Source organism: Mustela erminea, chromosome 10 (genome assembly GCF_009829155.1).
Source record: "Mustela erminea isolate mMusErm1 chromosome 10, mMusErm1.Pri, whole genome shotgun sequence".
Lineage (NCBI taxonomy): Eukaryota > Metazoa > Chordata > Mammalia > Carnivora > Mustelidae > Mustela > Mustela erminea.
Genome location: NC_045623.1, coordinates 4,560,749 through 4,621,696, shown reverse-complemented (window position 1 = coordinate 4,621,696; position 60,948 = coordinate 4,560,749). Strand labels below are relative to the sequence as shown.

At 40.9% G+C, this 60,948-nt stretch overlaps 1 long non-coding RNA gene across 1 annotated transcript; it reads left to right on the top strand.

The window, feature by feature from the left end:
• Positions 1–297: 297 nt before the first annotated feature.
• LOC116567242 lies at positions 298–36,949 on the top strand. The gene is made up of 5 exons (XR_004276166.1): positions 298–572; positions 7,545–7,632; positions 15,496–15,597; positions 25,612–25,760; positions 36,909–36,949. It is a non-coding gene; the product is annotated as an uncharacterized LOC116567242 (long non-coding RNA).
• The last annotated feature ends 23,999 nt before the right edge of the window (positions 36,950–60,948 follow it).

Sequence of the window (60,948 nt, the reverse complement as noted above, 5' to 3'; positions counted from 1 at the left end):
AGAACAGATGTTGCATATACACATGTTGGGATAGTATTCCTTCTGTAAAGAAGAAAAAAACATTGACATGTACAACAACATGGACAAACATTGAGGATATATGATAAATGAAATGAGTATTCATAAAAATACAAAATTTGACTCCACTCTTAGGACCTACCTAAAGTAGATCCCTAAGGACAGAAAGGAGAATGGTGTTTGCCAAGGGCTGGAAGGAGGTGCTCATGGGAAGATTCTCACTCATGCTAGAGTTTTAGTTTTACAAGATGTAGTGAAATGGGAAGATGGGTTACAGGGGGGTTTACAAAGATAATAATGTATTTAAAACATTTAGAACTTCATGGACTGCCTGACCTAAAAATAAATTACACTGAAAGGCTGCAAAGATGGAGAAATGAACACAGGACCATTTCATCTGCCATTTATATCCTTCCAGGTAGGCTCTATCTCGGGCATTTTACTCCAGCCATTTTCCTTGAGATAACTTGGAGCAAACAAAATGTTGTCCTTCTGTGCCTACTTCAAGGTTTAAAATCAGAATTGTCCCAAACAGGAAAATGTTATTTGAGAAGGTAATTTTCAGAGTTAATTTATTAAGATACATTTTCCTTGAAAATGTTTTGAAACTCAACCCAAATTGAACATTCTACTTCATCTCCTTGAGTTTTAATTTACTGTTTTTTCAACTTAGAATCCATTATTCATGCAGGTGGCTTGGATGGTTTTATGCCTATCATAATCTACTGACTTAAGGTTCTGCTGTTTTCAGTTTTGTTTACGTGTCACTCGTTTACCAAGTCAACTTTCCTGAGGTCCATTATGAATAGTAAAATATTTCTGGCCCCAGTTTTATTGATATAATTGATATAGAGAACTGTGTACATTTCGGGTATACAACATAATGATTTCACTTTCACAGGACCTAAAATGATTGCCAGAATAAGTTTAGTTCACTGTCATCATCTCTCAGAGGTACAAAAAGAAAAGAAAGAAAAAAGAAAGGGAAGGTTCTTTGTGTGATGAGAACTCTCGAATTAAGAGAGTTAAGAACTCTAGAGAACTCTTAACACCTCTGAAATACACCATAGAGCATTATGAAGAGTAGTCATCATGTTATAAATATTACTTATTTATCTTAAAACTGGAAGTTTGTACCTTTTCACCATTCACTCAATCCTGGCTCCATCCTCCAACCTCTGCTTTTGGTTCCTTTAAGCTGATGTCTTTTTCTAGTTAGTTTTTCTCCTTTTCTTTGTTTCTGATTCTGAATAGAAGGGGAAAATACCTATCTATTCATGTATCTAGTATCTATCTATGTAATATCTATCTCTATCTCTATACCTGCATATAGATAGTATTTACTTTCCTCTGCTTCACTCATCTCACTTGGCATAATGCTTGAGTAGTAAATTACTATTGTCACACATAGCAGGATTTCCTTTCCTTAAGGCTGATTCCTAGCCCAATATATAGGTAAACACTTCTTTATCCAGTCATCACTAAAGGGCACTGATGTTTTTGGTGTCTTGGATCTTGAAAATAATGCTTCTTGAACATGGAGGTGGGTTCCTGGAGTTCTTTGTTTTCATATTCCTTGGTTTTCTATGGGTATGTTCCCAGACATGGAACTGTGAGATCCTATGGTAGATCTATTTTTATCTTTTTCCAGGAATCTCCCTACTGTTTTGCATAGTGACTTTCCCAATGTGCATTCCCACCAGTGGTGTCTAAGGGTTCCCTTTTCTCCATATCCGGCCTTTGTTACCTCTTGCCTTTCTTAGGATAGCTTTTCCAGTTGATGTGATGGGATAGCTCATTATGCTCTTGTTTGCATTTTCCTGATGGTTAGTCATGTTGAGGACCTTTTATCCTGCCTGTTCCTCATGTGCTTATGTCCTCTGGGAAAATGCAAGAGCACTCCAAACACTGTGTTTGGAACCCAGTGACAAGACTAGTCTCGATGAGACCTTGAGGGTTGTCCCAGGCACATATAGGGGTCGTTGCAGAAGCACTCTTCTGGCTGAAGTGAGGGTGCTGTAAAGAGCACACTGAGAGAGTGCACAGAAAAGGAGGAAAGGGAGGTTTCTGATGTCTGTTCCTCTGCCCTTGGAGCCTGGAGATTGTACTCCTTTGCTCCTGTGACTCTGGAAAGCCAGTCACTTGAGGATCCTCTTGCCAAAACAAAACAAAACAAACAAAGGAAAACAGCCTGTCTTTCCTGGACTTTCTGCTGGCCTTGGGCTGTCCCAGGACAGCTGGAGAACAGGATGCAGGGCACACCCCGTCCTCAGTACCTATGCAGTACTGCTGGCGGAACTGGAGCAGGAAGAGTCAGGCTGAGACCATTGCGAATATCCCCCTGTTCAGAAACAGCTTGAAACTTGGAGTAGCACTTCTCCCCACAGTCTAGGTGCTTAATAGGGAAGGTGGGCTCCAAGACCATCTCAATTATTCATTCACTAACTCTACCCTAAAGTACTCCCCTGTGGCCAGGTACCTTGGTGGTCCCATGCATGGCACTGGAGATACCTACGGCTCCTCCCCTTTAAGAGCCCACAGTCTAGAGATGGATCAGCACAGGAAACAATGCCATGCAAAATAAAAGGGCAAGTGTTTCATGTGGCAAACAAAATGTGCTCCAAAGGAAGGCTGCAAAGTCATTGGATAGGAAGGCCTGAAAGGCCTCACTGAGGGTGACAGTGCTGAGGACAGAATGAAAAAAAAAAAGAGCTATTCCTCCACAATCTGGGTGCATTGTGTCAGGAAGAAGGGACCTCTGCTGCAGAGCCTCAGTACTAGAAGCTGGTTTAGCCAGAGGGGATGAAAAAGGCATCCAGTGTGGCTGGAGAGGAACTGGGAGGAGAGCAGAGGGGAGGGTGGAAGTCAGGAATTGAGAGATGCTGGTGAAATTGAGGAGCCAGGGGAACCATCTGGCTCTGTTGCCTGGAATGTAAACTGGTACAGCACTCTGAAGAATAATGTGGAATTTCCTCAAACAGTTGAAAATAGTGAACCAGCAATGCACTACTGGTTTTTACCTCAAATATACAAATGTAGTGATCCCAAGGGGCATGTGAACTGAATGATCATAACAGAAATGTCCACAGTAGTCAAAGTATCAATGGAGCCTAGATGAGCATCAACAGATGAATGGATAATGATGTGGTATATATGCTAATTGAATACTGTGCAGCTATCAACTGCCCCCCCCCAAAAAAAAATCATTGCAGCAATGTAGTTGGAACTTGAGGGTGTTATGCTACACAAAATATGTCAATCAGAAAAAGAAAATCATCATCTCACTTATATGAGCAATTTGAGAAACAAGACAGAGGATCATAGGGGAAGGAGGGAAAAAGGAAACAATTTTAAACCAGAGAGGGAGACAAACCATAAGGGACTCTTAATCTTAGGAAACAAACTGAGGGTTGCTGGGAGGGAGGGCAATGGGAGGGACGGGGTGACTGAGTGATGGACATTGGAAAGGGTATGTGCCTGGTGAGTGCTGTGAATTATTTAAGACTGATGAATCACAGACCTTGTACTCCTGAAAGAAATAATACATTCTAAAAAACAAAATAACAAATGAAAATATGTACTTATGAAAAAGATATAATTTTTGAAAAATAAAACTGACCTTCAGAAACAAAACAATGTCATGGGAAAGACAGATATCTTTAAGATAAAAGTACTTTAAGTATGAACCTCTTTAAAACTCTTAAAAGAGTCAAAATGATTGCTATTAAAGTAACATAAATGCCCACAGCAGCTTAAGTGTAAATATCTCCTCATGCATAAAATAAATGATCTAATCTCTGAAGTTAAAAATGAAACTACTGCTCCCAAAACATTTTGACATAAACATTCTGCAAATACTCAAAACATGTTTCTTTCCCTGTGCTGACAATTACATTTAAAGTTTCAGTCCTCTAGCAGCATCTTTGGTCACCATCAAGGAGACGGAATCAAAGGTTACTCAGAAGTACACCAGTAAACTGCAAAAACTCTGTGCTACAGCCCACTTCAATGAGTACAGTCTCTCTCATGAGGATGGAAACATAGTACCTATCATTCCATAAATGTGATCAGGTCTCAGTATGGAGATGGCTTGGCAAAGCCCAGCTAAATATCAGATGTAGGCTCTCAATGGGATCTTAACCTGAAAGAAGGAAGCAATCTTTAAAAAGAAAAGTGGACCGGATGTTAGTCAAGAGGACCCTCCCTTCCAAATTTTTCTGGGGAAAAACAAACAAACTACTTAGATCTCCTGATGACAAGTTTGAGGCAATAATTAAAATTTGGACATCAAACCATATTTCCCCCCACCACTGTATTTCAAAGAGATGTTCCACCACTGTATTTCAAAGAGATGTTCCACCAAAAAACAGCAAATTCTTATAGGTCATCCTGATGTAGATACATGCATGCATGTTAGTCAAATGCATACAATTTTGTAACTGCTGTGCCATTTAGAATACTGGGGCTTAGTGGAAACTCACCATTGTTAAGACTACCTGATAACACTAAAGAACTAGTGGCTTTTGATTGAGTAAGGGAAGTTCAAGTGCCCTCCTCCCTCTCCTTCTCCTCTCACCAAAGCGTATCAATTAACTTTTGGTCTAGAGCGAGCCCTCACTGGGCTAAAGCTCTCTCATAGCTATGGTTCAAGTGCCTGTGCTTATGGGGCTATTTTATCCCATACCTCTCCTTAATCTGTGTCCTTGTCTCATCTCCATGTTCATCCATTCCTGGGCAGAGTCTGGTGTGCCTCAGTTTAATATTGGCTCCAGTGTGCCCATGAGGACCTCAGGTGGTTGGCAGGTCAAAAAACTCTCCACTCCTCAAGAGAGTGTGTGTCTGCACACACAGCTCTCTTCCCGGACATCTTGCAAATCCATCATCATTGCAACACATTCTTGGAAACACCTTCTCCTGGTCATCATCGTGCATGACCACTGGGGCGTATTAGCCCTTCCTCTTCTTAGAATAGGTCCACACTTTTACTTTGAACATTTGGCTTACCCACAGTTGCCTATATCCACTCATTTCTACACACACACACAGAGAATACTCCCAGAAAGGATAGACTTAACAAACAGACATACAGAATGTCTGATCCATATCTACCCATAGTCCGTGACTTTTCTCTTTAAAATTAACCTGATAATTTGTTAGAGCATCAATGGAAAATGAATACACACATATTTGATCTATCCCATCTTGTTGCATTCAGATACTCCTGTATGTGTAAAGTAGCACAGCTTGGCAATTACAAGGCAGAGTCAGAAGTCAGACTGCTAGGGTCCAAATCTAGGTTCTGGACTTACCGTATAACCTGAGTCAGTTCCTTAATCTCACCATGCCAGAGCCTTCTCATCTGTAAAATGAGATACTAACAATGCCTACCCTAGTGGATTGTTAAGGAAGTTTAAATGAATTCATGTATACAAGTGAATAGTGTCTGGTACATGAAAAGTACATTTTCCCCACAAGATATGACAGCAGCTATTTTCTAAGACACACTTACTTTAATTTTTTTTAATTCTTTTTTTGCGTTTCTTTGATTTTTAGGAGGCCCCATTCTGAGCACAGAGCCCAAGTCAGGGCCCCATTTCACAACCCTGAGAAGAAGACCTGAGCTTAGATCAAGAGTTGGGCACTTAACTGACTGAGCTACACAGGTGCCCACTGAGGCACTCTTTTTAAATAAGAACAACACTAAAAAGAAAATTTGTGTAGTAGAGCACATAGCATAGTGTTTCAACATGAAAATCACTGATCAATACCTGAGAACTTTGCATGGCCACTTTAAATATTTCTTAAGGCCCTAAGTTCACCAAGATACTGCTACTCTAACAACCACTATGAAATCCTTTTTCTTTTCCTTTTCCTTTTTCCTTTCCTTTTTCATTTTAACTTCAAAAAGTTTCTCTTTATGTATCACCCCTGCCTGGACTTGTAAATGCCCCACCCACACTATGGTTATACCCACCCCTACCTCTTTCAGGTGCCTCTTCAACCCTACTGGCTGCCACTGCATGTATTGATTCATGTGAAGAGAAAATGAATAAATGAGCAAATGAAATCTAGTTGGACTAGATTCTACAAACTACAATCAATAGTTGGATTGATTCTATGAACTTCAAACTTCTGTGGGCTTTTATTGTATTCTATAAATATTCTTTGAATATATTTTGAGGGGGGCTGGGTCAAGGAAAAGAAGAGTGAGGGGGCTGCACAAGATTTAAGGAGGCACAAAAAACTCAGTAATTAAAAATAAGTAACATTTTAATACAATAGCTTCTAAAAGCCAAAATTAATGCAAAATAAATCCATGATGAACATTATTAAAGTTTTAAATAAGTGCCAGTGTTCAGCAGGTACTGGTTATTGGAGCCTAAGGTAGAAAGAAAAATGTGTACCACTCTAGATATGTTTTTCTGGATTCGGAATAGTTAACTTTTTTTTTCTAGAACATTTAAGTGTTGAAAAATATTGAAGAAAAATCTCAATATCGAGCCATCAGAAAGTATTACAACTCACCGTGTGATTAAATATTATGTTTATAACACAGAATGCATTATAATTTTACTTTCCTGGCTTTAATGGAACAAATTCAACAACATTTTTTAAATCTTCCTTACTTATTTCATTTTCAATTGTGAGAACTGCAATGCTTGACAATTTCTCTTGACAAAGTAACAAGTTTTTTAGATATCTTTTTAAGGCCACTAGTTCAAAAAGATCATTCTAATCTAAGTTTAACATTATAAAATGGATTCCACCTTGGTTTTAATTTTTAAAAAGCTCTCTCTGAATCATACCTCAAGCCAGCTAATAAGCAAAGGCAGTATACCACACCAGGAAAGGGACAGAAACACGGAGAAACAGCCTTTGGTGTGCGCTGGTGTGCAAGGTGTGCCGAAAGTTGCCAGGGAAGCAGGAACACGGACCTTTCTGGCACTGCAGTATCTATGGTAAATCCTCAGGAGCACCAGTCCAGAGGACAAATCTGAAATTAACCTCAAAACGAATCAAGGACCTAAATGTGATACATTTTAGCTATAGAATTTCTAGAAGAAAACATAGATTTTTGTGATCTTGGGTAAGGCAAAAATTCTTTAGGTCAACAAAAGTACAATCCATAGTAGAAACGTGTAAATATGTGGATCAAAAGGAACCATTAAACACTTGTGGAAAATGTTAATTGGTACAGCCACTGTAGAAAGCAGTATGGGAGTTCATCAAGATATTAAAAATAGAGTTACCATATAATCCAGTGATTCTGCTACTGGGTATTTACCCAATGAAAATAAAAACACTAATTTAAAAATTTAAAAAAATGTATAAACTGGACTCTATAAAAGTTAAAAACTGAGTCTGGGGTTTCAGAAAGCCAGGGTGTGTCTAGTGTGTGTGAGGGTTTTTTTTTTTTTTTTAATTGGGGAGTGAGGAAGCGATTTTCAGAGGGTGTTGTGCGGTGACGTGGATTTTAGATAACCTCCTTGCCCTCTTTCCTTTCTCTGTCCATTTTGTTTGTCCAGAATTATGTCCCAACAGTGTTTGAGAATTAGACGGCCAATTTTGAAACTGACACACAAAGAATAGAGTGGAGTCTGTGGCACACTTCGGGTAAGAGTGTCATGGGACCATGCGGTTCTTGGGGCAGGTTTCCAGCAGCACGGGGGGCCGGGGGAGGGGGGGCCGGCTGATGCGTGGCATGCCTCAAGCACCCAACAGCGCACCACCAGCGCACTCTGTGACTCTGGTTTAACTTTACCTCTTCAGAGGGGTCTCTGATCGGTGAACGTTTTGTCCCTTCTGTGTGGGGGTGGGGGACGAAGATGGGTAGGGGAATGGGAGTGGGGAGAGAAGGGCGCTGTGTGCCCACCGGGTGTTTCGCGGCGGAACCTCTTGTAGCCAGGTGGCCGCTCCTGAGTCGCCTGTGGGCAGCCAAGGTGGCCTGATGGGGGCGGGGCGGGGTGGGGGGTGGGAAATGCCTGCCGGCCTCAGAACTACCTGGCTTGAGGCGGGAGCGCTCCAGGAGCTAAGCTGGTGACTGTCAGAGAAGCGGGGAGCACAGAGGGAGTGGTAGGAGGTGGGCGAGAATCCCAGAAGCCACGGTATCCGTTCAGATGAGCCCAGCAACAGACACAGATAATCTGTGTTTCTGCAAATGTGTGGTGTACGTGGTATGTGCACGCATGTGTTGAACTGTCAGACAATACAGACAAGTATCTGTAGCTGACAGGAGGTCATTTAATAAGACACTTGGTCGGATCAAAAACTGGCAATCTTTCTGAAGAGCAAGTTCTTAATTCCTAGTAATAATCTTATAATATTGCATAATTTTTACCCAGTCATGTTTACTTTTAGAAATTCATCCATAAGCAAATAATAAAAGATTATTGTAAAGATACTGTTATGAAGAATTCCTTCAGAGCATATTTATAACATTAACACGGAAAGAGCATAAATATTCAATTACAAAGGAGTGGTTGCATAGGTGCTGGTACTACTATGGAATGTTTATCCTCAATATGACCATTGCAAATGTTGTATAAGAACATTTAATGATATGTAAATGTTCTTCATAATATGCTAAGTGAAAAGAGAAGTTACAAAATTGTATGTGGAATGATTCCATTTTTGTTAAAAAAAGAATAAAGGATGTTTGCATGGAAGTGAAACTTGAAGAAATGTAACAAAGCATTAATAATGATCATTGTGGAGCAGTGAGAGTACAAATAATTTATACGTTCTTTTTTTAAATCAGAGTTTTCAACTTTTCTTCAATATTTATGTTTTTCTTTTGTAATAAGAAAAAAAAATGCACAGAGAAATTTAATGTGAATCTGTGAACTACCAATTTGGCTGTAAATTTTCATTTTTTTCTCTTTTTTAAATTTTCTTCTTTTTTAAAAATTTTTTATTTATTATTAACATATATTTTTATCCCCAGGGGTACAGGTCTGTGAATCCCCAGGTTTACACACTTCGCAGCACTCACCAAAGCACATGCCCTCCCCAATGTCCATAACCCCACCCACCTTCTCCCAAACCCCCTCCCCCCAGCAACCCTCAGTTTTGTCTCTTATGGTTTGTCTCCCTCCCGATCCCATCTTGTTCCATTTATTCTTTTCCTACCCACCAAACCCCCCATATTACATTTCCACTTGCTCATATCAAGGAGATCATATGATAGTTGTCTTTCCCCGCTTGACTTATTTCGCTAAGCATGATACGCTCTAGTTCCATCCACGTTGTCGCAAAAGGCAAGTTTTCGTTTCTTTTGATGGCTGCATAGTATTCCATTGTGTATATATACCACATCTTCTTGATCCATTCATCTGTTCATGGACATCTAGGTTCTTTCCATAGTTTGGCTATTGTGGACATTGCTGTTATAAACATTCGGGTGCACGTGCCCCTTCGGATCACTGCGTTTGTATCTTTAGGGTAAATACCCAGTAGTGCAATTGCTGGGTCATAGGGCAGTTCTATTTTCAACATTTTGAGGAACCTCCATGCTGTTTTCCAGAGCGGTTGCACCAGCTTGCATTCCCACCAACAGTGTAGGAGGGTTCCCTTTTCTCCGCATCCTTGCCAGCATCTGTCATTTCCTGACTTGTTGATTTTAGCCATTCTGACTGGAGTGAGGTGATATCTCATTGTGGTTTTGATTTGTATTTCCCTGATGCCGAGTGATGTGGAGCACTTTTTCATGTGTCTGTTGGCTATCTGGATGTTTTCTTTGCAGAAATGTCTGTTCATATCCTCTGCCCATTTCTTGATTGGATTACTTGTTATTTGGGTGTTGAGTTTGCTAAGTTCTTTATAGATTTTGAACACTAACCCTTTATCTGATATGTCATTTGCAAATATCTTCTCCCATTCTGTCAGTTGTCTTTTGGTTTTGTTAACTGTTTCCTTTGCTGTGCAAAAGCTTTTGATCTTGATGAAATCCCAATAGTTCTTTTTTGCCCTTGCTTCCCTTGCCTTTGGCAATGTTCAGGAAGATGTTGCTGCGGCTGAGGTGGAAGAGGTTGCTGCCTGTGTTCTCCTCAAGGATTTTGATGGATTCCTTTCTCACATTGAGGTCCTTCATCCATTTTGAGTCTATTTTTGTGTGTGGTGTAAGGAAATGGTCCAACTTCATTTTTATGCATGTGGCTGTCCAATTTTCCCAACACCATTTATTGAAGAGGCTGTCTTTTTTCCATTGGACATTCTTTCCTGCTTTGTCAAAGACTACTTGACCATAGAGTTGAGGGTCTATTTCTGGGCTCTCTATTCTGTTCCAATGATCTATGTGTCAGTTTTTGTGCCAGTACCATGCTGTCTTGATGATGACAGCTTTGTAATAGAGCTTGAAGTCCGGAATTGTGATCCCACCAACTTTGGCTTTCTTTTTCAATATCCCTTTGGCTATTCGAGGTCTTTTCTGGTTCCATATAAATTTTAAAATTATTTGTTCCATTTCTTTGAAAAAGATGGATGTTACTTTGATAGGAATTGCATTAAATGTGTAGATTGCTTTAGGTAGCATAGACATTTTCACAATATTTATTCTTCCAATCCAGGAGCATGGAACATTTTTCCATTTCTTTGTGTCTTCCTCAATTTCTTTCATGAGTACTTTATAGTTTTCTGAGTATAGATTCTGTGTCTCTTTGGTTAGGTTTATTCCTAGGTATATTATGGTTTGGAGTGCAATTGTAAATGGGATTGACTCCTTAATTTCTCTTTCTTCTGTCTTGTTGGTGTAGAGAAATGAAACTGATTTCTGTGCATTGATTTTATATCCTGACACTTTACTGAATTCCTGTACAAGTTCTAGCAGTTTTGGAGTGGAGTCTTTTGGGTTTTCCACATATAGTATTATATCATCTGCGAAGAGTGATAATTTGACTTCTTCTTTGCCGATTTGGATGCCTTTAATTTCCTTTTGTTGTCTGATTGCTGAGGCTAGGACTTCTAGTACTATGTTGAATAGCAGTGGTGATAATGGACATCCCTGCCGTGTTCCTGACCTTAGCGGAAAAGCTTTCAGTTTTTCTCCATTGAGAATGATATTTGCCATGGGTTTTTCATAAATGGCTTTGAGAATATTGAGGTATGTGCCCTCTATCCCGACACTTTGAAGAGCTTTGATCAGGAAGGGATGCTGTACTTTGTCAAATGCTTTTTCAGCATCTATTGAGAGTATCATATGGTTCTTGTTTTTTCTTTTATTGATGTGTTGTATCACATTGACTGATTTGCGGATGTTGAACCAACCTTGCAGCCCTGGAATAAATCCCACTTGGTCGTGGTGAATAATCCTTTTAATGTACTATTGAATCCTATTGGCTAGTATTTTGGTGAGGATTTTTGCATCTGTGTTCATCAAGGATATTGGTCTATAACTCTCTTTTTTGATGGGATCCTTGTCTGGTTTTGGGATCAAGGTGATGCTGGCCTCATAAAATGAGTTTGGAAGTTTTCCTTCCATTTCTATTTTTTGGAACAGTTTCAGGAGAATAGGAATTAGTTCTTCTTTAAATGTTTGGTAGAATTTCCCCGGGAAGCTGTCTGGCCCTGGGCTTTTGTTTGTTTGGAGATTTTTAATGACTGTTTCAATCTCCTTACTGGTTATGGGTCTGTTCAGGCTTTCTTTTTCTTCCTGGTTCAGTTGTGGTAGTTTATATGTTTCTAGGAATGCATCCATTTCTTCCAGATTGTCAAATTTGTTGGCGTAGTGTGCTTATAGTATGTTCTTATAATAGTTTGTATTTCTTTGGTGTTAGTTGTGATCTCTCCTCTTTCATTCATGATTTTATTTATTTGCGTCCTTTCTCTTTTCTGGCTGTAAATTTTCTAACAGCCAGCATAGGCCAGAATGTTACCAGGTCCCTGATTCACTATGCCAGTAAAAGGAAAATTAACTTAACTGCCTGGGGGAAACACAGCTCTTTCCAGCACTAAGACCTATGAGAAATATATCCTATGGGTCCTCCTAAGAAGGCCACTCTGTAACATTAGAAACAATGTATTTGATGGCATCCTTAAAGGAAATGTGGTCCCGAGTTTTATAGGGCTCACTTTTGTATAGTTCCCTCAGCATACTGATGAGAGATTGCTAAAGCACATCAGAAAAAAAGCAGTTTAACTAGGAAAGCAATATGTCACCATTCAATTACATAATTTGTTTATCAGGATTAATCCAGTAAAGATTTTGAATAGCTAAAGGAGTAGATGGACAGCATATCCTTCAGTCTTCTCCTGAGGAACAAAGAATTCAAGGTTATTTTCCCTGACATGTAGCTAGGGTTTACAATTTAAACTTGTCTATAACTATGTATAGCTTTTTCCTCTGTCACTAAGCTGAGCAAAACCTATGAAAAGAGGATAAACTATCATGAGAGTTCAGAGCCTGAGAGGGAGACATGCCTAACTGGAGGCCCTGGTCATGGTAACTCATGTCGTCAAGATGATCTACAGAATGTAGACGTTGAACCACTTCAGCTTGTAGACAGATAGGAAGGCAAATCATGCCTAAATATTTTTCATAGAACAGTGCCATAATAATGTGGTCTAGATGTTTTTAAAAGAAGTACAAGCAAATACTCACGTCATCTATTGAGGCTGAACAGAACTATATGATAATAGCTTCATTAAGAAGGACATTGACGTGAGTAATGCAGTTTCTTGGCACATAGTTCAGGACAAACTGAATGAGTTAAATCATTTAAGTTTGAGTCAATCAGATAACAGGACAATTATCAAAAAGGATTACCTGTTTCAAAATGCTTTTTTTATGGGTTGTTTTTTTTTTTTTTTTTGGTATTAGTTAGTTGTCATGGCAGCCATTAAGATAACCCCCAGTTCCTTACTATAACCTTGAGTTATCTACAGTGAAGAGAGCACTTAACCTCTCAATGACCTGGTAGTGATGGTAGAGGAGATATATATTATGACCATGAGGGAAATATCACATGGTATATTTCCCCATCTCCCCTTTTCTGCCATTCAGAAACAGATTTATATTACACAGGGAGTTCCATGCTATATCCTGACCAAAAAGATACACTCCCAGTATAGTGGGATTTAGACTGTTTCTCATCTCCAACTCGGCTTTAAACAAAGGCAAGCACACGTGCCTGCTGATTCTGTGCATGGTCAAAGAAATGTAATGAAAATGTGGCGTCATACCTCAGAAGTGGGTTTTCTTGTTCATATTCTCTGTCTGTCCTCACTGCTTATCAACTAAGTATTGTAATTGTGTTACAACAATAAAAATGCTTGCAATATTGATTGATTGAGCATATGAACTGTGAATTACAGCAGTGCTTGGAAACTCAGTGAATTTCTCCATGATAAATATGGTGAAAATGCTTAAGTATTAAGAGGTGTATTAAAAATCCAGATGTTGGACAAGGTAAGCTGGCACAGGACAGTCAGAGGCCCCTTGATCATATGGGGAGTTTCATATTTTCTGCCAGTTTCACTTAAATTTTCTTCACAGAGAGGGTGAGAGCTGGTACATACACATTGGAATTGGAATTTGGCAAATGATGGTTATTTAAAGATATGGGTATAAGCCTCCTATCATAGCACTTACTGAGAGTTGCTTGAATTACTGCAAACAGACTAATTGGCCTCCCAGTTCCCTGTCCTGCTCTCTTGCAACCTAGTCTGTGCACTAAAGCCAGAGGGATTGTTTGAAAATACAGATTATGGTTACCTTGCAGGGGCTTGCCATTGTTCTTAGGCTAAGTCTGGACTCTTCACATGTAAAAGAGCTGCCATGACCTGGCTTCTGCTTTCCTGTCATCCTCACCTCTGAGTTTAGATGCTACCCCACCTATCCTCATACCTCTCTCACGATACTTCGAAGCTGTCTTTCTCCTGGTGTTTTCTTGACCTATTTCTCTACCCGTGGCCATCACCACCACCCAGCCTCTTATCTTGGCTGAATGCTTGCATATTAGTCTTCATCAGAGTTCCCTTATTCTGAAGTCTAGGTTAGGAGCCCTTCCCATGTTTTCTACACCAGCACAGGAGCCCTCTGCCTGCTGTGGAAATTTGGTCATTGCATGTTTGGTAGTTCTTCTGTTTAGATGAAGTTCCTTCCTTAAGGATAGGTACTAAGTCAGTTTTATTGGATTAGGTTTCCAGTACCTACTTCAGTGCCTCGCATATATTTGTGGCCAATTCAGTGACTTTGTGGGTGGATATTTGGCACAAAGCTGTCACAAGCACAAAGAGAAACAAGACACTTTTCCTGGCCACAGAAACTTGATGTAGGACATGTACACATGTCAGATAGTATAGTGTAGAAAGGGATGGTGCAACAGAGTGCTCTGGGAATTCAGAGAAGGGAGAAGGTGTAACCATGGCATTAGAAAGAGCTTCTAGGCAAAGGAGATTTTCAAACTGGGCTTTGGATGGCTTAACCTATTTTGAATAGGGAGGGGATACACTTGAGCTCATAGGAAATGAGCATACAGCAGAGGACTAAGGAAAGCAGCAATGTTTGGAGAGAAATGGTGTATAGTTAAGTCGAACTGGAACTTAGAGTGGATAAAAGGATTTTTGGAGAATATGCTGGGAAAGCAGGTCATGTCAGATTCTGCAGGCCAAAAAAGCCAGTTTACAGAAAACACAGACTGCAAGCAGAGCTTTTAGCTCCTATTTTAAAAGATTAAGAGGAACCTAACAGAATGTTGCCCTTCATTGTGCTCTTCACCATCAATTTTAGGTATGTGTGTAGGTATAAGCACCGTTCTTGTAAATTTTAAAAATGTTTATTATGGGTGGTGCCTGGGGGGTTCAGTTGGTTAAGCATCTGCCTTTGGCTCAGGTCATGATCTCAAGGTCCTGGGATCGAGTTCTGCATCGGGTTCCCTGCTCAGTGAGGAGTCTGCTTCTGCTTCTCCCTCTCCCTCTGCTTTCCCCTCCCCTTACTCATGCCCTCTCTCTCTTTATCTCTCAAATAAGTAGAATCTTAAAAGTTTATTATGGAACTGATTGCAAACATGAAGTTTTGTGTTTCTGCTGGGGCCATTCCTTGTATATTCCTGACCCTTGGTGCATTTTAAGTAAGACCATCCAAAATGCTCTGTAGACTGAGATGGGATAGAAATGAATAAAATATTTCAATTGTGTGGTTACCAAATAATAAAAATAAGCATAGCTAGAAAGTTTGTGTGGCTGGTTTTCATAGTTAATCCCTTTCCTTGGTGGTCTGGCTGTTGAACTTCTCTATCTCCCTGTAATACAGCCAGCTGCTTACTAGAGACCTGCTTTGAGTTTGAAACTCTTCATCAGGAGACAGTGGCAGGGTGGAAAGTTTGGGTAACATCCAGAGAAAAGCAATAAAAATGATGAATAGCTTGGAAAGCAAGACTTCAGAGGGACGTCTAAAGAGGTTGAGAATCTTGATCAATAGTGAAAGCACAGCTTACATGTTTTGAAATCACACTGTAGATGCTTTTTTCTTCATCTTCACAGTAAATACATGGAGAAGACAGCCTAGGTTGCAGCAAGCAAATTCATACTGGACCAAAGAGAGACAAATATGCACATATGCTAGCATTGGCTTAACACTCAGAGGTAAGACTGAAGGTATGGACTGTTAATTTATAATAGAGTTTTGGATGCCAGGGTCTGGGGAAGGGGAAATTAGGGAGATGTCAGTCAAAGCATACAAACTTCCAGCTATACCATGAATAAGATCTGAAGATGGAGTGCACCGCATAGTGATTACAGTCAGCAATACTGTGTTATATCCTTCAAAGTTGCTAAGAGTAGATCCTGAATGTTCTCACCACAAAAGAGAAGTGGTAATTATATCACAGGATGGAGATTTTGCCCTATGTCAGTATGTCAAATCAGTAGGTTGTGCACCTTAAACTTCCACATGTTGCATGTCCATTATATCTCTGTAAAGCTGGGGGACAAAAAGGTGCAGAGTAGACCCCTATCTGAGGTGTTCGGTTTTAGAGAAAGTAACAAAGAACTTCTCTATTGTCACTGATTCTTCTACTGGGATATGTTGTGGTAGTGGTTGTTACTATTATCTAGTAACATGGGTCTCTTATGCATTTGCTATGTGTCACAGTTTAGTTTCTTTGGAAGCAGATGACAAGGCAGTTAAAAGTGCAAGATATTTACTGGGGAGTAAGCCTGTGAATGGGAATGGGAGGGAGCAGGACCAGGCAGGGGGCACTGTCAGTCTGGCATGCCCACCTGGCCAAGCATCTGCCTGCGTAGTGGGAGCTCAGGAGCACAGCTTGCCCGTTGGAGGGATGCCATGTTGGGTGGCCAAACCCTTGTATTTATGCTTTTGTTCAGGCATTGACTGGAGGCTGCTGTGACGGGAACATGTTTTTGGCTACCCCTGTCTGGCTCACTCATTGTCCCGAGGCCACCCCACAAATGGTGTGACCTTCACTGGAAAGCTGATGCAGATCCTGAAGGACTAACAGCTGGGGGCCTTGTGTGAACCATGCTCCTTATAGCTGAGCAGGGAGCCATTTTTGGAAAGAGGATCAGAAGGGCCCATCTCTGTTTCTGCCTCATCATGAAGAGCACACTTCTCTTGGATTGCAATTAAATAAATATGAAGTAGCCAGCTTTCTATGTGTAAATGCAATCTGAAAATTACTACTGAAATTTTCATTTTGTATGTTGTGGGGGGTGGGAGGGACACGGAGTTACATGTAGCCAAAAAGATGTAAGTATGGTTGGTCAGATTTACCTAATGAAAGATCACAGCCTAAGAATAACAGTAGGTATTCAAAATCAGACATTTTGCCCATATTATTTATAACTTTCACAATAACATTGCAAGAAATGCACTATGATTCAATTTTTCAGTTGAGGAAGTTGCAGACCGCATTGTTCAGGAGACTTTTTGTTCTATGTCATGCGACTAGGACATCCTTTCCATACAATTTGGAGCTGAGATATCTGTATTATTCTAAAGGCACTTTGCATTATATTGGGGTGAGTGATGTGAAAAATTGCAGAAAAGAATATGACTGCTCAGCTTGTATTTTGTCAAAATAGTTCAGTTCTTATGTACTCTAGTCCAGACTCCAGGGATGTTTGGTATAGTCTTTATTGTGTTAAAATAAAATAGTATGGCTTTTGGCCACACGCAGCATGGGACAAGTAACTTTTGGCTTTGTAATGTTTGGGTAGTTGTTTTCTACACATGTATAAATGTTAATTCATCGCATTTGTGGAGAAAGTTCTGATTCCTTCCCATAGGACCTTGGGGTTTATCGATTTCCTTTTTATTTCTAGCTTTGCATATTATTTACCTAATCTATTTTAGAAATAAGATGTCACAGTCAAAACATAAAGTTCAGTAGTTTATGATATCAAGTATAAGGAGTTTTTGAATATAAAAAAATAATCCCCTACCTGTATAATTTTCAGCATTTTATACACAACATGTGGTAAGCATTTCAGTAATTGTTCTCTATTTTTTTAACTGTTGAAGTTGATTTCTCTCTTTTATTTAGTAAGATATTAGAATCAGCTGGGTGGCCAGATATCTACTTCTAAAGCTAGAGAAATGATATCATAACTTGTCTAGATATTTACTGATGAGAAAATTCAGCATCAGGGCAGATCATCAGCTTACCCTGGATTCTTTCTAAACTGAGTATGTTAGGACACAGAGACCATCAGATAAGAGGATCAACAATCTCTTATGAGGTCATCTTCCTTATGTTTCCCTTAGCCCCATATACCTCCAAAATTTCACTACTAAAAATATAAGAAGTGGAAAATAGGCTGTCTTTTGCCTGGAAGGAAGCATCCTGAGAACTGTGTTTAACACTGCTTTCTGATATCCATCCATCTGTCCACCCATCCATTCATAGTGACCTCCCAAATCTCAGTCATATTATCTGTGAAGTTCAGAATGCAGACATAGAAATGGGCCATCACAGGAGTTACTAAAAGTGGGAGTCCTCATGTGTCTCATCTGCTGATTTGGAGATGACCTTGAGCTTGGCGCCACATCAATCTCCAGCTGCTCCCACAGAAATGGCAGTGAAACCAGAGATACCTAGTCTGAGAGAATCTTTTCATCAAAGAGAATATTCTACAGGGCACCTGGGTGGCTCAGTGGTTTAAGCCTCTGCCTTCAGCTCAGGTCATGATCTCAGGGTCCTGGGATCGAGCCCCACATCAGGCTCTCTGCTCGGCAGGGAGCCTGCTTGCCCCTCTCTCTCTGCCTGCCTCTCTGCCTACTTGTGATCTCTCTCTATCAAATAAATAAATAAAAATCTTAAAAAAAAAAGAGAATATTCTACATACTGTGATGTGAGTGCTGTCATTTAGGCTGTGCTCTGACAAATAGTGTTGAATATTTTGAGAAGAAACCAGCACTGATGCTGGATCTGCTGGAATACAAAAACAAAGACAAAAACAAAAACCAAGACGACCACCTGAAGGTTAAAAGGTTAAAACATAAATTTTACAGTATTTTAAGGTACTTCCGTGGAAATGCTTGAGGAACTACAGGGTAAAGATCAGTAGATAAAGATCAGTAGATCTCAGGGCCTGGTAGTACCCATTACTGTTTAGATGAACCTGATTGGCATATTTGTGGTCTGAAACATTGACCACAACTACATGAGGTGTAGCCATGGAAAAAAAATATGCCAAGAGATTTGTCATGGTCTAATGGGGACTTGAAGGAAAGAGAAGGGTGATTTCCAGGTGATCCTGTGACCTTGAGACCATGTAGCTATCTTGAAGAGTGCTAATAGTGCCTGTTTCCAGAATCATACAGCCCACTGGACAAGGGATGCTTGCAAAAACTGTGGTGAAAGGTTGGCACAAGGATAAACTCTCCACAGGTTCTCTTCCTATTCTACCTAGCTTACCTATAGGTGACTAATAAATTGGCTGTAGAATGGTGGACAGTATGGCTGGCTCGGAGAGGGACACTTTCACTCTGTAATTTGAGAGAAATGGTTTACCTTCTCCTTTCCCTGTCTGTGACTACAAACTGTCCTCCTTTTAATAAACTCACTATTTGACTTTTTTTCTCCCTTTCCTCCAGGCTCAGTCTTTTCTAGACTCTTCATGGGAAGAAGCCAACTCTGCATCTTTGCCTCCCACAGGTATTACAGTAACTTCCTAATTTCCTCTCCTGCCTCTCCCATACTGTCTTCTGTGCAGATATGAATTTCTGACCTTGGTGAGGCAAGGCTCTGGTGAAGTTTTTTTCACTGGAGAGTAGGTCTTTGTTATGGAGAATCTTTGGGGAGTATTTCAAATCCCCAGAGCCATGAGGGGATCTTTCTTGGTTCTTTCTTGTGAGAATCTGGGGGATCTTGGAGGGTAAAGTCAAGAAAGTCTAAGAGTCTCCATAAGTCACCGGAGTTATTCACAGCCATACTAGTCTACATTCTGTTTCTCTCAATTTGTCAAAATTACCATTCAGGTGTTCTTACCAGCTTATGGCTTTAGAGCTTCTGCTCCAGGCAAGTAGACCTTGGCTGTGATCTCTGTATTCTCCTGTGTCTCCACATTTCAGGGTGGCCCTTTGCCTTGTAACCTCAGTTCTCTGACAAGTCCAGGAAAATTATTGATTTTCAGTTTTCTTCACTTCTTTCTTATGTTAAGGATAGGAGTGATAACTTGTTTACATGCTGATCCTGGGACCAGAAGTCTATCCATACCTTATTTTAAACACAGGAGCCCATGAAATTCCCATAATGTATAAGATAGTCAAGTTGTTCCTCTGCTTCCAGCCTATGTTGGAGTAAAAGCCAAAGCGCTTTCATTGGCCCACAAGGCTTCCATGATCTGCACACTCTCTTGTGTACCCATTGGCCACTTCTCTTTTTTTCATCTATCTCTCCTTCAACCACCTTGGTCTCCTAGCTGTCCCTTAAACATACCAGCAAACTCCCAGCCTGGGGCCTTTGCACTGGCCTGGAGTGATTCTTTCTCCTAGGTGTCCACTGTCCCTGAACAAGAGTCACAGATACCTTGTGATGACTTCCCTGACCATCCTATTGAATATAACAACCCCACAGTCCTCTCTCACATCCTCATTTCCCCCATCCATTTCCAGCCTTATTTCCATAGTGCTTTGCTCCACATGACATGCTTAATACAGTATTTTTCTAATTTTTTATGTTTATTGTCTCTCTCTCTCCTACCAGATAGTAATGTCCATGAAAGCAGGGATTTTTGCTTTTTGTGCTTGTTTTATTCCTTGCTTTATAGGCCAGTGATATTTTTGTTCTAGTATTGGTGTTTATAGGAATCATTTGTAGAGAAACAGAGATTCATGGCACAGACATGATAATCACTTACATTATTAGAATCAAATAAATGGAAATGACTTAGTTGTTTATCAGATGGTGCTGTTGAGTATTGTCACTGAGAATGTTCAAAGGGACAGCAGAGACAGTGCCTGTCCACTGTGGGTACATCAGGTTGAACAAAAGTGCAGTCCTGGATCCTTCAGGGACCCACTCTGTCTCTCTCCCCCCCCACACACACAGTACACTTAGAGGGAATGGCAGGGGAGAAGGACACCGTGTGTTATGGGCGATTATTTCTTGGTAGAAGGAATCTGCTTCTTGTTTTTTTTCATATATAAGTCATTATTTACTACATAAACATAGTCTGGATAAAACCTAAATAAATATTTACTTTATTACCTAACTTGCTAGCAAAAAATGAGAATATTTAAGATATGATTTTAATATTTATAATATGCCTATTAGAATAGTTGAAATGTAGACTACCCAGGAAAATGAAAAATTAAAGGTGTCTTATAGAGCCAGACATTTCTCTTGTTGTTTCTACTTTTCAAGGCATCATTATGAAAGGGAACCCTATCACAGATAATGAAAATAGTTCATTTGGGGGCTTCCCATGATCTTTGTACTTTCAGGAACATACCTTTGTAATAAAAAGTTATTTGTATAAAACAATTAAAAATGTGAATCACTCTTAAGTTCTGCAGACAGACACAGAAGACCATATTGTAGGATTCCAGGCACATAAAAATCCAAGAGGAAGTAAAGTACCAGAGACAGAGAGAAAAGCAGTGGTTGCAGGGACTGGGATGAGGGAATGAAGAATGAGTGTTAGTAGCACAGATGTCTCTGAGATGGAAATTTTGTAGAAGTAAATGGTTGTGCCAAACTCTGAATGTATCTAATGAGACCTTGATATACCATTGAAAAGGAACTAAGTAAAATTTTATGTAAACTGAAATTCTAATTTATTTAAAGAACAAAATCTATTAAGTCATTATACAGGTGTACACAAAACACAAATATTACAAAGAGGACAATGACAGGGGAGGGGAAGACATTGTTTGGGGCTGCAACCTGCACCAGCTGCTGCTCAGGGGCTAAGACTGTTTGTTCCACTGAGGCAGCTGGTGGTTCATGCCATACAGGTATCCCAAGAGCAGGGGCAGGACCCTGCTGGACCTTCAGGTCAGGCAAAGGGACTGAAGGCTTTTGCATCTCAGGAGAGTGAATTAGAGCCCTGACTACCAGGGCAGGTGGTGTCACTGGTCATCCTGACAGGTGAGCCATAGCAGTAGGGATGGGGTGAGCCAGTTCAGGCTCCAAAGATGCAGCAGGTGCCAGAATGGGTGCTGGGACGAGTTCCTGAGGTGGATCAAAATCTTGCTCTGGGGCTGGTTGTGTAGCTCCAAGAAGAGAAAGTATCATTAGCACGACTGACTTCCCTTTTGCCTCATACATAAAAGAAACTTCCCACCACTCAGTGTGGTCTGCGTTCAAGACCCAATCTCTGGAAGGTTTCCCCAACTGAAGCCTATGAAGACAGAGATCCGAGACTACTCACTCCTCTTGGCCCAACTACAATCTATGGAGGCTTACTCAGTGTGGCCCACCCTGTCTCTTCCTCAGGCCCACATAAGTCAGCCCCAGTCCTCCTCACCCCAGCCTCTGGCTCCGTGGGCTCGAGGTCTTGCAGCTATGAGAGCAGAAGCTGGGAACAGTGCTCCAGGTCTGAGCCGGGCATATTGAGACCCAGGTATGCCTATAGGCAATTCAGGCTGGGAAATTCTGGGGGATGGAAAAAATCCTTGGGATATTGTTCCAGCAATGTGCTCAAGATGGAATAGATGGTCCTAGGGACAGACAGGTAGGCAGAGAAGTCAGAGGACAGGGCACCTTCTCAAACCAATATCCCAGGGAACCCTGTGTGAACCTGGGTCCTGGGCTTCCAGCCCCTGTCAGAGACCAGTCCTACTCCTTGTTCACCTGCGATCTAGCAGTCCTGCCTGAGACAGACCTTTCACAGATGGAAAGGTAGCTGAAATTCACTATGAATATGTGTCCTTGATCAATTGTGTGAGCATTTCTGTCCTCCTCAGGGGAGATGGACACACTCCTCAGCCTGTATCCTTGCCCACTTGTCACTTGAATTCAACGGCATGTGCCCAGGGAGGTGTGGTGTCTGGCCTTTTCATTACTCTCACTGCGCATGCCACTACTCTGGGGAGATACAAAGAAGATGGGAACCAACGGACTCTGTCTCTAGCCAGGCCTACCCAGGACCCTCCCAATAGCTCAAAAGTGACCTCCTGCGCCCATGTGCTTCCTTATTCACTAGGTGCCATGAGTAGGTCTCCTTCCATTGACACTAATCTCCCACATGTGTGGGACGTCCGATCCCTGAGCTCTCACTGGGTCTCCTGAGCACTCTCTGAGCATCCAGTGTCCAGATTCCAACAGACTTCTGTGTGATTCTTTCGAAATATTCGGTTCTGGGTCCCAGAATTAAGGTAGAGATAGGGCTGGGAGGGGGCAGGCATGGAGAATGACCCTCTCGGGGGTTGAAGCTGTCCTCCATCCCCCTCTGCTCTCCCACAGTGCTCACACACCTACACCAGCTCCCCAGGACATCTGCCCATTTTCCAGAAGAAGCTCTCAGACCTTTACTCTAAAGCAGGAATAACAGATATGTGGATGAAAGTTCAGCAGCCCCTCTAATTTATAATACCTCGCTACCCTGGTGGAGAGGGAAGGCCCTCCTTTCTGGGCTATGGATGTGCTCTGGCACAGATAAGAGGCACCTCAGACATCCTGTTTTCACCCTGCCCATAATGACATTGGTGTGAGCAAGAAGGGATCACTAGGGTATCCACTGTGCTCAACCTCCTCCAGCCCATGGGCGGGAACACCCACATATTTCTCTTTCCCTATAACTCAAGAGGAAGGGATGGGGCTGCCCTTGGATAGTTCAGAGGGGTGGGCATCACCTAGTCTGCTCAGTATTAAGTACTATGGCAACTGTTGCCAAATGCCCTGAGGCATTGAGGGAGAGGTTTGAGCCAGTATCTGCAGCATGTGAAAAAGCCATTTCCCTGGGGTTTCTGGAAGCCAGAACCCCAGGAAGTAGGAAAGCAGCAAGAGGACATCTTTCCATATCAGATGTCTCTAGCCAAGTAACCCTGATACAGACTACACTAGAATCTGGGTGCCTGGTTGCAGGGGTTCCAAGTTCTGTTAGGGTCTGTGGCCAAGGAAGTGACATCATTGCCTGGGATCCCCTACCATAGTCCACTCCTCGTTTGACACCTACACAAACAGTGCTCTGGTCTGTCATCTCCTTATCGCCTTTCTGCATGAAAGGTCACATCTGTACACAGTGATGCCAACACACTTCTCTCCACAGAGCCCCAGGGAAGATCTGGGTGCAGCCAGGGCCTCAGCTTGGAAACACACCTGGTTTCAGACAGAACTCTATTCTTACCTGTTTTTGACCCTGGATAAGCCATTGTACCTGACAAGGATGGTCTTCTCAGTAAAATACGGATGATTCTAGCATGTCCTTCTACCAGATATCCATAGGTGTAGGTTGGATAATATCTATGATGTTAGATGACCAGTGTCACATGTAGAAAATACCTCCAACCAAATTTCCTTCGTCTTATCAACTTCTTTGAATCTGCTACTAGTCAGATACCACCACACAGTCCCTACTGGTTTGTGTGGTTTTGTGTGTACATGCACACTCTCTCCTATGTGAACACATGTGTTCATCAGTGCTCACATTCTGGAGTCCCAGAAGAACAGGGTAATAGTTTTGTTATTAGCTTCCCAAGATCTTAGGCTTCTAATTTTCAATGCAAACCCTAAAGAAGTGATTGGATCCTTGTCCCTTGAGGGTCAGAATCCACCCTTACCCATAGAGATGGCCTTTCCTGTGAAGTAGGCCATTACCCTCTTTCCAAAGGGTGTGATGTCCATTCAGTGGTTTGCCATGACATGGGGGCCTCCTAAGACAAGAACATAGGGCGATGTCTCCTATCTAGGATATCAAAAATCACCCTCATCGGGGCACCTGGGTGGCTCAGTGGGTTAAGCCGCTGCCTTCGGCTCGGGTCATGATCTCAGGGGCCTGGGATTGAGTCCCACATCGGCCTCTCTGCTCAGCAGGGAGCCTGCTTCTCTCTCTCTCTCTCTCTCTCTCTGCCTGCCTCTCTGTCTACTTGTGATCTCTGTCTGTCAAATAAATAAAATCTTTAAAAAAATCACCCTCATCCTGTTACCATTTCCATGCCTATAGCCACTTCCTTCTAGACAACCTTTTCCTGAGCCACCAGTGAATGGCTAGGTGTATCTAGGTCCTCACCTTTGAGGACACTCAAAGAGCTGGGTTCACGCCCAGTAAGCCTTCCTTCCAATCTGATCCCGGGCAAGGCATGGACCCAGCAGGGATCATCACCTTCTTCCCTCAGGGGTACCGTTGGTTCCCCAAATCCTCTGTAAACATCCTTGTGTGACCCCTCTGCTGAGCATGATCTGGATTTAGTGATTCACTTTTATTCCACAGAACATGGTAACATGACCCAAAGGCCCTGCTGAAATTTAGTCATAAAAGCTCATTGTTCAGCCCCAAGTTGACTCTGACCCATGTTCTCTATCAGATCCTCATACTTGAGGACAAGCCCTTAGGTTGAACCATGACACAGACATATGCACGTGGCCTAGCACTGTTGATCACAAAAGACAGTGGAAATTTCAGATGGGTCATATCTAGCCAATGCCCCTAAGTGAGCTCAGGTTCTCAGTGAGGCAGGTCCTCCCTTGGTGTTGAACAACAGCCCCAACCTAAAGAGAGACTCTGGAAGGAGCCCCCAGGTGAGCACTGTTGGATTCTTGATTCCCTGAGACTGGGAGACAATGTTTGTGGGTTCAACCACTGAGTATAGAGAAATGTGGTCACACAGCACTGGGAGAAGGGCACTGATACTGTTAAAATGCCCAAGGCCCTGGTCCTCCCTCTCTGCTCTCTTCATCAGCTTCCTCTGGCCACCCTGGCCTCCTCTCTAACCTCCACTCTGGGAATATCAAAGTCTGCCTCTGATCCTCTTCTCCATGGTGACCTCTGACAGGCTGAATACACTCAGGTTTGTGCAGGGCTGTCTCCTTCTTTTCCTGCCACAGAAATTCTACATGTCTTCTCAGTCTATCCATGTCATACCCCCACCTGGTGGAGCTCAGGACTTCATTGTAGTCCCTTGCTCTTTTCCTATGGAGCAATTGCTCTTTTCATTCACAATTTTGTTTCTTGTTTGTCAATCTTCTCTTATAGACCCTGATCTCTAGAGGGAGAACCTGGTTGGCTGATAAGCATTGGTACCATCTGAGTGTGCAGTGCCCAGTGGCAAAATGAACACAAAACAAGATCCATCCCAACACTGACCAGCTCCATTGTTTGAGCCTCATTGATTTTGCTCATGTGTAAGTCCTTTTGTTTTCTTTTGTTTTGTTTTTTAAGCTAACTATACCTGACATGGGGCTCAAACTCATAACCCTGAGATCAAGTATCCTACTGTCTGAGACATACAAGTGCCTCTTTGATCATTTTTAAAAGATTTAGGTTGGTAGCTATTGAAGTTTGGTGATTTCAACATGTTGTAGGCGTATTACATTATGTTAAATTACCAAGTAACTCTCCAAATTTTGGTAGCATGTCACCACAGATGTCCTCCCATGACAGTGCTGAGTGGCTCTTAAAATTGGGAGACTGAAATCCTTTATGTGATCTTTTTGGAAGGCAGATTCCCTCCACCATCACTCTTCTCACTCCCTGGGTTGTCATGCACCTCTGATGCCATCAGCACAAGAGGAAAGATGACAAATAAATACACAAAGGAGGGTGTTTCCAGCCAGGTCTTGAAGGCCTAAATGTACACTTTTATGCTCAATATTTTATTTATTTTTAGGTATTTATTTCTTTATTAGAGGGAAAAGAGCACAGGAAAGAGTGGAGTGGCAGAGGGAGGAGAACCAGAGAGATGCTGAGGTGAGGAGGACAGGGTTTGGCTGATATAGACCTGTGGAGGGAACAGTTTAGGCCACACAGAGCAAGTCTCCATCAACTGGTAAGCCATGAGTAATCAGTACTCTCTCAGATCCCTGTGCCCATGACCGGCCATCAGGGGAGACCTTCCAGGGATTGCTTCATGAACTCAGAGAACATTGAATGATGGGAAAATTTTCCTTATATAGGAGGTGCATGAAAAGTCAATCATGGTGATGATTCTTTTCTTGGACCAAGCCACAAAAAAAGGCTTTTTGTGGCACGAGCCACAAAAGAGGATCCCGAACCACTTCAAGAGCTCCTCTAGCTCTCACTGTGGTGCCTGTGGCAGCTTCATAGCTCAAGTGGTGTGGGTGGGAATAAGTTGTGCGGGTGATATGGCTGTTGATACAGCAGAGGGGAGGTGCCTACTGCAAAGTTTTTATCGACAATGAAGTGCATGATTGAAACACTCAGGAGTCTACTACTGTGGGGAACATTCCTGGCTTAAAAATGTTCAAGTGGTGAAGCAGGTTGGAATCCCAGGTGTGACAGTATGATCTCAGGATCCTGAGGGGTCAGGAGAAGAACAGGTGTGGCCCGAATGCTTCAGAGTTCCCAGACATCGGTTAGGGTAAAAATGGCTGAAAACCACGAAGCTAGCTCCCAGCTTTCTGTTCTGTGTAGCCCTATACCCTGAATCACAGCATGGTTAGGCATTCCCTTTTCTGGGAGGGGTCCAGCACAAAACAGAAGCATGGCAAGACCTACAACACCCTGCAAGTATCGTGTGGGTCTATGTCACAGGAATGCATAGAAATTGGAGTTGGTGATGCTTGGGTGCCTCAGTTGTTTAAGCAACTGCCTTCAGCTCAGGTCATGATCCCAGAGTCCTGGGAGCGAGTGCCATATCGGGCTCCCAGCTACATGGGGAGTATGCTTCTCCCTCTGACCTTCTCATAAATAAGTAAATAAATAAATAATAAAATAAATAAATAAAATACATAAAATAAAAATGTGAATAAATAGATAGATAGATAGATAGATAAATTAGTTAATAAAATCTTTAAAAACAAAAAAAAATTGGAGTTGGAACTCAGTTGCGTGTCTGAGATAAAAATGCATTTTCACTGTCAGCATGAACACAGAGTTCTGGCAGAGACTCAGGAGTTAAGACTGGTGGATTGTTTTTTTTCTGTGAGGGTTCACTGAAGAGCTGGGGTGCAAATTTTCAGAGAGCCGGGTGCAGCAATATTCATCTCACCCATTGATGCTGCAAGCCTTCAGGGAGTAAAATACCACCACATACTGGAATCCAGAGCTGCTTACACAGAGGGCTGTCTCTGCTGCTTAGGAGAGCTGCTTTTGCACTAGCTGACTTACACCTGAGGATCAAGGCAAGAGATCCCTCCCCTTGAACACAATCACGAACGACTTCCTCCTCTCAAGTTTACTGATAATAGAGGGTTGCAAAGCTTCAGAGCTTAGGGAAAACACTAAGTAACATTCTTTTATTTTTATTTTGTAGGCTTTTTAAATTTTTTCAGATTTTTCATCTCTTTTAAAATAATTTTTATTAGAAAGAGAGTTGGGGGGGCTTTGCCACTACTAAAGTGTGGCATGAGGCAAAACTAGAAAGAAAGAAAGAACTTTATTAGTAGTCTCTTCGTGGTATAACCAAATGTTTTGTATTTATTCTACATGCTTGAAAAATTATCTTTCTATTTTTTAAACTATGCATGAATTATTTCATTTTTATCTTTAATATTGAAAGAAAAGACGTTATATAATTTACTTTCTCAAATGTCTTAGGACTTCTGGCAGGGATTCTCCTCAACCACACTGTATCACCAAAGGTCTTGGAGGTGATCCTTGACTGTGTTCTCGAACATGAAACGATAATAGTAGACATTCCTGCATCGTGTTTGTTTCTTTTTTGTTGTTGTTGTTCTTACTGCAATGATAAGTACTAATTAATTTAGTTACGTACTTATTAAGTGTTTTTTTCTCTATCACTTATCAACTCCAAAAGGGCAGTCACCTTTTCGGTTTTATTCACCAATATAGAATCAATTGCCTAGCACAATGACACATGAGTTAGGAACTCAATAAATACCTTGGAATGAATAAATATGTAAAAAAAGAAAGAGAAATTCTTTCACAGTTTAGAAGTATAATTGAAAATCTGTAAATACGAAATAAAGATTGATTCAACAGAGTAAATGGTTGCAAATTTGTTGTCACAAAATGGGCCATTAGTGTCTAGATTTTTTTTCTTTTTACTATTCTTTCATTACTATTTTCACTAAGATTTGTTAGTCTTCAAAGTGAAAAATAGACATATTGTCTGAGAAAAGAATAAATAATTGTTTTAGATGTAGGGTAAATGCCAGAACCAGCACTAAGTTGAGGCAATTGATGCATCCAGAGCACAGGCTGTCAGGAAACATGTACACCTAGGTTTGCACAAGCCTCATCCATGAATCTTCATGACCCTGCAAGTGATTGGCTCCTTAAAATTTGTATCCTAGGGGCCTCACTTGCCTCATTCTGGTATCTATATTAATTTATCTATTATTTATTCTTTCTATAAACTTATCCTTGAAAGAGAAATGAGTGCATTTCCAGGCTATCTCAGCTTGCCAACAATAGGTTCATGAATGTCCTTCTTTTCATACACAAGATTTATTTCCTTCTCTTGACTGCCTGCCAAACCCACATAACAAAACTTCCAGATTGGTGACAACAATCTATTTCCTTCCCTCCAATTCCATACTGCTAATTGTGACCAAGCTTACTGGCTGCACTAAACATTTTTGTTATTCAGCCTTAGCTGGTGTGTAATGAGACTTGTTACTCTTTTCTTCATCACTTTGTGCAGGCCAGAGATTATAAATGAAGTGTTGGGTGTCAGTGCATAGACACTTTTTTTTGCCTTCAGCATACTTAATGTTAACTACTTCCCAACATTAAAAATTATCAATTTTGTAGGAAAATCCAGATGTACAAAAATCTCAAAAATTAAAAAAAGCATTTTAGCAGATTTTCCTTATTTATTTTGGAGAAAGAGGGAGAGGATGTGCATGTGCATGAGTTGGAGGAGCTGCAGAGGCAGAGGGAGAGGAAGAGAAATCTAAACAGACCCCATGCTGAGCAGGCAGCCCTGATGAAGTTCTAGAACCTAGGTGAGGTTTAGTGGGCTGAGGTCTGGAGTCCATGACCAAGAAAAAATTCTTGAGACATCTTTGGTGCAAAATGGTAGTTTATTAAAGCACGGGGACAGAACCCGTGGGCAGGAAGAGCTGCTGCCCTGGGTTGTGAGCGATGGCAGGTTACCTACCCTGTGGTTGGGGGAAGGTGAAGCGAAGGGAGGTTTCAACAGAGTTTTCATATGCTAAAGAGGGCCTACCGGGTGCCAGGTTACCAGAGGCCTTGCCCTTGTGGCTTGATTAATGTTGTCTTTAGGCCAGCCATTAACATCAAGATAGTTGGGAGAGTCTTGGTGGGATGTCACAATCCTACTATCAATCCAATCATCTTCGTTGGTGAGATTTAGGTTTAGAAGAGATTTATCTATATTTACTATATTCCCTTCTACCTCAGCCTCATTCAGTTTTGTTTATGGTGGGGAGGGAGACAATTAGTGCTTGAGGAACTGAGTTATTTGCCTCTGGCTATTGATTTGTAAACCAAGGGAGACTCTTGTCTTGCAGGATTGTGATCTCTGCAAGTTAACTATTTGTTTTTCGTTTATGGCTGTCAGGGGTGTCTGAGGAATGTCACACACATTACCTAAGGGGAGCGGATAGACTCCTGCTCCCTCATCAGCTCCACATAAATCTTGATCTCACAACCCTGAGATCAGGACCTGAGCCAAAGCCAGGAGTTGGATGCTTAATCAACTGAGCCAACCAGGTGCCCCATAAACCACATTTAAAAAAAAAAATAGAGTCAAGATGGCGGAGAAGTAGCAGGCTGAGACTGCTTCAGCTAGCCGGAGATCAGCTAGATAGCTTATCTAAAGATTGCAAACACCTGAAAATCCATCGGCAGATCGAAGAGAAGAAGAACAGCAATTCTGGAAACAGAAAAACAACCACTTTCTGAAAGTTTATCTAATATATATATATTTTCTTTTTTACATTTTTCTTAGGTGTTTTCCTTTTTTTTTTTTTAATTCTTTTCTTTTTTTTTTTTTTCTTTCTTCTTTTTTTTTCTTTCTTCCTTTTTGAACCTCTTTTTATCCCCTTTCTCCCCCCTCACGATTTTGGATCTCTTCTAATTTGGTTAAAGCATTTTTTCCTGGGGTTGTTGCCACCCTTTTAGTATTTTACTTGCCCCTTCATATACTCTTATCTGGACAAAATGACAAGACGGAAAAATTCAACACAAAAAAAAGAACAAGAGGCAGCACCGAAGGCTAGGGACCTAATCAATAAAGACATTGGTAATATGTCAGATCTAGAGTTCAGAATGACAATTCTCAACGTTCTAGCCGGGCTCGAAAAAGGCATGGAAGATATTAGAGAAACCCTCTCGAGAGATATAAAAGCCCTTTCTGGAGAAATAAAAGAACTAAAATCTAACCAAGTTGAAATAAAAAAAGCTATTAATGAAGTGCAATAAAAAATGGAGGCTCTCACTGCTAGGATAAATGAGGCAGAAGAAAGAATTAGTGATATAGAAGACCAAATGACAGAGAATAAAGAAGCTGAGCAAAAGAGGGACAAACAGCTACTGGACCACGAGGGGAGAATTCGAGAGATAAGTGACACCATAAGACGAAACAACATTAGAATAATTGGGATTCCAGAAGAAGAAGAAAGAGAGAGGGGAGCAGAAGGTATACTGGAGAGAATTATTGGGGAGAATTTCCCCAATATGGCAAAGGGAACGAGCATCAAAATTCAGGAGGTTCAGAGAACGCCCCTCAAAATCAATAGGAATAGGCCCACACCCCGTCACCTAATAGTAAAATTTACAAGTCTCAGTGACAAAGAGAAAATCCTGAAAGCAGCCCGGGAAAAGAAGTCTGTAACATAAAATGGTAAAAATATTAGATTGGCAGCTGACTTATCCACAGAGACCTGGCAGGCCAGAAAGAGCTGGCATGATATTTTCAGAGCACTAAACGAGAAAAACATGCAGCCAAGAATACTATATCCAGCTAGGCTATCATTGAAAATAGAAGGAGAGATTAAAAGCTTCCAGGACAAACAAAAACTGAAAGAATTTGCAAATACCAAACCAGCTCTACAGGAAATATTGAAAGGGGTCCTCTAAGCAAAGAGAGAGCCTACAAGTGGTAGATCAGAAAGGAACAGAGACCATATACAGTAACAGTCACCTTACAGGCAATACAATGGCACTAAATTCATCTCTCTCAATAGTTACCCTGAATGTTAATGGGCTAAATGCCCCTGTCAAAAGACACAGGGTATCAGAATGGATAAAAAAACAAAACCCATCTATATGTAGCCTCCAAGAAACTCATTTTAAGCCCGAAGACACATCCAGATTTAAAGTGAGGGGGTGGAAAAGAATTTACCATGCTAATGGACATCAGAAGAAAGCAGGAGTGGCAATCCTTATATCAGATCAATTAGATTTTAAGCCAAAGACTATAATAATAGATGAGGAAGGACACTATATCATACTCAAAGGGTCTGTCCAACAAGAAGATTTAACAATTTTAAATATCTATGCCCCCAACGTGGGAGCAGCCAACTATATAAACCAATTAATAACAAAATCAAAGAAACACATCAACAATAATACAATAATAGTAGGGGACTTTAACACTCCCCTCACTGAAATGGACAGATCATCCAAGCAAAAGATCAGCAAGGAAATAAAGGCCTTAAACGACACACTGGACCAGATGGACATCACAGATATATTCAGAATATTTCATCCCAAAGCAACAGAATACACATTCTTCTCTAGTGCACATGGAACATTCTCCAGAATAGATCACATCCTCAGTCCTAAATCAGGACTCAACCTGTATCAAAAGATTGGGATCATTCCCTGCATATTTTCAGACCACAATGCTCTAAAGCTAGAACTCAACCACAAAAGGAAGTTTGGAAAGAACCCAAATACATGGAGACTAAACAGCATCCTTCTAAAGAATGAATGGGTCAACCGGGAAATTAAAGAAGAATTGAAAAAAATCATGGAAACAAATGATAATGAAAATACAACGGTTCAAAATCTGTGGGACACAACAAAGGCAGTCCTGAGAGGAAAATATATAGCGGTACAAGCCTTTCTCAAGAAACAAGAAAGGTCTCAGGTACACAACCTAACCCTACACCTAAAGGAGCTGGAGAAAGAACAAGAAAGAAACCCTAAGCCCAGCAGGAGAAGAGAAATCATAAAGATCAGAGCAGAAATCAATGAAATAGAAACCAAAAAAACAATAGAACAAATCAACGAAACTAGGAGCTGGTTCTTTGAAAGAATTAATAAAATTGATAAACCCCTGGCCCGACTTATCAAAAAGAAAAGAGAAAGGACCCAAATAAATAAAATCATGAATGAAAGAGGAGAGATCACAACTAACACCAAAGAAATACAAACTATTATAAGAACATACTATGCGCAACTCTACGCCAATAAATTTGACAATCTGGAAGAAATGGATGCATTCCTAGAAACATATAAACTACCACAACTGAACCAGGAAGAAATAGAAAGCCTGAACAGACCCATAACCAGTAAGGAGATTGAAACAGTCATTAAAAATCTCCAAACAAACAAAAGCCCAGGGCCAGATGGCTTCCCGGGGGAATTCTACCAAACATTTAAAGAAGAACTAATTCCTATTCTCCTGAAACTGTTCCAAAAAATAGAAATGGAAGGAAAACTTCCAAACTCATTTTATGAGGCCAGCATCACCTTGATCCTAAAACCAGACAAGGATGCCACCAAAAAAGAGAGCTATAGACCGATATCCTTGATGAACACAGATGCGAAAATACTCAACAAAATACTAGCCAATAGGATTCAACAGTACATTAAAAAGATTATTCACCACGACCAAGTGGGATTTATTCCAGGGCTGCAAGGTTGGTTCAACATCCGCAAATCAGTCAATGTGATACAACACATCAATAAAAGAAAGAACAAGAACCATATGATACTCTCAATAGATGCTGAAAAAGCATTTGACAAAGTACAGCATCCCTTCCTGATCAAAACTCTTCAAAGTGTAGGGATAGAGGGCACATACCTCAATATCATCAAAGCCATCTATGAAAAACCCACCGCAAATATCATTCTCAATGGAGAAAAACTGAAAGCTTTTCCGCTAAGGTCAGGAACACGGCAGGGATGTCCATTATCACCACTGCTATTCAACATAGTACTAGAGGTCCTAGCCTCAGCAATCAGACAACAAAAGGAAATTAAAGGCATCCAAATCGGCAAAGAAGAAGTCAAATTATCACTCTTTGCAGATGATATGATACTATATGTGGAAAACCCAAAAGACTCCACTCCAAAACTGCTAGAACTTATACAGGAATTCAGTAAAGTGTCAGGATATAAAATCAATGCACAGAAATCAGTTGCATTTCTCTACACCAACAGCAAGACAGAAGAAAGAGAAATTAAGGAGTCAATCCCATTTACAATTGCACCCAAAACCATAACATACCTAGGAATAAACCTAACCAAAGAGACACAGAATCTATACTCAGAAAACTATAAAGTACTCATGAAAGAAATTGAGGAAGACACAAAGAAATGGAAAAATGTTCCATGCTCCTGGATTGGAAGAATAAATATTGTGAAAATGTCTATGCTACCTAAAGCAATCTACACATTTAATGCAATTCCTATCAAAGTACCATCCATCTTTTTCAAAGAAATGGAACAAATAATGCTAAAATTTATATGGAACCAGAAAAGACCTCGAATAGCCAAAGGGATATTGAAAAAGAAAGCCAACGTTGGTGGCATCACAATTCCGGACTTCAAGCTCTATTACAGAGCTGTCGTCATCAAGACAGCATGGTACTGGCACAAAAACAGACACATAGATCAATGGAACAGAATAGAGAGCCCAGAAATAGACCCTCAACTCTATGGTCAACTAATCTTCGACAAAGCAGGAAAGAATGTCCAATGGCAAAAAGACAGCCTCTTCAATAAATGGTGCTGGGAAAATTGGACAGCCACATGCATAAAAATGAAATTGGACCATTTCCTTACACCACACAAAAAAATATACTCAAAATGGATGAAGGACCTCAATGTGCGAAAGGAATCCATCAAAATCCTTGAGGAGAACACAGGCAGCAACCTCTTTGACCTCAACCGCAGCAACATCTTCCTAGGAACAACGCAAAAGGCAAGGGAAGCAAGGGCAAAAATGAACTATTGGGATTTCATCAAGATCAAAAGCTTTTGCACAGCAAAGGAAACAGTTAACAAAATCAAAAGACAACTGTCAGAATGGGAGAAGATATTTGCAAATGACATATCAGATAAAGGACTAGTGTCCAGAATCTATAAAGAACTTAGCAAACTCAACACCCAAAGAACAAATAATCCAATCAAGAAATGGGCAGAGGACATGAACAGACATTTCTGCAAAGAAAACATCCAGATGGCCAACAGACACATGAAAAAGTGCTCCATATCACTCGGCATCAGGGAAATACAAATCAAAACCACAATGAGATATCACCTCACACCAGTCAGAATGGCTAAAATCAACAAGTCAGGAAATGACAGATGCTGGCGAGGATGCGGAGAAAGGGGAACCCTCCTACACTGTTGGTGGGAATGCAAGCTGGTGCAGCCACTCTGGAAAACAGCATGGAGGTTCCTCAAAATGTTGAAAATAGAACTGCCCTATGACCCAGCAATTGCACTATTGGGTATTTACCCTAAGGATACAAACGTAGTGATCCAAAGGGGCACGTGCACCCGAATGTTTATAGCAGCAATGTCCACAATAGCCAAACTATGGAAAGAACCTAGATGTCCATCAACAGATGAATGGATCAAGAAGATGTGGTATATATACACAATGGAATACTATGCAGCCATCAAAAGAAATGAAATCTTGCCATTTGCGACAACATGGATGGAACTAGAGCGTATCATGCTTAGCGAAATAAGTCAAGCAGAGAAAGACAACTATCATATGATCTCCTTGATATGAGGAAGTGGTGATGCAACATGGGGGCTTAAGTGGGTAGGAGAAGAATAAAGGAAACAAGATGGGATTGGGAGGGAGACAAGCCATAAGTGACTTTTAATCTCACAAAACAAACTGAGGGTTGGTGGGGGGAGGGGGTTTGGGAGAAGGGGGTGGGATTATGGACATTGGGGAGGGTATGTGCTTTGGTGAGTGCTGTGAAGTGTGTAAACCTGGTGATTCACAGACCTGTACCCCTGGGGATAGAGTATTATGCCTCCATCAGAAAGGATGAATACCCAACTTTTGTAGCAACATGGACGGGACTGGAAGAGATTATGCTGAGTGAAATAAGTCAAGCAGAGAGAGTCAATTATCATATGGTTTCACTTATTTGTGGAGCATAACAAATAGCATGGAGGACATGGGGACTTAGAGTGGAGAAGGGAGTTGGGGGAAATTGGAAGGGGAGGTGAACCATGAGAGACTATGGACTCTGAAAAACAATCTGAGGGTTTTGAAGGGACGGTGGGTGGGAGGTTGGGGTACCAGGTGGTGGGTATTATAGAGGGCACGGATTGCATGGAGCACGGGGTGTGGTGCAAAAATAATGAATACTGTTATGCTGGAAATAAAAAAAAAATTAATAAAAAAAAAATAAATAAATAAATAAATAAAAATAAAATCTGACAAGGGTCTTTTAATACATGGCTCCAGTCAGCTGGAGCTTTCTTAACATTCAGCTGAAATAAATGCCTTTCTTAGTGATGAGGGAGCAGGAGGCTGGCTGAAGACAAAACAAAATCTGGCACCTTGCACCCCCTCTCCACCCGCTCCCCTCCGTAATATGTGTAGCATTCCTCAGGCACCCCTGACTGCCATAAAATGATAAATAGTTAACTTGCAGAGCTCACAATCCTGCAGAACAGGAACCTCCCTTGCTCTACAGATGTCCTAGAGATCTACAAACAGGAAGATTACCTTATCAATAGCACAATTTTCCAGAGGCAAATAACTCTCAGTTCCTGAAGCCCTCATGTCTCCCTCCCTACCATAAACTGAAGGAGGCTGAGTTAGAAGGGAATGTAAATGATAGCAGGATCATAACACTCCACCAAGAATCTCCCTTCCCTTCACAACCCCCCAACGGCAAGGTATATAACCTGCCATCTCTCACAACCCAGGGCAGCAGCTCTTCCTGCCCATGGGTCCTGACCCGTGCTTTAATAAACCACCATTTTGCACCAAAGATGTCTCAAGAATTCTTTCTTGGTCATCGGCTCCAGACCTCAGCCCACCGAACCTCACCTAGGTTCTAGAACTTCATCATATGGCGCCCGAACGTGGGGCTGTGAGTCTTTACGTTTGGATTCTGAGCTTCGGTGCAAAATTGGTGAGTACTTTCTCTCCTTTTCCTTGACTCTCATTTCAGGGCTTTTCAAGGAGTATGGGCTTATTGGAACACTTGCATGTCAGTTGCTCAGGCTGTAATCCTCTAGCCTGTGGCTGCTCTACAGGGAGGAGAGCGTCTGCCTTTTGGCTGTAAGTTAGTGCCCTGGCCGGAATGGCAATAAGACCCAGAAACTTGATGGCCTCTCTTTATTCCTGTTCTTATATAGAGTTGTCTCTCTTGGGCATGGGACAGCCACCTAAGTCACCAGGATGGCTTCCAAATCTTAAGACTCCGGTGTGAGGTTTCCTCCTGATTGATCTAATGTGATCCCCTCACATCCCTGGTCTAGCCACTTCTCTCCATGGGACCTCCACTGGGAGCCGGCCGAAACCAGTACCTGATTGAATTAAAACGCAACCAGGGACCGTTTCCTAGGGAAGTTGGCTGCAAGGACCACATGTGTTGAAAAGTCGCTTAGACCATGATGGAGTTCAGTCTTTACTGTTTCTTGTCAATGTCTTCTACAGACTACTTAAAGCTATGAAATTGGGTAATTTCCCCTTGCCAAACTTTTCTAGTATTTCCATGGGTTAAAATGGCAGGACAGCACAACCTTTCGAGTGTAGGATGGCACAGTTTCCTAGTCCATTCACCAGGCACCATCTGTAGCCTAGGATGCGATGGGGAAGAGGAGGGACGCCGGCATCCCTCCAGGGCCTTTTATGGCAGAGATGCCTTCCCTGGGAAGGCAGGATGGTGATCAATAGCAATATCTTGAGGGATGCCTCCAGTCGCTTTTGACACCTAAAACCTCTGACATACCCTGTGTGGGATGCCACCCAGGAGTCGGGGGATTTGGTAATGGACCTTCTTTACTTTTCAGGAAGCATGGCCTGTAGGCTTCTTTAGCTCCGAAGGACTCTACCTTGGGGTGCCTTTTTACCCACTGGAAATAATTTGGATTGCAAAACTTAATTTTGACATACTGGATGATAATTACGATAGTAGGACTTCAGATAAGCCCAGGTTGCTGGACCATCCCTAGCAAAGGGGACTCTGGCTTTATTTCTCTGTTTCTCCTAATAGATGTGGGGGCTTCTCCCTCACTCACTTCCCGTGTTCATGGCTATAACTGGAGCCAACTGGGGTTAGTCTAACTCGAGACAGAGACCGTAAGGAATATTCCCAAGCAGCTGCTGAAACTCCCTTTGTTTCGGGGAAGTTTCCCTATCTTCTCTGGCCCGACTTGGACTGCTTAACCCCTCCCCCGCTTGCTCCTGGGAAAGCATGGCTTCTGCTCCTCTGTTGGGGCTTATGAGCTCTAAAACCAGGAATCCTTTCTCTGCCTCCTGGCAGCACTTTGTTTCTTCTGTTGCCCCCTTCTCCTGTTTCTGCACCAACGTGCGTGCAGCCTGCATGACCAGCCTCTAGATCACGCACCACGGCTCCTTCTCTCTCCACTGTCAAGGAGCAAGAAGAGCAGCCCCTGGACCTAACACCCCCACTCCAGATCTTCCCACGCATGTCTCAGGTAAACATTCAAAGTGGAGTGGGTCCAGGTGGAACGTAAATCAGTATTGGAACGAAGTTCAGTTTGTTGGTTTAATTAAGATAGATGCGTCTTTGAAGTTAACAGCAGTAAATGTGAAGCTTTTATTCTATCAAAGTTTATTGAAGGTCAAATAAGCTTGTGTTACTTGTTAAAATTTGTTAGCAAAGAGATGACTAAACTGATGGCTAATTGTTTGTCTCAAAGTTCTAATGGGTAATTGCTGAAGTAGCTTTCAAAGTCTTTGGTAACCTGAAAGTTTTAAAGTTTTGCTTGGATGACAAGTGGAATTAAATTGTGGACATCTGTATCTTAACCAAACAGGATAAAATGCTAAGTCGTTAATTATTGGATGTAGGTTTGTGCTTTTGACTTCTTACTGCAAAGAAACTAAGAGTATTTAAATCTGCTGGTAAACTTGTTTGCCACTTAACTGATTCATAAATTTGCCACTTGAAGAATTCTGTTGTAACAGTTCACAATTGTTTAATAGCTAAAGGTGTTTCTAAGAATACAAAGTTCTGCTTAGTGTAACTAAGACTGATGGAAATAAGGGAAACTCTGTATGTAGCAAAGTAGGAGATATGTAAGAAAGATTTAAGGAATGGGAGTACATTTTCTTGAGGGTAAGGTAAGGTAATTTTGTCCTAAATGAGATGGTTGTTTAGAAGGAAATGGCTTGGGACAAAACCTGTAATGCAAAGGAAAGTTGTAGGTTTGTGAAGGGAAATCTTCAGAAAAGGAATTTTAGCTATGGTCAAGAATGGACTAAGATTGAAATGAATGGGTTTTAAAGGTACATTGGTATAAGACTGAAATTGTCTCTGTTCAAAAGGACAAAGTTTTCTTAGATTAATTGATCTCTTAAGAAAATGTAACTGGTTTTCTCTTTGCCTGCCCAGAAAAACCAGTTTCTATGTTCTGTTTTATTAGGTGTTTAACATCCCTAATTATATTTAGGCATGTGTTTTAAAACTTTATAAGATTTTAGCAAATGTTGACAAGATTTAAGTTGTAAATCTCTTTAACTCAGGTTAAAGGTATGGGAAGTTGCTCATTAAGTAGTACTGAACCAATGATAAACCTTACATTTGGGAAAATGCTGTAACTATTCTAGAGATTCTACGCATTTCCTAAAGTTTTAATGTTTTGAGAGATCATCACTTGATATTGTAATTATGAAAATGTTATGTGTCACAGAAGTAACCTGATTTCCTTGCAGCTAAATTGTAAACTCCCGTCTCTTCAGCTCTAACCATATCCATTCCGAGTTTTTGTCATTTATAACTGTTTTAATTATCTTATTTTTAATGAGTTTTATCTTCAAGGAGATTCATATAAAGGACTTTCAGGATAAATACAGATATTTGATATATTTGAAAATCCTAAAACTGAAATGGGTAAGAATTTCCAAAACTAAAGGTGCATTCACCAGAATTAGTAACATGGAACTAAATGAACTAAATGAACTAAAAGATTATAGTGTTGTGTCTCTTAATGTTTTGTCTTATTTTAGACATTGCTGGTTCTTTAATGTTTGCTCTTTCAGACTAGGGATACTCCCTCCTAGTTATCTGTAACTTACAGAGATGTAAAAGTATTGATTTGTAAACAAATCAAAGCATTCAACTTTTCTCTCTATCCGAACCCTCTGAAACCAAAAGGTCTCAGTAAGTATTCTTTCTTCCATGGCAATCAGTCATTCAATAAGAATCTGTTCTCCTTGTAACAGGAAAGCATGGGAAACTGGTTATTTTACCAAGGCTCTGACTGGGATGTCAGATTTGAAAAGACTCAGATATGACCAGACAGTTTAAAGGAACTTAGGTTGACTTTATGAAACCTGGAGCCATAAAGCCCCTTAGGACTGTTGGCCTGATACCTTGCTTACAGAGTTCCCAGCAGCCTCACCAGGTGAGTAAAGAATGTCACTCCTTGGTAGATGCAGTCTCAGGAAGAGGAATTTGCCCAAAGGTATTGCAGGCATGCCTGATGGCAAGTACAGGGCTTGGCTTCTGGCCCGGAGAGGCTACTAAAAGTTCAACCTAGAGATTCCTTATAAAAAGTTCCAGCAAAGCAGATGCTAAAAGATCTATTATTGATCACACTCAACTGTTCTTGCTGAGCTTATGTAAATTATCAGGCCAAGTTTTTTAAAACTGGACTTGTTTCTCAAGTGAATTAGTCCTGATTTGGCTATCTCTGTAAATGAGGGTTATTTTAGAGAGAAAAATTATGTTTTAGTAACACACCTTTATGGATGTTAAATTCTAGATTTGATTGTCTTTAAATGTTTGTTTACCTAAGCTAAACAATTTGAGGTAAACTTCAGAGAAGTTGCACAATAGCTCATTTAGACGCTCTTCTTGCTTTTTTATTTTGTGGGGATATTAGCAGAACCCCGTGGCACATGAATAAACAACTGGAAAAATGGGATTGATTCCCCTACAATTGTATAACTTAACTAACACCTTATGTGTGGCTGGGATAATGAAATTGCCTAAAAGCCAGCATACCGCACTCCATAGTTGTAGTGAGTACGAACCTTTAATAAATAAAGTGTAATAAATAAATGAATAAATAAATAATATGTAGTAAGTGCAAACCCCTACTAAATGAAAAACAGGAACAAAATACAAACTAACCACATAGCAAATAATCCTAGACCATATGCGTGTAGTGATAACCAACTAACCTCATTGCAAATACCACATAGCAAGTAAGCCTAGACCATATGCGTGTAGTGATAAGATTAGCGCGGAGTAACAAGTTGAAAATATTTTTTTGTGCGAAATATCGTAGACCAAAACATGTTTACGAGGTATGTATGTTTTTGGTGTTTAAGCATAAGAAAAACAAGTGATGTAATATGTTTATGAAGGAGACTTAGCACAGTATATAAAGAGGCATCAGGTTGGACTGAGGTGAAGCGAGTTCACTGTCGGGAGGACATCATCGCCGGTGTTACCGACGCCCCGACAGTTTCGTTGCCGACCACTCGCTGGTTCTCAGTCTCAACTTCTGCGGTGACCTCTCTGTCTAGATTGTGAGGCGACGTCTCCTTCTCCGTGACATCAGCTGACTGTGACCGGGTCACGATAGTGGTGCGGACCTCGTCCCAGTAAAGATCAAGTGAGTTACATCATATTCATCTCTCTATCTCTTCTTTACACGTTGTGACCTCCTGGCGGGATGCAGGGGTTTTGCTCGCGACAATAGTATTAACCATGGACTTGTGGAGATAATGGATGACCCCACTTTCTTTACGATAGGATTGGATGATGCATGGGGCACTCCCCTTCCCTCTTGACAAGTTTTCTCCCACTTGCCAGTAATCTATAATCAGGATATTGTTAAGGCCAGACAACTCAAAGGGCTTTTTACTGGTTTCATCCCTTAGTCATATTTGTCCTAGAAGCCACCTCTATTGAGGTGCAATTGCAAACAGATGGTTTAGCTAAGCATAGAACAGCCCTCGTAAAAAGAGCCTCAAAGCTCACTATGGGACAGTCCCTGACTGTAATGACTTCACATCAGGTCCAGATTTGTCTTAGAAATCAAAGGCCACCAGTGGGTGATGGAGGCTGACTTATTAAATACTGGGCTACACTAACAGATATGCCAGAAATAATACTTAAAACTTGTCAAACTTTAAACCTAGTTACCTGTATGCCTGAACCTGACCACTGTACTTCTTTCTCTATAGAGCAAAAAAGGTTATTGATCTTGCTTACTCTATTTGGCCAGATTTAAGATGCCCCTGTTAAAAATGCGAATGACAGTTGGTTTTCTGATGACAGTAGTATTCATAAAAAAGAATAAGAAAATCTAGGTATGCCATAGTGCTCAGTAGCACATTGAGATTGCCAAAGCCTAAGAATTAACACTTATACTGACTGTAAATATGCTTTCCCGGTACTACATGCCCATGGAGCTATTTGGAAGGAAAGGGGATTGCTATCAAGCCATAACTCCCCAATAAAATATGGGCCTAAGTTACAAACCCTCCTTATTGCTATACTGAAGATGGCATATATCAGATCTGGGATACATATTTGTGGTTCACACCCATGATTGGACAGCTCAGTCAAAAGGCAGTTTTATGCTGGAAACAAAGAAATCATACATATGATACTTGGGCAAATAACACACGACATCTGGGACGGCTATCATTAGAAATGTGTTACCAAGTAATAGTACTCCAGGCTACTGACTGGTTTGCTACTGACTGGGCAAGGCGACCTGGCATTAGATGGCCAGCTCCAAAAGGAACACACTGGATATGTGGAACTAACCTGTGACCCTGCCTTCCTCCAGGGTGGATAGGTTGCTATACTTCAGGATTTGCCTGGACTCATGGGCTCATTACTAAAACCATCACCACCCCCAACTAACCTCCCCAATTTAAAGCAAAGATGGACACGATCTGTTTTTAAATGGGATGGTCACTTAGCATCCATTTTTTGTTCCATCTGCGGGACTAGAGGATGTCATGTGGCATGTAGAAGCCCTTAATAAATTTACTACAAAGGCACTCAATGATTCACTAAATAGCATCTCCCTCCTTAATACCAAAGTCTCACAAATACACAAGGCAGTCCTACAAATAGGATGGCCTTCGATGTCCTGACAGCAGTCCAGGGTGGCACATGCGCAATTATCAAAACAGAATGTTGCGTGTACATCCCAGACTATCATAAAATTGTCACAGGATTAATAAAGAATATGAATGCCCAGATTAAGGCTCTACAAGATCCTTTTCTCTCTCTCTCAGTGATTGGTTAAGTTCCTGGCTTGGAGGAGGGCTATGGCCAAATCTCCTTTTCGGGCTTCTCATTCTTATCACCTTATTAACCTTAATATGTTGCTTTGTTCGATGTTTCTCTACTTGGTGCCGAGACTCCATTACTGCAATGACTTCACAGCGACAGATGATCCCGACCACGCAGAGACACTTCTTCACTGTCAAGCGCTGGGTTCAGCTGGCTCTACCTTTCATAACTCCCCTATGCGTTCCTCAACTGACCAGTGTTGATCCGAGTAGGTAGGGACAGCTCTACGCCCCTATTCAGCAGGAAGAAGTTACAGAAGATGAGACCTTCCACCTTCAACCACCTTAAAGATTTAAGGGTCAAAATTGTTCAGGGGGGAATGATGAGGGAGCAGGAGGCTGGCTGAAGACAAAGCAAAAGCTGGCGCCTTGCACCCCCCTCTCCATCCGCTCCCTCTCAGTCATATATGTTGCATTCCTCAAGCAGCCCTGACTGCCCTGAACAATAAGCAAATAGTTAATTTGCTGGGATTGCAATCCTGCAAGACAGGAGTCTCCCTTGGCTTACAAATATCCTAAATCTCACTAACAAAGACGACTGACAGCAGGATTGTGACATCCCACCAAAAAGTCTCCCAACTGTCTTGATGTTAATGGTTGGCATTGATCAAGCCACAAGGGCAAGGCCTCTGGTAGGCCTCGGATATCCTGGCACCCTGTAGGCCCTCTTTAGCATATGAAAACTCTGTTGAAACCTCCCTTCCCTTCACCTTCCCCCAACCGCAGGGTACACAACCTGCCATCCCTCACAACCCAGGGTAACAGCACAGGTCCTGTGTCTGTGCTTTAATACACCACCATTTTGCACCAAAGATGTCTCAAGAATTCTTTCTTGGTCATCGGCTCCAGACCTCAGCCCACCGAACCTCACCTAGGCTCTAGAACTTCATCATATGGCGCCCGAACGTGGGGCTGTGAGTCTTTACATTTGGACTCGGAGCTTTGGTACAAAATTGGTGAGTACTTCTCTCCTTTTCCTTGACTCTCATTTCAGGGCTTTTCAAGGAGTATGGTCTTATGGAACACTTGCATGTCAATTGCTCAGGCTGTAATCCTCTAGCCTGTGGCTGCTCTACAGGGAGGAGAGCGTCTGCCTTTTGGCTGTAAGTTAGTGCCCTGGCCGGAATGGCAATAAGACCCAGAAACTTGATGGCCTCTCTTTATTCCTGTTCTTATATAGAGTTGTCTCTCTTGGGCACGGGACAGCCACCTAAGTCACCAGGACGGCTGCCAAATCTTAAGACTCCCGTGTGAGGTTTCCTCCTGATTGATCTAATGTGATCCCCTTCACGTCCCTGGTCTAGTCACTTCTGGCTGAGAGACCTCCACTGGGAGCCAGCCAAAACCAGGACCCAACTGAATTAAAACGCAACCGGGGACCGTTTTCTAGGGAAGTTGGCTGTAAGGACCACATGTGTTGGAATGGCGCATAGAACATGATGGATTTCAGTCTTTACTGTTTCTTGTCAGTGTCTTCTACAGACTACTTAAAGCTATGAAATTGGGTAATTTCCCCTTGTAAAAACCTTCCTAGTATTTCCATGGGTTAAAATGGCAAAACAGTATGCAGTCTTCAGGACAGACAATGGCATGACATGGCACAGTATTTTGGTACATTCAACAGGCACCCATCAGCAGCCTAGGATGCGATGGGGAAGAGGAGCAACACCAGCACCCCTCCAGGGCCTTTTATGGCAGGAATGTCTTCCCAGGGAAGGCAGGATGGTGATCAATAGGGATTTTTGTTGAGGGACGCCTCTGGACACTTTTGACACACGGGAACCTCTGACATATCCTGCGTGGGATGCCACACAGGAATCTGGGGGTATTTGGTAATGGACCTTCTTTACTTTTCTGGAAGCATGGCCTCAGTAGGCTTCTTCAGTTCCCAAGTACTCTACCTTGGGGTGCCTTTTAACTCACTGGAAATAATTTGGGTTGCAAAACTTAGGAAAGGACTGAGTTCCTATAACACTGCATGGCCTCAGTGGGATCTATCAGTTAGATCTCCTCTGCAGGAAACAGGGCAAATGGACCTTGGATACTCCTTCATTGCTCATACCTAGGCCTTCATTGCTCTACACCAGGACACCAAACTAAGGGGCTTTTGCAGAACGTGTTTGCCTGAACAAGTCAGCTAGTAAACTTCCTCCTAACATATTGGATGATAATTATGTACATAAGCCTTCTAGTAAACCCAGGTTGCTGGGCCATCCCTAGCAAAGTGTACTCTGACTTTATTTCTCTCTGCTTCTCCTAATAGATGTGGGGGCTTCTCCCTCACTCATTTCCCGTGTCAATGGCTAGAACTGGAGCCAACTGGGGTTAGTCTAACTCAAGACAGAGACCGTAAGGAATATTCCCAAGCAGCTGCCGAAACTTTGTTTCGGGGAAGTTTCCCTGTCTTCTCTGGCTTGACTTGGACTGCTTAACCCCTCCTCCCTTGCTGGTGGGAAAACATGGTGTCTGCTCCTCTGTTGGGGCTTATGAGCTCTAAAACCAGGAATCCTTTCTCTGCCTCCTGGCAGCACTTTGTTTCTTCTGTTGCCCCCTTCTCCTGTTTCTGTACCAACGTGCATGCAGCCTGCATGACCAGCCTCTAGATCATGCACCATGGCTCCTCCTCTCCTCACTGTCAAGGAGCAAGAAGAGCAGCCCCTGGACCTAACACTCCCCACTCCAGATCTTCCTACCCGTGTCTCTGGTAAACATTCAAAGTGGAGTGGGCCCAGTTGGAATGTAAATAAGTATTGGAATTATACTTGAGTTTGGAACTTACACTTAAGTTTTTTGGTTTAATTAAGATAGACCTGTCTTTTAAGTTATCAGCAGTAAATGTGAAACTTTGAAGTTTACTAAAGGTTAAATAAGCTTGTGTTATTTGTTCAAATCTGTTAGCAAAGAAATGACTAAACTAATGGTTAATAGTCTATCTCAAAGTTTTAATGGGTAATTGCTGAAGTAGCTTTCAAAGTCTTTGGTAACCTGAAACTTTAAAGTTTTGGTTGGATGACAAATGGGATTAAATTGTGGACATCTAGGTCTTAACAGGATAAAAAGCTAAGTCGTTAATTACTGGATGTAGGTTTGTGCTTTTGACTTCTGACTGCAAAGAAACTAAGAATATTTAAATCTTTTGGTAAACATGTTTTGCACTTAACTGATTCATAAATTTTCCATCTAAAGAATTCTGTTGTAACAGTTCACAATTGATTAATACTTAGTCTTCACTAGAGATTAAGGTGTTTCTAAGAATACAAAATGCTTTGTGTAACTAAGACTGATGGAAATAAGGGAAACAACTCTGTATGGAGGAAAGTAGGAGATATGTAAGAAAGACTCAAGGAATGGAGGTACATTTTGTTGAGGATAAGAGAAGGTAATTTTGTCCTAAATGAGAAGGTTGTTTGTAAGGAAATGACTTGGGACAAAACCTGAATGCAAAACAAAGTTGTAGAATGTGTGAAGGGAAATCTTTTTTTTTTTTTTGAGATTTTATTTATTTGGCAGACAGAAATCACAAGTAGGCAGAGAGGAGGCGGAGTAAGGAGGAAGCAGGTTCCCTGCTGAGCAGAGAGCCAGATGTGGGGCTCGATCCCAGGACCCTGGGATCATGACCTGAGCTGAAGGCAGAGGCTTTAACCCACTGAGCAACCCAGGTGTCCCAAGGGAAATCTTTAGAAAAGGAACTTTAGCTATGGTCAGAACTGACTAAGATTGAAATGAATGGGTTTTAAAGGTACATTGGTATAAGACTGAAATTGTCTCTGTCCAAAAGGACAAAGTTTTCTTAGATAATTGATCTGTTGTTACGAAAATGTAAATGGTTTTCTCTTTGCCTGCCCAGAAAACCCAGTTTCTATGTTTTGTTTTATCACGTGTTTAACATCCCTAATTATATTTAGGCATGTGCTTTAAAACCTTATAAGATTTTAGCAAATGTTGACAAGATTTAAGTTTTAATTCTCTTTAAATGAGGCTTTTCCTTGGTATGCTAAGTGACTCATGAAGTACTACTGTACCAATGATAAACCTTGGGTTACATTTGGGAAAATGCTATAACTATTCTAGAGATTATGCATTTCCTAACGTTTTAATGTTTTGAGAGATCATCCCTTGATATTGTAATTATGGAAATGATATGTGTCACAGAAATAAGCTGATTTCCTTGCCAGCTAAATTGTAAACTCTCCTGGTCAGCTCTAACCATATACATTCTGAGTTTTTGTCATTTATAATTGTTTTATTTCTCTTGTAAAATGAGTTTTATCTCCAAGGAGATTCATATAGAGGACTTTCAGGACAAATACAGATATTTGATACACTTGAAAATCGTAAAACTGAAATGGGTAAGAATTTCCAAAACTAACTAAAGCTGTATTCACCAGATTTAGTAACATGGGACTAAATGAACTAAAAGATTATAGTGTTGTGTCTCTTAATGTTTTGTCTTATTTTAGACATTGCTGGTTCTCTAATTTAGTTTGCTATTCCAGACTAGGGATACTTTTTCTTAAGTTATTTGTAACTTAAAGAGATTTAAAAGTGCTCATTTGTAAACAAATCAAAGCATTTAACTTTTCTCTCTATCTGGACCCTCTGAAACCAAAAGGTCTCAGTAACTCTTCTTTCTTCCATGGCAGTCAGTCATTTGCATAAGTTCAGTAGGAATCTGTTCTCCTTGTAGCAGGAGAGCATTGGAAACATGGGTTATTTTACCAAGGCTTTGACTGGAATGTCATGTTTGAGAAAGATATGCATAGACTCAGATATGACCAGACAGCTTTAAGGAACTGAGGTTGACTTGATGAAACCTGGAGCCATAAAGCCCTTTGGAACTGTTGGCCTGATACCTTGCTTACAGAGTTCCCAGCAGCCTCACCAGGTGAGTAAAGAAGGTTACTTTGGGAACCTCAGGAAGAGGCATTTGCCCAAATTGACAGGTATTGCAGGCATGCCTTATGGCAAGTATGTGGCTTGGCTTCTGGCCCAGAGAGGCTATTAAAAGTTCAACCTAGAGATTCCTTATAAGAAGTTCCAGCAAAGCAGATTCTAAGCGATCTATATGATCACACTTCGCTGTTCTTGCTGAGCTTATGTAAATAATCAGGCCAAGTTTGTTAAAACTGGACTTGTTTCTCAAGTGAATTAGTCCTGCTTTGGCTATCTCTGTAAATGAGGGTTATTTTAGAGAGAAAAATTATGTTTTAGTAACACACCTTTATGGATGTTAAATTCTAGATTTGATTGTCTGTAAATGTTTACATAAGCTAAACAATTTGAGGTAAACTTCAGAGAAGTTGCACAATAGCTTTTTTATTTTTTTTATTTTTTATTTTTTTTTAAGATTTTGTTTATTTATTTATTTGACAGAGATCACAAGTAGGCAGAGAGGCAGGCAGAGAGAGAGGAGGAAGCAGGCTCTCTGCCGAACAGAGAGCCCGATGTGGGGCTCGATCCCAGGACTCTGGGATCATGACCTGAGCCGAAGGCAGAGGCTTTAACCCACTGAGCCACCCAGGCGCCCCGCACAATAGCTTTTTTAGTCGATCTTATTATTTTGTGGGGATATTAGGAGACCCCCATGGCACATGATTAAACAACTGGAAAATGGGATTGATTCCCCAACAGTTGTATAACTTAACTATCACCTTGTGTGTGGCTGGGATTATGAAATTGCTTAAAAGCCAGCATACTGCACTCCATAGGATTATCCATGGACTTGTGGAGATAATGGATGACCCCACTTTCTTTATGAGTGGATTGGATGATGCATGTGGTACTCCCCTTACCTCTTGACAAGTTTTCTCCCACTTGCCAGTGATCCTCTGTATTCAGGATATTGTTAAGGCTGTACTACTCAAAGGGCTACTTAATGGTTTCATCCCTTAGTCATATTTATCCTAGAGGCTAACTCTGTTGAGGTGAAATTGTGAACAGATGCTTTAGCTAAGCACAGAACACCTCTCCTCCTAAAAAGAGCCTCAAAGCTCATTATGGAACAGCCCCTGACTGTGATGACTTCACATCAGGTCCAGATTCGTCTTAGAAGCCAAAGGCCACCAATGGATGATGGAGGCCACCTTACTAAATACTGGGCTATAGTTACAGATATGACAGAAATAATACTTAAAACCTGTCAAACTTTAAACCTAGTTACCTTTATGCCTCAATCTGACCACTGTACTTCTTTCTCTGTAGAGCAAAAATGTTCAGAGGTTGATCTCTATTTGATCTCTATTTGGCCAGATTTAAGATGCCCCTGTTAAAAACACGAGTGACAGTTGGTCTACTGATGACAATAGTTTTCATAAAAAAATAAATAAGAAAAGCTAGGTATGCCATAGTGCTCACTAGCACTTTGCAATTGCTAAAGCCTAAAAATAAACATTAACACTGACTCCAAATATGCCTTCCTGGTACTACATGCCCATGGAGCTATTTGGAAGGAAAGGGGATTGCTGTCAAGCCATAACTCCCCAATCAAATATGGGCCTGTAAGTTACAAAAACCTCCTTATCACTATACTAAGAATAGTGTATATCAAATCTGGGATACATATTTGTGGTTCACACCCACTATTGGACAGGTCAGTCAAAAGGCAGTTTTATGCTGGGAACAAAGAAACCATACATATAATACTTGGGCAAACAACACACGATATCTAGGATGGCTATCACTAGAAATGTGTTCCCAAGTAATAGTACTCCAGGCTACTGACTGGTTTGCTACTGATTGTGTAAGGCGACCTGACATTAGATGGCCAGCTCCAAACGGAACCCACTGGATATGTGGAACTAACGTGTGGCCCTGACTTTTCCTCCAGGGTGTATAGGTCACTGTACCTTAGGATTTGCCTGGATTCATGGGCATATTACGAAAACCATCACCACTCCAGCTAATCTCCCCAATTTAAAGCAAAGATGGACATGATCTGTTTTTAAATGGGATGATCACTTAGCATCCATTTTTGCTCCATCTGCGGGACTAGAGGATGTCATAAGGCATGTAGAAGCCCTTAATAAATATACTACAAAGGCACTCAATGATTCACTAAATAGCATCTCCCTACTTAATACCAAAGTCTCACAAATACGCAAGGCAGTCCTACAAAAGAGGATGGTCTTAGATGTCCTGACAGCAGCACAGGGTGGCACATGCGCAATTATCAAAGCAGAATGTTGTGTGTACATCCTAGACTATCCCAAAACTGTCACAGAACTAATAAAAGATATGAATGCCCAGATTAAGGCTCTACAAGATCCTTCTCTCTCTCTCAGTGATTGGTTAGCTTCCTGGTTTGAAGGAGGACTATGGCCAACAATCAAAACTCTTTCTTGGGGTTCTCATTCTTATCGCCTTATTAATCTTAATATGTTGCTTTGTTCAGTGTTTTGCTACTTGGTGCCAAGACTCCATTGCTGCAATGACTTCACCACGACAGATCATCCTGACTACGCACAGAGACACTTCTTCACATCAGTGCTGGATTCAGCTGCCTCCGCCTTTTGTAACTCCCCTATACATTCCTCAACTGATCAATGTTGACCCGAGTAGGTAGGGACAGCTCTACCTACACCCCTATTCAGCAGGAATAAGTTACAGAAGATGAGACCTTCCACCTTCAACCACCTTAAAGATTTAAGGGTCAAAATTGTTCAGGGGGGAATGATGAGGGAGCTCGGGGCTGGCTGAGGACAAAGCAAAAGCTGGCGCCTTGCACCCCCCTCTCCATCAGCTCCCCCTCAGTCATATGTGTAGCATTCCTCAAGCAGCCCTGACTGCCCTGAACAATAAGCAAATAGTTAACTTGCTGGGATCACAATCCTGCAAGACAGGAGTCTCCCTTGACTTACAAATGTCCTAAATCTCACTAAAAAAGAGGATTGATAGCAGGATTATGACATCCCACCAAAAAGTCTCCCAACTATCTTGATGTAAATGGCTGGCCTAAAGATGACATTGATCAAGCCAACATTGATCAAGCCACAAGGGCAAGGCCTCTGGTATCCTGGCACCCTGTAGGCCCTTTAGCATATGAAAACTCTGTTGAAACCTCCCTTCCCTTCACCTTCCCCCAACCACAGGGTACATAACATACCTTCCCTCACAACCCAGGGCAGCAGCTCTTCCTGCCCTCGGGTCCTGTCCCCATGCTTTAATAAACCACCATTTTGCACCAAAGATGTCTCAAGAATTTTTTCTTGTTCATCGGCTCTGGATCTTATCCCACCGAATCTTACCTAGGTTCCAGAATTTCATCAATTAACATACTATGTTATATTAGGTTCAGGTGTACAATAGAGTGACTTGATAATTCTGCACATTACTTGATGCTTACCATGATAAACATAGTCGCCATCTGTCACCACACTGCATTGTTACAGTATTATTGAACATATTCTCTATACTGTACTTGTAACTTACTTATTTTGTAACTGAAAAATTTTTACCTCTTTATCCCTTTTATCTATAAGTTTTCCCATTCTCCTACCCATTTTCCCTTAGGCAATCACCAGTTTGGTCTCTGTATTTAAGACTTTGTTTTTTGTTTGTTTTTCAGATTCCACATATAACTTAAGTCATATGGTACTATTGTTTTTATAGTACTGTCACTCCTCTTAAACTTCACATGTCTTGTCTTTTAAAATCTGTACCACAAAAGACAGGAGAAAGTACCAAACTTGTATCCTACGTAATATGTGTGTGTGTGTGTGTGTGTGTGTGTGTGTGTGTTCGCGCGCGCACACACACAGTATACAGGATATATAAGGATATTCTGTGAATAAGAAAGTGTGAAAGTTGAGAGCTTTGGAGTTAAAAACTGAAATTCCAGAAGTGGATCCCTAGTTCAAATTTCAACATTACACATTCCTAACTTGCTGGTCAGGAGTCACACCTATAATGTCTTTACCAAAGTATTCTTCCAGCCAACAATTCTTTTTTCCCTCCAGATCATGCTTTCCTTGTGTTTTTCAGTGTTTTCTGAGAATACAAAGTCTGATTCCTTTTTGTTTAACAATGGTTTAACAATTCCTTGTTAAAATCATCTCTAAGCTCTTGCCCTCTACTATGAACTGTAACAAAAATCCAGATTGTACCCTTGACATTTTTTTTTTCTTAGAAATCTCCTCAGGTAATCATTCAAGCTCATCACAAATAGATTCTATTTTCCAGAAAACACTAAGCACAATTGAGCCAAATGCTTTACCTCTTTACAACAAAGATCGCCTTTCCTCCAGTTTCTAATGACATTCTTCATTCCCATCGGAGACCACATGAGCATCACCTTTAAAGGTTCTACTGACAGTCTCTTCCAGTCAATGTAGGCTTTCCTAACATGCACCTTGTAACTCTTACAGCATTTCCCCATCCCACTTCCACAAAGTCACTTCCATATTTGCAGGTATTTGTTACAGTAGCTCCCTACTTTACAATGGCAAAATCTCCATTTGGTTGCTAGGATTGTGTTAACAGAATGCCAGCCACCAGACTGGGTGGCTTAATCCAAAGAAATTTATTTTTTTCCAGAATTTTGGAAGATGGAAGTCCAAAATTAAGGTATCAGAAGGTTTGGTTTCTCCTGAAGCCTCTCTTCTGTCTTGGAGACCGGACATTTTTGTTGTGTCCTCACATGGTCTTTCCCTATGCAGGTCCAGCATTGGTGTCTCTCTTCCCATTCTTATAAGGGCACCTGGCTTATCAATTAAGATTGGATTAGGATTTAATTTAAGCTACTTAATTATGATTTAATTTAACCGAATTGCTTCTTGAAATGATTTATTTTTTAAAGATTTTATTTATATATTTGACAAAGAAAGATCACATTTAGGAAGAGAAACAGGAAGAGAGAGAGGAGAAGCAGGCTACTTGCTGAGCAGAGAGCCAGATGCAGGACTCAATCCCAGGACCCCAAGGAAAAAAAGTGTATGTGTGTGTGTGCGGATATAGATACGGATACAGATATAGATATATGTAGATAGATATGTTGATACATAGATAAAGAGTATATATATATATATATATATATATATATATATATATATATATGTATATATATATAAAAAACACATCTTTATCCATTCATCTGTTGATGGAAATCTAGGTTCTTTCCATAATTTTGGCTATTGTGGACTTTACTGCTATCAGCATTCGGGTGCACATGCCCCTCCAGATCACTACATTTATATCATTAGGATAAATATCCAGTAGTGGGATTGCTGAGTCATAGGGTAGCTCTATTTTCAACCTACTAAGGAAACTCCATACTGTTTTCCAGAGTGGCTGCACTAGCTTGAATTCCCACCAATAGTTTAGAAGGATTCCCTTTTCTCTACATCCTCACCAACACGTTGCTTCCTGACTGGTTGATTTTAGCCATTCTGACTGGTGTGAGGAGGTATCTCATTGTGGTATTTATTTGAATTTCCCTGTTCCTGAGTGATGTTGAGAACTTTTTCATGTTTCTGTTGGCCATTTGGAGGTCGTCTTTGCAGAAATATCTGTTCGGGTCTTCTGGCATTTCTTGAATGGAATATCTGTTCTTTGGGTGTTGAGTTTAATAAGTTCTTTATAGATTTTGGAAATTAGCCCTTTATCTGATAAGTAATTTGCAAATGTCTTTTCCCATTCTGTTGGTTGTCTTTTGGTTTTGTTGACTGCTTCCTTTGCTGTGTAAAAGCTTTGGATCTTGGGGAGCCTGGGTGGCTCAGTGGGTTAAGCCTCTGCCTTCAGCTCAGGTCATGGTCTCAGGGTCCTGGGTTTGAGCCCTGCATCTGCTCTCTGCTCAGCAGGGAGCCTGCTTCCCTTCCTCTCTCTCTGCCTGCCTCTCTGCCTACTTGTGATCTCTTGTCTGTCAAATAAATAAAATCTTAAAAAAAAAAGAAAAGCTTTGTATCTTGATGGACTCCCAATAGTTCATTTTTGTCCTTGCTTCCCTTGCCTTTGGTGATGTTCCTAGGAAGAAGTTGTTGTGGCTGAGGACAAACAGGTTGCTTCCTGTGTTCTCCTCAGGGATTTTGAGGGATTTTTGTCTCACATCGAGGTCTTTCATTCATTTTGAGTCTATTTTTGTGTGTGGTGTAAGGAAATGGTCCAGTTTCATTCTTCTGCATGTGGATGTCCAATTTTCCTAGCACCATTTATTGAAGAGACTTTATTTTTTCTATTGGACATTCATTCCTGCTTTGTCAAAGATTAGTTGACGATCAACTTGAGAGTCCATTACTGGGCTCTCTACTCTCTTGCATTCATCTCTGTGTGTTTTTGTGCCCATGCCATACTATCTTGATGATTACAGCTTTGTAATAAAGCTTGAGGTCTGGAATTGTGATGCCGTCATCTTTGGTTTTCTTTTTCAACATTCCTCTGGCTATTTCGGGTGTTTTCTTGTTTCATATAAATTTTAGGATTATTTGTTCCATTTCTTTGAAAAAATTGATAGTATTTTCATAGGGATTGCATTAAATATGTAGATTGCTCTATGTAGCATAGACTTTTCACAATATTTGTTCTTACAAGCCATGAACATGAAACATTTTTCCATTTATTTGTGTATTCCCCAATTTATTTCATGAGTACTGTATAAATACAGAGTACTCAGTATTTCTAGGTACAGATAATTTGTCTCTTTGGTTCAATTTATTCCTAGGTATCTTATGGTTTTTGGTGCAATTGTGTGTGGGATTGACTCTTTAATTACTTTCTTCCATCTTGTTGGTGTATAGAAATGGAGCTGATTTCTGTGCATTGCTTTTATATCCTGGCATTTTACTGAATTTCTGTATGAGTTCTAGCAGTTTCGGAGTAGAGTCTTTTGGGTTTGCCACATAAATTAACATGTCATCTGCAAAGAGTGAGAGTTAGGCGACTTCTTTGTTGATTCGGATGCCTATTATTTCTTTTTGTTGTCTGATTGGTGAGCTAGAACTTCCACTGCATGATAAAGTAGAGGAAATGGACATGTGGAACAGGTGTGCAGAGGAAGCAGAGGAAAGTTAAATTCACATATACTTTGCTGCTTTTCTATGATTTTAATACCACTGCATAAGAATTTTTGATCTTTTAATTGAAAAGCACAGGCAAGGTTTAGTGGTTGTGCTAGAAATTAAAATTTTATTAGAGCAAAAAGGAAGCACTCCAGGAAGCTGACCACTTTTGAGGTGCAGATCTCATGACAGGACTGACTTGAGTGGAGAAATTGTGGGAAAGAAAGTGTCATCTTCCACTCCTGTTCCATGAGACCTGAGACAACCAGCTCCTCCTTCGGCCGAGATCTGTGGAACTCAGACTGTTCAACCTAGAGTCTTCCCCTCCCTTTGCATTATTTCCCAGTCCAGAGGACCTGATCCTGAAATCTGACTTGCCTGTCACTCAGGTGAAATGATGCTGTGTGATGACAGATCACCCCCTCAGCACAGAGCAGCAAACAGGCCTCAGTACCTTATGCACCTGACCCTTGGGCATTCTAGGGCTCAAGGTCATCTCCCAGGGCCCGAGAGGTACCCACACACCCAAGCTGCTGAGCCCCTCTTCCATCCATCACCATGACACCTGTGGATTCCTGTTAGTTCTATAGATTCTATCACTAATCATCAGAGCAGCCAGCCTGGGCCTTGAAGGGGCTGGAAATTGCCCACTTCTGGGGCCTTCCCTCTGCTATGAGGCGAAAAACAGCTGCTTCTTGGCTCCCCCATGAACACTTCTCTCTCCCGAGTCAGCTAATGTGGTGCCAGTTATTTCCTTCCTGAATTGTGTGGACTTGGAAGAATAACCATTACACTTAATGTTGGAAGTTTACTATTTTAAAAATGTAAAATCAATTAACATAAGCAGTCTATATTAAGCAATATTTACTTGCAGTTGTTTTAAAAATGTGTTTACATAAGAAGCACCTGGGTGGCTCAGTGGGTTAAAGCCTCTGCCTTCAGCTTGGGTCATGATCCCAGGGTCCTGGCATTGAGCCCTGCATCTGGCTCTCTGCTCAGCGGGGAGCCTGCTTCCCCTCTCTCTGCCTGCCTCTCTGCCTACTTGTGATTTCTGTCTGTCAAATAAACAAATAAAATATTTTAAAAATATGTTTACATAAAATAAAAAGTGTTCCAAACCAAGAAAGCTCTTGAATTATTATGAAACAATTACCCTGGGGACTGCCACTCAGGTCATTCTCCGTCTCACAGAACCTTAGTGATGCAAAGTCATCATAGATTGCCTGTTAACCATCTGTCCTTACATTCTTTCAAGGCATTTCTTGTCCTATGTTTGGTCATCCCTCTTCGAGGCATCATGGGAAAAATATAGCCTGAGTTCTTCCAAAATGACTTGAATGCCAAGACTTTTTTATTCTGTCTAAATCAGGTTTTCTCAGCTATGAAATCCAGTGTCTTCACAGTGTCTTCCCTTCAGTGTCTTTCAATACATTACTTCATTTTCCTGTGGTACAAAATACGGCATTCAGAAATGTGGATGATATTCTCATTTCTTTTCCTTTATATGTCATCTGCTCCTTTATCCCTAGATGCCCAAGGATTTTCTTTTTACTTTACGTTTTATTTATTTATTTATTTTTAATTTTAATTAATTAATTTATTTTCAGCATAACAGTATTATTTTTTCACCACACCCAGTGCTCCATGCAATCTGTGCCCTCTATAATACTCACCACCTGGTACCCCAACCTCCCAACCCCCCTCTCCGTTTTCTTTACGTTTTGATTAAATTTTGCATTTCAATTTTAATTTCATTTTTCTATCAATGATTTTACTAAAACTGCCATTTGTCATTCTGAGTCAGTGCTCAGGGTACTCTGTTAATAAACAGTTTGAAAGGATTTTTTGTGTTTCAAAAAAATTCTGTATTATGACTTTTAATGTTTTTGTGTCTTTGCTTCGGTTTTCGAGAAGCATTCCAAATACTCATTTCCTGTCCATAACTTCACATTTTGATATTTTCTCTCAAATCTTGTAGTCTCTTTCTTAGTTTCTTTTTTAGCATTTTTCTCTTCTCACCTCCCATTCTCCTAAAGCACTGTCTGCTGCCTTGCGTTTACCACTTTACATTTCACTGAGGAAGTGATGTTTAGATACACTGCTGCTTCTTCCCTGAGGCCTGTACTTTCCTCACTGAGTTTTTCTAACTCTAATTTATGGTGTCATTCAGTATCTTGTTTCATTTCCCTAATGCTTTTTGCTTTATTTTGGAAAAAAGCACATAAAAGTAGATGAAGTTTGTCAGGAATTAATGCCTTCATTTTCTAAAGTGGAGCTATTCTGAAGGTATTCCCCTTTCCTCTTACAGCCCTCTGCCTGGGACTCCATAGCACTATTTTTCTGTCACTAAACTTGCTTTCTTCGATTTGTAGAAAGCATTACGTATTAAGCAGACCTCTAGCCTCACAGAGCTCTCTCCTATTGTTGCTCTGAAATGCTCAAATCCATGGCGGCTTGGTTCTGGAGATTTTCTAGCTGTATCCCCCAGCCCTCATTCATTGGGGTCTGTTCTCTCGCTACTTCCACTGCAACTGTCCCTTATCATTTTGGTTCTGTTCTATAACGTAATGAGCAGCCTGTATAACTTAGAAGGGACAACTGCCTTCATCTTCCCCAAATCCATAGCCACTCTTTTACATGGTTATCTATTTTCAGATTCATTGAACATTAAAGTGATCGTCTCATATGTGTGTGTGTGTTTAAATTATTTCATTTTAGAATTTCTTCTAAGCTTACTTAAGTAATTTTAGAATTTCTTCTAAGCTTACTTTTAATAAGTAATTTATTCTTATACATATTATTTTTTAGTTTATTCTAGTTGTGTATTTTCTTTGTTTCTTTTCTTTGTTTCTTTTCTTTGCTTTTTGTTTTTTATATTTAAGTTTTTGATTTTAGAGTTGTCGATTACATTTCATTTATTTTATTTTTTTATTTTTTCTTAAAGATTTTATTTGTCAGAGAGAGAGAGGGAAAGAGCGAGCACAGGCAGACAGAGTGGCAGGCAGAGACAGAGGCTCCTGCCAAGCAAGGAGCCCGATGTGGGACTCGATCCCAGGACGCTGGGATCATGACCTGAGCCAAAGGCAGCTGCTCAACCAACTGAGCCACCCAGGCGTCCCTCATTTATTTTATTTTAAAAGGTAGAGGAGATCGACTGATTTAGTTAATACAATCTTCTCTCCTAGGTGGTATTTTTTTTTTAAAGGAGGAGATGATCCCAGGACTAAGAAGTTTATGCTCTTAGGCAATCTTCCCTGTCATCCTGAGTTAGGAGGTAGATGCTCCATGATATGGAGAAAGGTGGTGGTAGATCCGGGTCATCTTAGCTTTCCAAATTGAGCATAGATACTTTGCATTTCAGGCCAGGGGAAAGACAGGTGGGGTTCTAGTATTTCCAGTGCACCATCCGAGGGAGAATCTCCTCCAGAGTAGGGCCTCAGTAGTAGAAAGAACCCAATCTCTTGGCCACACTGCCAGGACCTTCCCCTTGACAACAGGCAGCTGGGGTCAAGGATGAGAAAGACTGTCATCCTGCCTCTCCCAAGAGCATGCTGTAACCCTTGAACTGGGAGAAAAAGTGCCCTGTGTCCTAGGCTGCAGCCATCTGGAGTGGACTTTGTTTCATATTGAACTCAGGATGTGGTTCAAGTATCACAGACTCCTACCGTTCTTACTAAGTAGGTTTCCTTGAATACATTTTCCTTCATTCGCTATATGTACTTAGGACCATTTGTGGACCCTCTCACTTTTAAAAGTTATCCTCACCACTTTCACTGGACAGTTGGTCAACAGACCCATGATGGAAATCATAGTCCTAGCTGGTAGTTTTGAGATCGTTTGTTATTCAGTAAATGAAATTGAATACAATTCCAATGAGTAGAGATATTTAAAAACTAACAGACACAAGGAAATGATTAGAGGTCTATGAAAACTTTGGCATTTACAAAGTCTGAAATCTTTGTGCATTTCTACTTTCTCTTATACCTTCTGCTTCTTATTTCATGAGTTTGGTTTCCATTCTTTCTTTTTTTTTTTTTTTTTTTTTTGACCATATGCTGGTTTTTATTCTTGGCAAAACTAACTAAGTAATATCATACCAAGAATGAATGTACCCTCCTTTAGAGCAGCTCAGCATTTGTGTCTGCCATGAGGGTGGAGCCCTATCAGTCACAGACCACCTCAAACCACATTCATAGCTTGATGTTGGTTGACAGATTCCTAGCTAGTAAGACTGCGAGGGCACATCAGCCTGTTCCTTTGCTGACTCCTTTTCACTCCTTCTCTGCAGGACCCTGAGTTTGAGAACAGTGTGTCTTATCTTGTCAGGATCCTTGAGGTCCCAGAGTAATACGTGAAGAATTTCCCATAAAGTTCTTGTGATGGTTAATTTTGTATATTGACTTGGTTTGTCTCATGTCCATATATTTTGTCCAGCATTATTCCCAGGTATTTCTGTGAGAGAGTGTTTTTTTTTTATGTGATTAATACTTGAAACAATGGACTTGGAGTAAAAATAAGACTTTATATAATGTAGGTGGGTCTCATCTCATCAGTCAAAGGCCTAACTAGAACAAAAGTCTAACTGGCCCAGAGGAAGAAGGTTATTATCCCAGCAGACCACTCCAAACTTGAACTGCAAGATTTTCTCTACTGAGGTCTCCAGCCTAAGAGCATTTGGACTATGTGTTAAAATACCTGCGGGATTTTGACTTATGGAGGTGACTGTGTTGACACAAAGACACAAATGGCACTGAGGTATTTTTGTTATTTGCATTTCCCCAGAAGAGGGAGTATGCACTTCACACAGGTGATGAAACACCAATCTGGTCCAGAAACAGAAGTGGGAGGGAGGTGAAAGCATAGCCCAGAGCCTTTACAGGGGTTTCCATGGACAAAGCAAGGCAGAGCAGGGGAAACAGTCTAGGACTGGCCAGTTTAAATAGTGTCAAGCGTATTTATGTATTAGGATGGTCTTTAGTTGTCTGACTCCTACCTTTGCTGTGATTTAGAATGAGAGAACTATTGGCTTTAGTTTGTGAGAGTGAGATAAAGGAAGTGTTGAAGATAGGGCCTTGGGATTGGTTGGTTTCGATATAAAAAAATATGTAACCAGCTGATTATGATCTCCAGGAATAGAACAGCTTCTCCTGGCTTCCTTACATTCTCCTTATCTCCAGAAAGATGTCTTATCACCATAAAAAACAGAAAACGAAAAACATGATTACTATAGCCTTGAATTGCAATATTAGCTCTTCCAGGGTCTGAGCCTACCAGCGCCACCTACAGATTTTGGATTGCTACTCCATAATCATAATCCAATTCCTTAAAAAAAAAAAAACTAACACACACACACTCTCTCTCTCTCCCTCGCTCCCTCTCTCCCTATAGATACATAGATATAGGCATAGATATAGATGCTATATATTTACTTTTAGACATCCCATTGGTTCTCTGGAGAACTCTTGACTAATAAAACTACCTTCCTGTGGCCTTTGCAGATGTATGTTGAAGGCCAGAAATACCCTTGCAGCAAAAACAACTTTGGGAATCAGATATTCTGATTTTATTTCAAGTGCAGGCTTTCTCAGCATTTGGCCTTCTACATCTCTGCTCTCTTTCTTCCTCTGCAATAAATTTATATAGACTTTTTAAAAGTTTTTTTTTTATTGTTGTTTGTTTTGTCTTGTGTGTTTATTGAAATTCTGGTTACTG